The following is a 72,089-nucleotide window of genomic DNA, read 5'->3' as shown; positions in this document are numbered from 1 at the left end:
CAGTATAGCTCATAATGTCAGTCGTATCCTGGAGTACTTATCGGAACTTCTTGTTTTACAGAATACAATTAATTCGTGAGAATTAGCAACTTTATCACAATATTTCTGTGCCAATCTAAAATACACATATTATTTATTTCCATTTATTACTTGTATTCGTTAATATACTAATAGAATCTTACCTGGTCGAATCGAACCGTTCTTTATCTTTCAAGTAAATTACTTTCAATCGAATATATGGCAAGACCGGTTGCTTCGGATGATTTGACAATTGTTCCGTGGTACTAGGAATCAATTCATTTTCTATGCGTCGGTCGACGATATTAAAAACTGATTCTGATAGCAATCTATCATTGTTACTTTTTATATTTGTATCATTAAGGACCAGAGTGTCAAACACAAATGGTCTAACGGTTTTTAATTTCAATTTCTTCAACTTAAACTTATTACCGTTTACGCTAAGTATGACAATGTGTTTGGCCTTTGATTCGCCTTCGCATAAAGAAATCACAATCTGTAAGTGCGTTTCTTAAGCAGTAGTTTCTTATTTTTCATGCATCATAATTAATAAATAAATCTAAAAATATACCTGTTTGAGAAATGTAGTATTGTCTTTTAGAGTTAAACACGTGTGTGATACAACATTCCTGTTCCCCTCCCCACACAACAAAGTCAACAAAAGAGGGAAGGTGGGCTTCCGAAGTATATCCACGTTTAAGATATGGTGCACGTTTTTTATGTAAAACAAACAAATTAAAGCATTTCACCTATGAATGAAAATCATGTGCAATAAAAAAAAATGGAAAGACCTCTCAATACATATATGGATCTCATAAGTTCACCTTAAAATCGTTCAACATCCGTATTAATTTATCATCGTTCATGCAGCTTAAACCAAAAATTGCAACATGGGTATTACCCATTTTTATCATCAGTGGAGGAATGATCATTTTAGGGGTGGCTGTCCATTTTCCAAAATAATTTATGAAACCAGACACAGACAACAAGTCCATTTGGCCCATTTATTCCACAACCTATAATTTTGATTATAATTACTAATGGCTGAATCAATGTTGAAAAATCACTGTACTTAAACTATTGATATTATATTTCTTACTTGGATGGTCATTTTTCCCGTGAATGGAAAATATTAGCATGTCAATATTAAAATTTGGATCCTAAAAATTTACAGTTTCAAAAGTACAGTGTGGGAATGTTAATTCTGGCTCGCTCAAAAATTGGATGTTAATTGCTCTGATGAAAAGACAATCATTAATATTTGTCGTACTTCAAATACCATCTTATATTGATATTATCATAGCTTGCTAACCTGGGACCCATATAGTATTTATTTAACAATTCCATACATTTTAATTCATCAGAAGTTGTTGGTTTCGCATCGTGAAATAAATCTCCACAATGAAATATAAGGTCTACATTTTTTTCCTTGCTACATTGAAGTATTTCTTCAAAAGTATTAATGCTCTCATCCGATGACTCTCCTGCTTGTATAAATTAATTATTTGCAGTATATATGTGCGTGTGTTGCTGTCAACGGTCATGATGCTACCACTGAGTAACCACATCAATGGCCTTGCCATTTTTTAATTACTGTAATGTCTCCAGTTACATTTCGAAATATGTATTCTTCGATGCATTCTCGGCATCGACTAGCGTTTGATGTTTCCAGGATTACAGAACCATATCCTTCACAATGACAATCTGCCTCACTTCTGTGGTTTCCTGCGATGGTATGCCAGCAGCTTTCAGGAAATAATTCTCTTTCTTCTGCTGCCACTCGAGACCAACATTTTTCACACAATTTGTATTCTTCAGCTTCAAACACGAGTTGCATTTTCCTTATACATTGGCATATTAAGAGATCCTCGTGCACCTCTGGATAATCAGCGGGATTTACTTCATCCTGAAAGTGATTCCAATTTTTAATTTGTGTCGGACGAACTATCGAAGACGAAGGAGTGTTTTAATTTAACCTGATGTTTCGCGATTAGGTGTCCGGTCGCATCTGTTTTTAAAATTGCATTATTTATATCCGACATCTACTATCTTGTATGACCCGATGTAGCGTGGATCGAATTTACTTGTTTCAGGTTCTTTTTACACATGGACGTATTACTCCACCATAAGTTATGTCGGATTAGCTCACTTATCGTAATTCCCGAAGATTAATTCGTGGGGTGTGAAATTCGTAGCTTCGTGGACGGAGGTATTTATATGAAATCATGATGGTAAGTAGAGGTCCCATTCTTCATATGACTCGATGTATTGCTTTAGATGTTCTGTTAATACAATATATGGCTCCTTTTTAACGATCCATCTCGGCAACATGTAGCATTAGTTTCCCAAGAAACTAGTGTTTTCATCTATCGAAATGGATTTTGGTGTCTCACGTATTGCAATGAAATGACTCGCGGACGCGTCAGCTATTATCATGGCTTTAATATCTGATAAAGCAACTGCTAACCAATACTTTTTTAAATTGTCTCGCATAGTTAAAATGTAGCGATTGCCATTGATTGTTTTTGGTAGTAGTCCAAATGTGTCGATGGCAAGTTCGTCAAAAGGTTCCAGAGATGTGTCCGTAATAATCACGGGTTGACGGGTTTTGTTCTGATAAGTGAACGAATGAATTCTTGTGAATCTTTTCTCATTTCGGGGCAGTGATATTTTTCTTTTAACCCTTTCGGTACGGAGGACCTGGCCGCGGTTATACATTCGTGGAACGAGGAAGTTTTTCGCAAGAGTGGTTGCACTGTCCGACAGCGTAAACCGCGAAAACATATTTTGCGGCATTCATAGAAATCTCGAGCGTGATTGACACTAAACTTTTCATTCGGACCGCGACATCGGTGACTGACGCGGAATTTAACGTGTTTGAAAAACATTTCCAAAATGTTTATACTGCTTTGTCGTAACCTAAACCAATCCTCGGCAGAAAACCGATTTCGACGGTATCTTATCTCGCGGATCAGACGGAAGGACAGACAAAACAGGCATGGCGCTTAACGTTTTAAAATCATATCTTTTTCTTTACAGTACATTAATTAAAGTAAATGGCATTGATATAAATAACATGGTCCAATATTACAAAATTAAAATAAATAACAAAATTAATAGTGTAACATAATAAATAATAAAACTAATAGTGAAATATAATCAACGACAAAACTAATAGTGTAACTTGGTGTGATAGTTTTCGAAACAAGGGGAAACGCGCAAGCCCACATTACATTGTTCGCTCTGATACTTGGATTCACGTCTCATACCACCAGCCGCACATACAACACATCTTCGTTTTCGATCTTTTTTCCCCGACTGATATATCGAAGGAAAATGTCCCCCTGTGAGCCTTGTGGGATAATTACTTCCTGACTTGCTGCACCGATGATATTCATGATTCTTGTGTTATTTTTCTAATATTTCCTTAATCAACTGAAGGTGAAATTTCGCCATTGGGATTTGTTTTTTTGTGGTGTGCTTATATAGGCAGTATGCGTTTCACGCGCAAATGTCGATCAAGTGGAAAAAGTATTTGCGATACCACTTTAAACTTTTGCGCGAGTTGCATCGATAGTAATTATCACCATATCTGATTTATCGATTGTACCCATTGAAGAGTTATAATCTATTACGCATTTGGGCTTTAGAACAATTCCATTTTTTCTTGACTTCTTAGGTACTTCTGCAAATTCTGCGGTTTGGATAGTGAAAAGCATATAAAATTTCTTTCTATCAAACCATTTCATTGCAAACAGATTTTCAGATGAGCGGAACACTGCCTTTCCTTTTTTCAATTTATCAGTTATTTTAAGCATCTCTTTCCGTCTTCTTTGCACAGTGCCACAAGCGTTCGTACTTTTTTCGTGGGGTAGGTTGAACAATATGGGACTGGAAAACCAGTTATCCAGATAAATATTGGGTTGGCAACTAAGTAATTGCGGATTTTTTTTAGAAAATCAAAGACAATTTTTTCATAGAACTAAATAACTTTATTCTGTAATGTATTGCCCATTTTGATCAATGACCTTTTGCCATCTTTCAGGCAGCATCATAATCCCACGTTCATAAAACTTGTGGTTTGTATTAGCAAAAAACTGAATCAGGTACGATTTGACATCATCATCATTATTGAAATTTTTACCATTCAAGGAGTTTTGTAAAGATCGAAACAAAAAGTAATCAGATGGTGCAAGGTCAGGACTATATGGTGTATGTGGCAAAACATCCCAACCAAGCTCCAATAATTTTTGCCGAGTGGCCAAAGATGTGTGTGGCCTTGCATTGTCATGATGGAATACAATACTTTTTCGATTTGTCAATTCGGGCCGCTTTTCTTCAACTGCATTGTTTAATTTCGTTAGTTGTTCAATGTAGATATCAGAATTGATCGTTCGGTTGGGTGGTAAGAGTTCAAAGTAGACAATTCCTTTATAATCCCACCAAACTGATAACAAAACCTTCTTTTGATGAATATCAGCTGTTGATGTTATTTGAGTTGGTTCACCTGGCCTGCACCATGATCTTTTCCGCTTGATATTGTTGTAAACAACCCATTTTTCATCGCCAGTTATCAGTCGTTTTAAAAATGGATCATTTTCATTACGTTTCTTTAGCAAATCGCAGCTGTTAATGCGTTGCGTTAAATGCGTTTCTTTCAGTTCGTGAGGAACCCATGTATCGAGTTTTTGAACATAGCCAAGTTGTTTTAAGTGATTTTCAATGCATGTATGTGATACATGAAGCTTCTCTGCAATCTCACGTGTTGTACTGTGACGATCCGAATCGATTATTGCTTTGATTAGGGCGTCATCAACTTCAACTGGACGACCAGAGCGCTTTTCATCTTTGAGTGAAAAATCACCAGAACGAAATTTGGCAAACCAATTTTGACACTGCCGTTCTTTTAAGGCTTCGTCACCATAAACAGCACATAACTTTTTATGAGCTTGCGATGCGGTTTTTCCTTTGCGGAAATAAAAAAGCAAAATATGACGAAAATGTTCCTTTTCATTTTCCATTTTTCAACGAACGCCAAACGAAAACTACGCAACCGATCAAAAAACTTTTTTTACTGATTGACAGCTGAATTGCCAACTATCAAATAACAATATGTGTTTTACATTTGTACTACGTCTGCAAACCTAAAAATTCAACTGAAGCCATTTATGAGTGAAATCCGCAATTACTTAGTTGCCAACCCAATAGTCTTAGTTGCCAACCCAATGGCCTTTGTTTTGAAAAGGTTGCAAAAGCGACATTACAATGTTCCCTGGCTTTCCAATATATTGATATTCGGTAGCTACAGTAGCACTAGCCCCACAATAAATGATTATATCTTGGATATAACCCGTCTTGCAGTCACAAAGTAGGAATGATTTTATGCCAAACCTACTCCTCTTCGAGGTAATATATTGCTTAAACGAGAGACGGCCTTTGTAGAGGAGTAGACTTTCGTCTATACATAACCGCTGGTATGGCTGAAATGCATTGATAAAAAGATGTTCGTAGCATTTCCACTACTTCATTTATTTTGTGTAAACGATCGGCAGTGTGGCCGACTATGTCCGTAAAATGCAACATTTTCAATAATGAAAAGTAGCGATCTCTACTCATAATTTTACTGAAAATATCGCTTCGGAGAAACTCATCTTTAGACCAATTTTCATTTAAGGATAGCTTTTTGGTTCGCGTCATTAATAACGACGCAGCAATAAAACAATATAATTCATCCACTTCCATCCCTTCTGAAGCGTTCAAGTGATCTCTTTTGAGCTGTCGACACCGGTAATAGTTTGTTTTTTGCACAATCAATTTAACTAAATCTTTAGAAAAAAGCAGTCTGAAGTAGTCCAAAATTCTCGACGAACGATTTAAATTGTTCCCTACTACTCCCGAATGATGTGGCGTAAAATCATGAATTTTTGGACTAAGCTTCTTTGATGTCCATTTGATGCTAGAAGGAGTATCAATTCGTACTTCAGGCTCTACTGCTTCTTCAGATACCGAGGTGCCAAGTACACGTGCTCGATTGTTCCTCCTTTTGCGAAATGCTAAATTATATTGATTTTCTTCATCAGAATCTCTTTTGGAATCAATGATTTCCTTTATCCATTGTTCTCCTTTCAAGCGTTTTACACTCATCCTGAAGGGAACTAAATTCAAATTGTAAGTTATACATTAAAAAAATTAACGATATAAGCAAACATTCCAATTTGTTTTTCGTAGCTTATCTATATATTATAAAACATATATAATTAAGGCACGCTGTTGACTGTTACTAATTATATATTATAATGGAACGATTAGAACAGCCGGGAATTTTAAACACAGAATAGTAAAGTAATGTGTACTATAGAGAGTAATCATACCCACATAACTTTCCGTTGGTGCTGTTAACGGTGCCCACATAAAGTGCCCACATAACTTTCCGTGGATGCCGCCAATAGGCGGCGGTAGTACCGAAAGGGTTAATTGATTTAAGGTTTCCGTTACACCCTTGTGACCTGCGATTAATCTACTGCGAGCTTCTTCTATTAATTTTCATCGAATTTCATCTACTGGTGTGACAATGTTATCCGTGTTCGTAGGTTGTGGCAAAACTGGGCTAATATCTGGTTCGTCTCCATCAGTTGAACTGCTGTTCTCCTGGGATTTAGATTCGTAATCAGGTATAGACTAAGTTATACTTGGTTCACTGATCTTGGCAAGTGAGATTATTGGTAGATGTAATGGCGTAGATGAGGCTCCTGGGAGATTGTAGATGAGTGGAGTTTGCATCATTGTTTCTTCTAATCTTGGCTTCGCTGTTATCACAGTTTCATCTATTGAATTGCGTTTGCAAAAGATGCTTGGGTCGTCGATTTGGTTATTTCGCTATTTGGACGTTTGGCTCTCATTGAGAGTGTGGGTTGTGGATGACTTAAATGAATTTAACGCTGTCTTAAATTCCCACGTTTTCGACGTTATGTTCGACGTTTTTTTCCTGTGGCAGAATAATTATTCTTGAGCGAATTTAAAGTATGTGGAAGATAAGCTATGAAAAATATGCCGGGAATGTTCTTCGTATGTCACACTTCCAGTGAACATTTTCTATGACTTCAATCAACTTTCTACTTGACATTATTAAAACCCCAGAGTAACTATGAGAAGAAAATAAAATAAAACATTTGTCTACAAACTCCTATTAAAATTTGGACGAAACACGCCTAAGTATTCTCCATGTTTTTTATTATGTTGACTTATATGACTAGACATTTTCGGAATAATAGAGAATGTTACTTTTCATCTTTTGTAATACACTGGTTTATATACACTTGACTAAACCAACTTCACACTAACCGATGATTTTCGAAAAAGGATTTCATAATTTTGGTATTTTCAATAATGTTGTACAGATAATAAATCTCATAGGTGTACTTCAAAAGTAGCTGAGAAAATTCTTTTTAATGATAATATAATAATTTAAATCTCTGTAGTTTCGGGAAAATACTCTTTATATTATACTATGTTGTAATGCCACATAGTGTTTGTTTTCATTAGTTTTATTTAATTTGATCTTATTTTTAGTAATAAATATTTAGCGTTATTTATGAAACTTACATTTGTAGGATAGTAATGCATAAATGCCAGCTGAAAACGTGATCATTTTTTTATATCATTATACTCGAGGTAGGAAAGTTAATTCTTAATTCTATCAATTCGTAATGAGACTTAATTCTGTTTGTACTATGCACAGTATTGAACTATAAGAATTATACATATATATGTTTGAACTGTTCAAACGAACACGGTAACATATAGTGTATTTGTTTGTATGATAATAAGTTTGCTCGAAAAAATTTGAACGCAAATTGTTATATTAAGTTTAATGTACAATTCATAACTCCTACTATCGTATAGTTTAAAGCTAACGAGAAGACTTTTGCGACGAACATGCCCGCACTGTTTATAGTCATCTCCTCGTCAAATTTGAATAGTGCATATAGCGGCTTGAGTACGAATCATGCATAATTAAAGTGTGGATAGTAAAGTATTATTATACTACTTTCATGCTTACTATAGCGAAGACAACCTGCAAAATTGACATCACTTTTTTCATCACTTTTTTAAATCGTGGGTTTAAACATCAATGTAGAGTATTATCAGAATCTGAATCATAATGTTTTATGTGAAATATTATATAATAGAATGAACCATCTACATCTCACAGTTGTATGTATTTACGTAACCGGAGGATGAAGTTTTGGAAATATGTAGTACCCGGGAAGGCTCATAAAGTGCAGAAATAAGTTAAATGTTCGACAATTTCCAAAATTACTAGTTTGTTATTCTTCTCAAATTTCCAAATATGTTGCAAATGTATCTTTTCGTTGGGAAGGATGAATTGGAGGAAGGATTGGAAAGATGAATTGGATAGTGGACTGTATGGTAAAAAACGCTGGTGTAATAACGCTAAATATGTTTTAACCAATAATATTCGTACAGAGGAGGTTATAGATGATATACAATAGAATGATGAAATGTGATGATGTGTCGTGAAGGTCATGAATGATACGATTAAGCGATCAATTTATGGCTATAAAGCTGTATCGAAATTTGCAAGCGCAATCGATTGTAGCGAAGCTAGGCTGCAAGCGCAAAAGTATTACAAGCGTAATGTGAATTGCGCGCTCAAGAGCAGAGAAGAATTTCAAGCGTAACTATATGTATCTACGTAACAGTAGCTGATAACTGAGATGACAAATGAAAACTAGCCACGGTCGCGGTGTGAGGGCCTATTTATTTCGTTGTGAATATTGAAAACTAAGCAGCACTGAATGTTCGTTACAGTGCACGAGGGCAATGTCCTAACGAACAACGTTGTATGGGAAACGACGGAAAATAAATAATGGTCGCGCTAGAATTCTTATGCATCGATCCAAGTGATACCAGTAAAGAGGAGGTAATCGACTGGCGATTTAAAATTGATCGATTTGATTTTAGACACACGGGGCTATTTTCTTCAGTGCACTGGATCTGTATTGGAAAATTTATAGTTGGGTCGGGTTGTTGCTTGACAAATTTCCAATATTCGGAATCAGCAACGGAATCGCCAACATCTAATTTCACCACAAATGAAGAGTTGCATTAAATGGAACATTCAGATTGAGAATACTCCATTTTTTATTACTGCAGAGCTGTGAATTCTTGGTAGTTTGCAGGACATTTCTTGTACTCTACGCGCCCGAAATAACTAAATGTGTTTCTGTAATGGTTATAATATATGGAGGAAGAAAAGCAGTACAACACCCACTCTTATGTTATTCATCGAAACAAAATTATTCGAAATGCATTAATGATACTACTGCAGCTTGGTTTCAGTAGTCGAAGACAACTATGGCTGGGCTATTAATTATCTCATATCTTTCGATATTAATTATAGGTAAATATAGACATTTTCACAAAGCATGGTCACAACTATCAACCTCAATTTCCAAAGTATTTCGAAATTTGGTTCCAAAATTTCAAATAGTGTGATATACATAACCAGAAATGTAACCTGCAGTGGATACATTCTCAATAAACCGGCAACAAATATTAATCACATAGTGAAAAATACCAAGATTGCACGATTCCTACTAAACATTCAAGTGGAAATATAGAAAGCAGGAATTTGTTTGCTTGAAGATTTACGGCTTTAATCGTCAGCAAAAACCGATTGGATCAATATGGAGATTGAGTGATGCAGTTTTCATGCCAAGATTCACGGCAGTGTTCAGCAGATATCTCGAAGACTGGTTCTTCTGCTTGAGACTTTGTATGGCGCGATTGCGGAAGTAATCAACAAGAAAAGGAAGACTACATTGATCTGAATTTCGATGTACTTTTGGAGCAAGGATTTCAGATTTGATATACCGAACTTTCCTGGATTTGGTTAACAGTCTGAAACATTTACTTCTCGGGGTGAACAGGATCGGAAGTGATTGTGCGAAGTCGTGTACATTATCTATGAATCAAATTGTGCAGTAATGGCACTTAAAGTCATGTAGAAGCAAACTTGAAATCTGAATCGGTAATTTTTATTTACACGTCATTATTTGCTGTTGCTTTCCATTAGTTAAAAACTTGCAACCATATTTGGATAACAAGCAATACAGGTTCAGAGGATTGATTGCCTTGCTACTTATTTCTACATTCAAATCCTACTGCCACTAGAGATATTGATTTCTTGAGTACGTTGATCAATTTACTGTCTGCTTCCGATTCTGACACGATTAAATCAAATACTCTAGATTTATAAAAATCCATGTTTATATGATCAATTTGGAACATTCATTCGATGAAATTGATAATGCAGATTTTCTAGTTGTAACAAATTTTGCGAGGATATAACCTTGTTGTTGTCTATTAAGTAAGCTGCAAAGTTAAAAAGTAGGTATGTCGAATCTTTTCGAGCAAACTCAAGCATTTATAGTATTACAGAGTTAATGCAATTAATAAACTTATTTCTGAGGTTTTTCATAGTAGTGTTATTGGTTTAAACAGGTCTGTGATTTATATCGGACAGTATTTATCGCAGTTATTCTTGTGAAATGAAATCGCGTTGTATATTATGTGCTTGAATACGAACGCTGTGTATTTCGAACCTGCAATTTGGTACTATCACTGATTGTGAGACACTGCATTGGTTTAGGTTGAAGTATGGAAAAGACTCGGTCAGGAAAGTAATTTTTCATTCTTATTGGAGGTTTTGTAAACGTTTTTAAAAAAGACAGAAATGGTAAATGTTTATTGTTTACATAACAGTGCAATAGATTTCTCGCAATATTTTGGGTCGTAACATTCCAATTTCAAAAAATCCTTCTCGCTAACATTGTTTCTATGTGAAATGAAGTTATTTGCATAATTTGGGCTTGATCGAGTTTCGGAAATGCGTTCGAGACTAGTTTCGGAATGACAATATTTTTTAAGTAATTTTGACATTTTCGGATTTTGTGAACCTCATAGATGATTTAAAACATTATATTTTATTTAGGACAGTAATTTAAATAGTTAGAATATTCAAAAATCTTATTTCTCTATAATCAAAAATAATAAATTATCTTTGATATAATTAATCAAGTTAATGCGAATGAACTCCTGGGGCGAATTTTACTTCTCTATTATATCGTATTCTATAGATGCTATTTTTATCGTTGCTATATAGGATGCTCTTTTCTACTGGTACGTTTCGAAATGTGGTTCTGATGTTTTCATGACACTCAACAACTATCTGCTACCATCACGGAAGTTGTCGAGTCGTCTCATCGGATACAGATAACGGCTTTGATTGTGGTAGGCTTCAGCGAGGTTCGTCGTGATTTGGTAGAATGACATCATCCATTGGTTCGTTGAATTCCAAGAAATTTCTGAGAATTTACCTTGTCTTGGTACTGGAATTTTAAAGTCTAATGAACATTCGTTGATACGTAATACATATGTGACATTATTGTTAATTGTACCATTATTTGTTAATTAAATTTAGATCTTACATGTGCAATTTTCAATTTGTTAGTGTGTACTATACATAGATTACCTCCAATTAGTATTTCTATTCGGCAAGATTTCTACAACTTTGTGTGGACCACTATATTGGCTACAAAATTTTCCTATTTTAGACTCTTTCATAAGTTAAATTAAATCTAATGGTTCATAAACTTCTTTAATTTGCAAATTTGAATTTTGTCGTCGTTTTCTATTTAACATTTCACCATAATTTTTAGGACTAGAATTTATTATATCGTTCGTCGATAATTGTTCGACAGGGATTTCAGGTTGTGACGGTGCTTCTTGAGCTTCGGGAGTTGGGATGCGTAGATTATCTTCTGTTTGAAACAAGGACGTTTCTTCTATCCTTGTCCTTTTTCGTACTGGATCGAATATCGGCGAGATCTCTGACGAGACAGAAGATGCTTACCATTTTCCTAATAACGGGTTGTATCTTGAATATCCATCGTTCGTTGTCTCTAGGTCCATGTAGTCGTCGATGAGAAGGATGAGGGGGTTATCGCCCCTGATAATACAAACACGGATCAGCCCCGCTCGGAATTAACCCGAATGCTCTCAACTCCTCATCCAAGCGACAATGCCAGCTACGACCAGCTTGTTTTAAACCGTATAAAGCTTTTCGCAATAGGCAAACCTTAGCTCCATTTCTTAAATTTCGCTTCATTTCGATAGCTTTCGTTTTTATACTATAATCGCCACTCTCGGTTTTGGCTAAAATATCTAGGGCCTTATCGACGCAACGGGGAACTTCTATAAGAATTTCTTCTTCTAGTTTGCCGTTCAAGTAGGCTGACGTCACATCTATTTGATGGATTTTCATATTATATTCAGCTGCAAGAGCAGCCACAATTCTAATTGATTGTAAACGTGCAACCGGAGCGAAAGTTTCGTTAAAGTCGACCCCGTAACACTGCGAAAATCCACGCGCTACTATTCTGGCCTGGTACGATTTTGGGTCAGTTCTGGGCTTCTCGGTGCTCTTTAGAAGGTCCTTTACGACTCCTGTCTTCCAGATGCTGGGGAATTTGCCATGGGCGAGACAGCTGTTGAACAAAAGAGTGATTTCCCGATGGAGGTGGCGCCAGGCACGCTTGAGGGTGACTGCCTCCATCGGGTCCTGGCCGGGGGCTTTATTATTTTTGATGCGTTTGATAGCGCTTGATACCTCCTCCATCTCGAAGAAGGGGGCGTTGGGGGTGTCGGGGGTGGTGTTCGCGAGTTGGCGGACTTCCGCGTGGAAGGCGGAGTCCGTCTGAGGGGTGTCATCGGGCATCAGAGCGTGGAGGAGAGCCCTACTCGATTCCTCCCAGGAGGTGGTTTGGCCGTTTTCGGTGGAGATGGAGACCGGGAAGTCCTCGGCGCGGACTTTGCCCGTGACCGTTTTATATGGGATGCCCCAAGGGTTGGCATTGCCCTGTTCCGTTACGAAATCTCTCCAGCTTTGGAGTTTGGATTTGCGGATGGTGGCGGTGTACCTGTTCCTGAGTTGCCTGTACTGGGCCTTCAGGATTTCTTTACGAGCGGAGTTGGGTTCTGTTTGGTAGATTCTTTTCGTGTGGCGGACTTCGGATCTGAGGGTTGTGAACTGGGGAGTCCACCACGGGATTGATCTCGGGAATCTGGTCTTCTTTGGGATCGCGGAATTGGAGGCTGAAGAGATTATTTGATGGACGTCCGCGCTAAGGATATCGGGGTCAACTGCATAGTGGTCGTTTGGGAGGGGGGGGGGTATTCCGCCGTGAGAGCTGGGATAATTCTAGCGAATTCCTCCCAGTTGGCTCTCTTGGTGTTGTAGCGGGATTTGGGGGGGGGGGTGGCAGTGAGCTTGGGGGCACAGATCAGGAAAGTGATCAGATTGTGATCGCTTGTTGACCTGTCTGGGTGGACAGTCCACGAAGAGACGTGGCTGAAGAGGCTGTGTGTGGCGAGCGTGAGGTCGATATTGGATCGACTGTGGGCGTTATCGAAAGTGGGGGTGTTGGCGGGTTCGTTGACTATCCCTAGTCGGGATTGGGCAATGAAGTCCTCCATGATTTCGCCTCTCTCGTCAGAGGATGGGTTATGCCAGAGTGGCGATTTGGCGTTGCAGTCAGCGAGGATCAGGACGTTACGGTTTTGGATGGTATGTAGGATGGTTTCGAGGTGGTGAAGGAAGGGCTGGATGTCGTCACTGTACTGGAAGTACATGTTGACGACGATGAGTTTCAGATCGTGAAATGTGATTTCTGCGCATATGCAATGTGTGTTGCACAGCGCTTCTATTTTGAGAACGGTTAGGAAGGGGTTTCTGACTACAAGCGCCGCCTTGGGAAGGTCGGGAACCGAGAGGCTGGAGAACCTTTTGCGGTCGGTGATTATCCGGGAGTTCGGTCCGAAGCTACTGAGGGCGTTATTGAAGGAGTAGGGCTCCTGGATCGCGAGAATGTCGATTCCTTCCTCGAAGGCGCAGACTTTTAACTCCTCGAGAGCCAATCTGGAGTTCTGCGCGTTGACCTGGCCTATCCTAATTACGGGCTTAGATGGGGGTGAGGTTTACAAACCATAATCCGTACGTGAGAGTACCTGATTTATGGCCGCAACGTAGGCTGGGCATTGCCTGTCGGTGACCGAGTGGGTGGAGGGTTTGCCGGTTTTGTGGCAATTGTGACAGCGGGCTGGTTTGGGCTTGTTGGGGCAGGTCTTAAATGAGTGGCCCTGCTCGGCGCAGTGGCCACAGATGTCTTTCTCGGCGCGACAGAATTTGGTGGTGTGGCCGAAACTGTGGCACTTATAACACCGGGTGGCCGCGATGTAGTCGTTGACCCGGCACAACTCCATCCGACATATACGCGTTCTTTTTTGATAAGGAAGTCGCGGGCCTGCTTGGATACCTCGAGTATCCAGTTGCTCTTATCTTTAGTCCTGTCTCCGGACTTGAACACGAGCTTGATCTGCTGGGAGAGAGCTTTTTCCGGGACGTCTAAATTCTGGCTGACTATGGCTCGAAGGGTGGCCTCGTCACTTTCCAGCTTAGGGACGTCATAAAGGATGATCCTGGGGTTACGTTTGAGGGGGGCGCCGACTATGAGGCCTGCAGCTTTGAGCTGGGCGTTGTTGGGGAGGGTGTTGAGGTCAGAGTCTTTGGGGGACTCGACCAGGATGCCGTTCCCCTGGATTTTTCTGATGCTCTTAATCTGGAGCTTACAATCCGCGGTGGAGACCAGCTTGAGGACCGTTTCTTTTGTCTTGTCGCTAGACTCAAAGGACTTAGGGTCCTGCGGGAGGATGGTGATGGCGCTGGGGGGGGGGGGGTTCTGCCTCAGGTTCGAGAGAGCGGCCGTCTTTGATCGGACCCCGACTCTCTCGGCGTAAGTAGTGGGCCGAGAGGGTTCTTTCGGGGCTTGACAGTTCTCTGTGACAGACTCGAGGGTTTTTCTCTGCTGTCTGTTCTCGGACCTGATGGCTTTTATTTGGCCTTCCAGGTTGCTGCAGCGGAGCAGGGACTCGCCGAGTATGCTCTGCAACTTAGCAACCTTGGAGGCAATGAACTGGGACGCGTCTGGGTATAGGCCGTTATCCTGGACCATAAGGAACCGCATAAGGGCCATAGTGACCTTTTCGGACTTAAGCCGTGGGTCGTTAGCGGTGGGGTCGGGTACGGGGGCGGCTTTGGTCGGGTTGTCGCTGCACGGGGCAGGATTTGGGGCGGGAAGACTGGGGGTGGGGAGGGAGCAACGGATCTTTTCGCTGCCTTGTTGGGTTTGCGGGGGAGGACTGCTGCGAGCGGGGTATCGGAGTCATTGTCCGAGTGTATGCGGCGCTTACTTTTCCGGTTCCGGCTGATCACCTTCCGGTATCCCTCGGAGTCCGACGCCTCTGTGTCCATCATGCTGATGGACGATGGTGGGCGGGGGTGGGGCGGGGTGGCGGTTCCTGAGCTGGCCTCCGGCCTGGGGAGGCTAGTAGATAGGGACAGCTAGTGTCTATTAATGAGAGCATTCATGAGGCCGTAGCCTGCTCTGACGGTACGAAGTGTGATATCACTTATGACCGTCGATGGAAAATCAGCGGTGAACAGCTGCGAAGGAACCGGGACTTAGATCCATCGCGCCCTCGCTGTTTAAGTTCATTGGACCGGGGAGTCAGAAGACCCGGTCTTAACTCTCTGTCGGCTGCAAGGAGTTGTATGTCTTCTTTAAGTATTTCGCCGGCGATAATAATATGAAAGTAGTGAATGGTCGATCTGCTAGGCGACCGCGGTGGCGGGTGCTCGGCACCGCACGCCAACCGCTACAACGGCTTTCTTGCCGTGTTGCCACCCCCAAAGTGCCACACGACAGTAATAGTACAGCGTGCTAGGCCAGCGGGTGGCTATTTACGTATTTGCTTCTGTATAATTTATAGAGCTGACTGCTGAACCCAGCACAGCCAGCTCGTGTCATAAAAGTAATTTGGCACCGCTCGACAAACCAAAGGGCTGCGGATGCATTCTACCCAGACAAATCTAACTAATATTTCCAGTATTTTGAATGTAGCAGGAGCTAATGCTGCAAAAGCTTTTAAAGATTTATATGACTCTTGGTTTGATGCAAGAGGAAATCAAACACAGCGTTTAAAACATTTTATTGAAGGCGAAGTTGAGGGAAGTAACTTTACGTTGCATAACTTGTCTAGCATATTAAGTAGAGCAGGAGGCAAGGCTAAAGGTGCTTTTCAAGAGTTGTACAGCGTTTGTTTTAATAGCAAAGGACAAAGAACAGAGCTTTTAGAGGACTTCTACAACGCAGGTTTTAGACCAAGTAACTTATCCTCTATACTATGTGGAACAGGAGCTCATGCTTCTTTTACTTTGAAACAACTGCATAATATTTCTTTTAATAAGAAAAGAAAGAAAACACAGCTTTCAAAGGATTTTTACAATGTGGGTTTTAGGCCGTGCGATTTATGTGGTATATTGAGTGCAGCAGCGAATAGTTTAAAAGAATTTCATGATTTTTGTTTTATAAACGAAAAAAAAAGTATTTGAATCGTTTCATAATTGAGAAGAAAGGTTGTACACCAAGAAATTTATCTAAAATATTGCATGGAGCAGCAACTAAGATTTGTTCTCTGCTGACCAGACACCCCCGCCCCGCCCGGGGATAGCGGGACGGGGGTAGTGCGAGGTTTGACCCGCTAAAACCCCCACGTCGGCCTAGGGCGCTGGCGATTACTGGGGGAGCCACGGGAACTCTTAACGAACACAACCGCGGCTCCCCCTCGCCTGGCCGGCCACCAGGATGGAATGGCGGTGGCCGGCCGCGTCCCGGGGGGAGATTTATCCTCCCCCATGAATAATCTTGGTTCGGCGGTGCGGGGAGCGGTCCCCCGCACCGCCTCGTCACGACGGCCGCTTTTCAATGAGGGTGCCCAGGGCCCCCGCCCTGGGCACGGCGGCCGTCGGGGGCGACGATGTTCGTCGCTCCACTCCCGGTATAGGGAGGACATCTTCGGTTGGCGGGCGGCGGGCAATTAAACCAGCATAATCTGGTACACCCGCCGCCCGCCTATTCTCAGCTGCTCGGGGGGGGGGGGCTCTAGGCGTGGGCGCACACGCCGCACCCCCCGCTCACGGCGACCCCGCTCGGCAGCCTCCTTCTGCAACATTACCTGTTCGCAGAAGGCGATGGCTGCCGCCCATTTTCTCGGGCTCTCCAGCATGGCCCCAACTAAGCTGGAGAGAGCGAGGTCGCGACCAACTTCCCTTCTTAGGACTCGGTGCAGCACTGAAAAGGCGGGGCATACCTCCAGTGTATGCTGCGCCGAGTCATCCTCCGCGCCACAGTGGTGGCACACCGTCGTCGTTTCCCGACCGATGCGACACAGGTAGACACCGAAGCAGCCATGCCCGGTGAATACCTGCGTCGCACGGTAGGAGAGCCTGCCAAACCGCCTCTCCCGCCACGAGGTGAAGTGCGGCAGGGGAGCCCCAGGGACGCGCTCGCCGGCATGGGAACAAAGCTCCGCATGCCATCTGGCGAGCGCAAGTCCCCGGGCCTGGAGCTCGAAGCACTAGACCGCCTCCTGCTCCGGCGGGTCCCCCCGAGCCCGGCCAGCGATGCATATGCGCCTATAAATATAGGCGCGCATCGCCGCCTGCAGCTCGAAGGGAATTTCTCCCGCCAGAGCAAGCGCCGCCACGGTAGACGTGGTGCGGTAGCCTCTTATGAGGCGAAGGGCCATCTGCCTCTGAAGCCGGCGCAACAACAGTGTGTTGCGCCGGTTTGCCCTCACGGATGGCGCCCAAATCGGGGCGCCGTATAAGGTCATGGACCGCACCACGCCCAGGTATAGGCGGCGCACCATATCGCCTGGCCCCCCGAGATTGGGCAACAGGCGGCCTAACGCAGCCGCCGCCCTCTCAACTCGGGGGACGAGGCGGCCGAAATGCGCTCCGAACCTCCAGTGGCTGTCGAGGATCAGTCCGAGATACTTGATCTCAGACTTCACCTCGACGCAGGCTTCTTCAACCCGGATCCACGATCCGGCCGGTGGCCGCGACCGAGGCCGTCAAAACCAGACGGCCTCGGCCTTCTCCGGGGCCATCTTCAGCCACAGATCGTGGATCCTCGCGACGACGGCTGCCACCGCAACCTCCGCTCGTCGGATGGTCCTCTGGAAGGTGTCCCCGACGGTGACCACCAACGTGTCGTCTGCATAGCAGACAAGGGTGGCACCGTCGGGCAGGGAGGCCTTCTCCAGGTTATACCCCAGGTCCCACAGGAGTGGTCCTAGCACGGACCCCTGCGGGACCCCGCATTCCACCTCCCTCCGAATCATCCCGTACCGGCCCGGGTATTCTACCCACCTGTCCCGCAGGTAGGCCCCGATCACCCGCCTCAGATAGGGAGGCACCTGATGCTCGACCAGGGCCTCCCTAATGGCGGACCAGGGCAGGGTGTTAAACGCATTGACGATGTCAATCGACACTGCCAAGCACACCCCGCCCCGTGCCACGGCATTGTCCGAGAGGGACTTAAGACGATCGATTGCGTCGATCGTCGACCGCCCCTCCCGGAAGCCGAACTGGCAGTCCGCCAGATCGGGGCCATTGCTGGACAGGTGCCTGGCGAGGCGGGCGGCAATGATCTTCTCAAAGATCTTGCCCACCTCGTCCAGGAGACAAATGGGCCGGTACGCGGAGGGAGAATCCGCAGGCCTCCCATCCTTCCTTAAGAGGACCATCCGGCTTCTCCTCCAGAGGTCCGGGAACAGCCCGGACCTCAGAAGCCCGGAGTAGAGGCTTCTTAGCCTCTCGCCCAGGACGCTCATGGCAAGCAACCAGACCCGGCCGGGGATACCGTCCGGCCCCGGGGCAGTATTCTTGCCCCGGAGCCATTTGACTACCCCGGACATTTCCTCCGGCGCGACCTCCAGATCCGGGGACCACTCATGTCCCTCTAGCTGAGGGACGGGCCGGGACGCCTCCCCGCTGACAGGGAATAGCGCGTCCACGACCCGTCCGAGCATCCCCGGATCCAGGCTCTCCGTCACAGGGGGCGCCCAGGGACGTAATCGTCCCATCGCCATTTTGTATGGGCGCCCCCATGGGTCTCGGTTTAAGGTACCGAGAAGGTCGCGCCAGGCCTGGCTCTTCGCCTGCCTGATGGCCAGCTGCAGGGCGACCACCTTCTCCCTGTATCGCCCATACAGTTGGATAGCCAGCTATCCGCGCGACCACCAGTACACCCTGGCCCGGGGCACGGCGATGTCGCAAATCGACGTCATTGCGCCCCGGAACCAATGGGCATCCCTTGTCCCGTCGACTGGCCCGGCCGGTGTTGCCGGCCAGGCCACGACGTGGGCTGCCGCCATTAGAGCGTCCTGGTCAACGAGGCGAGTTGCCCGTCCGTCAACAAGCGACGTGCCATTGACAAAAGGTAGCGTCCGTTAGGTTTCTAAGGTCGTAGATGCCATAACTTTCTTTCCGGCAATGAAACCATTTACACCCTTTAAACAAGGTACGCCTTCATAGGCAGCATTTTTTATGACGGGCTAGTACGCATCGCTTCGGTCGCCGTCCAGGGTTTTTGCTACCTGCGGTACTGCGTGCTACGTCATCTCCGCATCCCCTTCCATAGCATCAATGTCCACTCAATTTCCAGTATTCGATCCACGAACCAGTATATAAGCTCAAACCCGAGGCAAAGGCCAGTCTTCACTCGATAGTCAGCATCACCTTAGTCTTCAAGCAGTCGTCAGTTTCAGTTCACAACCTCAATCGTGATCATTCTTGTTTAGTGACACATTCTAAACCAAATATTTGTCCCTTTCTAATCATACGGACAAAAATATTGCTCCACTCCGTCGCGCAGCGGACTCGGCTTTACAACCCGAAGGATAATCAATATCGCGGAGTGGCAATATCGGGTGTGAATACGACGCACCCAAACAATATTTAGATTTACTATTTTGTCACTTTTTTCTTCTTCAGCTATAGTAATTTCAGTATCCAGGTAAGGTTTGCTGCTGTGGATGGAAACTCTCATAACGAGAGTTTCGTAATAACGGCAATATCTTTCCCTTCTTTTGTCTTTTTCGTCAGCTAACAAGGCTTTTCTTTATCTTTACGCGTTAATCCACCATATGTCAACTTGTTAATTATATCCTTTTTATTAGCATTTCTCAATGTTTTCATATAATGTTTCTCCTATGATAGTTGTACAATGAAAATTTGCAATCTTGTAAAATCTATGAAAATTTGTAAGAGTATAAAAATTCTTCTAATTTGACTGGATTCAGGAACTCGCGATACAATTCCGAAATAAACAGTGAGACTATTTGTTGGTTTACGAAAATATCTACAATTGTTGCAGTAAACGTTGCTGAGCGATATACTTGTTTATGTATAGGTTCCGCATATAAGTTTTTGAGTCTTTTCGTATAGCTTCTAGGTTCGACCTTTCAATTTGCCTCTAAGCACAGGAACTCCTTAGAAATCAAACTTTCGAAGTGTATATTATTTTTCTAACATTGACGTAGGCTTTAGATTCTGCAATCTCGGTCTTGCAACCTGCTCTTCTGTCCAACCTTTTGTCCCAACACAAATCATCATATTTGGAAATCTTTTTGATTAATTTCTTAAGCTTATTATGCAAAAACTTCATTGTTACAGCAATCAGGTTTGTTTCGTTCTTCTCTTTGAGCATTTGGTAGACTTTCAGATCCAAATCTACTTCAAAGAGATTAAAAAGAATTTCAAAGAAATTTCTCAGTACTCTTTCTCCCTCGCCGTTGGAATAACCTTTATCGTCTCCTATAGTATGTAGTTCTGCTTCAGATAATATTTGTCTCTGGCAAGCTCCTCGAATCATTGAAAGAGAGAGAGAGAGAGAGCAACGGAGGCAGAATAATACAAAAATCTTGATCTAGAAACAATTCTCACGGTAGTTGTTTTGATTGAAACAAAAGTAACCATATTCTTAATTTAATGATAAAATATATGAAAGTATATACTAATTAAAGTGATATTATCCGACATAAAATAATGTCTTTAATTATAATCTTTAATCATTTTTGCTACTGGTTAATATAGTAAGCTCCTCCATCACGAGGAGCACATTTTCCACCTCGTGGCTCTCCACCTCTGAACCTCGAAGTGTGCACACGTATAGTAGGGAACCTGGAGTATTTAATTTCACACTGGACCCTACATTGGTGACCCCAACGTTCGATTAAGAACCCGTTTTTCCGTGTGCATCGACGTGAACAAGGTAGAAGCCTACTGCCGCCGGCCAATTGTGCAACTGGAAGGGACTGCGTGAAGCCATCGTCACCAGCGCCTTATCATCGATTTCCAGCCGGAAAACCACCTATAGCTTCGACCACGTGGAAGTCGACGCTGGCTCCGGAGGTTCCCGGCACAATTCCGTGACGGCCTGCTCCCTGCTGAGCTAAAGCGCGAAGCCACCGTCACCAGCGCCTTCTCGACACGGTCCGCCCGTAATCATACCGTCCGGGGACCGCAGAATTTCCTGTGGCCCGGAAGACCGGGTGATACGCAGTGGCGGACGGAATCTCCGCCACCGGTGCATATTCGGCGTGGTATCGCCAGTAATTTTACCGTCCGAAGCTCTCGGAACTCACCGAGACCCCGGAAATGCGCGTGTCGAATATAGTGCCGTGATTCAGCACTTTTGCGCGGTGCGGCGGCCATCTTGATGTGCGCGTGGGAGAGGGACAGCATAGCAGCCGACGAGGGCGCGGGCGCCGCGGCATTGGACAAAATCGAGAGCTACCGCTCTCCCAAAATCCCCGCGTTTTATCGTGAGGACCCGACCTTGTGGTTCGCGGTGGTCGAGTCCACATTCCGTACGTCGCATATTACTGCGGAATCTACCATGGCGGACTTTATCGCGAGGGAGCTCGACTACGAAATCGCGGCCACGGTGAGAGACTTATGCTTGAATGTGCCGCGTCTACCAAATGTATATACGCTGATTAAGGAACGTATAATAGCGATGTATGGCCAGTCCCCTGAGACTAACCTATGCCTCTTGCTGAAGGTTCAAGTGCTTACGGACGGTAGACCCTCACTTACCCTTGCGAGACTAAAGAACTTAAATAACGGTGCGTGTGACGACAGCGTACTAATGAGCCTATTTATGGAACTTATCCAACCGGCTCACCGTCCGATCCTAGCTTCCACGGTGATCTCCGACCCCGATAAGCTCGCGGCGGTTGCCGATCGCTTGAACGAGTACGCCGGCCCTGAGGGCCCTTCCATTTCAGTAGCTCGTGCGCCGGCGCTTGGAGGAACTCCCGTTGCAGCAGCCCTTGCACCAGCGCCTGGGGGCCACTCTACCGCCGCGGAACCTGCGCCAAGATCAACGGCGATGGAGGTTATGTCAAGGTTATGTCAAGGACATAAAGAGCTGGACCGCCTGATCATCCTTGTGGGCAAAAAGGTGGCCAAGAGCGGGGTTTCACATAGGCGTCGGTCGAGGTCGTCGGGATCACGCGGCCATTCCCCACATAAGAGTCCGGCGCGTAAATTATGCCATGCGCATGCGAAATTTCCCCAGTCGCCCCACTCCTGCAAGCCGTGGTGCGCTAAGTACAACGAGTTCACCACGGGAAACTAAATAAACCTTCCATTGCTGGGACGGGCTTCGAAGGGAGGCGCAAGACGTCCAGATTACATGTACGCGACCGCGTTACGGGCCAGCAGTTTCTTATCTATACGGGTGCCGAACTGTCCGTGGTCCCTGCCAATTTTCGAATCCATGGCAAGCCAACCGGTTTCCGTCTATATGCGGCCAACGGTACGACTATAGACACGTTTGGTGAATCGTTTCGGACCCTCGATTTAGGATTGCGCCGCGCTATAACCTGGAACTTTTGCATCGCGGCAGTGCCCTACGCGATTACTGGAGCGGATCTCCTCGAACACTACGGTTTGTTGGTGGATCTTCGTAGAGGCCGACTGGTCGACTCGATGACCAGCCTCTATGCCGTGACGACGGCGAAATCAGTAGTATATAGCACTGTAAGCTCCATTGTTCCGGATCCGCGCGTGAAGCATATACTCGCGGATTTCCCGGAGGTGTTTGGCATCGCTATGATGCCGCCCTCCAAGTCAGTGGATGTGTTGCACCACATCCTGACGACCGGTCCTCCTGTATCAGAGAGGTCTCGACGACTCAATCCGGACAAACTCCGCGCGGCGAAGAAGGAGTTTGAAGCGTTAATCGCGGCCGGAATTTGCCGCCCTTCCTCAAGCCCATGGGCTAGTCCCATCCATATGGCCTTGAAGAAGGACGGCACTTGGCGCGTGTGCGGAGATTACGGGGGACTGAACAAGCAGACGATTCCGGACAAGTATCCGACTCCCTATCTACACGATTTCTCGACTAATTTAAGCGGGAAGACGGAATAACACCCTTTGGGCTTTTTGAGTTCCTCTTCATGGCATTCGGTCTGAAGAACGCTAGCCAGACTTTCCAACGCTTCCTTAATAGGATCCTGGGCGATCTGGATTTCGTATTCGTGTATATCGATGATATTTTAATTGCGTCGGAGTCGGAACAGGAACACATGCGTCACATAAATATTGTTTTGAGACGCCTGCAGGAACACCATTTAAGGGTGAACCTCACGAAATGTGTTTTCGCGGTTAAGGAAATAGAATTCCTAGGTTATCTTGTCAGTCCGCAGGGCATTCGTCTCCTGGAATCAGCCGCCAAAGCCATATCGCAGTTCCAGCGGCCCAAGAGGGTCATTGACCTCCGCCATTTCTTGGGCATGGTAAATTTCTACCGGCGGAACATACCTCATGCGGCACGTTTGCAAGCGCCGCTTAACGAGTTCATCCGCGACTCGAAAAAGCACGATGCACGCGAGATCAAGTGGACCAAAGAGGCTATTGATGCCTCCGTCAGAACCAGAGAAGCGCTGGTCAAAGCGGCTCTCCTGGCTCACCCTCGTTCGGGTGCGGACTTATGCATTGTCACTGACGCGTCCGATCTCAAAATGGGGGCGGTCCTTGAACAGCGGGGTTTAAAATCACTGTGGGAACCCCTGGCATTCTTCTCGCGCAAGTTATCACTCGCACAGGTAAAATACAGCGCGTATGATCGCGAGCTGACGGCGGTATTCGAGGCTATTAACCCCTTCTCGTGCCATTTAGCTTGACGAAACTCGGGCCCGAGCGATCCGCATCAACGCGCGCTAAACAGATCAGACTGATGTTTGTAAATAGTCGCAATACGATCCGAAATGTAGATGCCCGCAATACCTGTGATATATAAATTTATTATAAATTTATTATATTTTGTATATAATAATGTAGTATATAATAGCTGTTTATATGTTATTGTAGAAAATGTATAGCAGTTTTCGAATGTAGTTTGGTGCTCTCAAATATAATACACACTGCGCCTAAAAGAAAATAGCATATTATTAAAAAAAAATTTAATCAGAAAACTAAATATCTAAAAAAAATAAAACATTCCGGCAGATGTAAAGCCACTTGGCATTTCGAGCATTCCCACTTCGTTGCGCTTCGTATTTTACGTTTATAACAGACTTTGCACATTCTTGTTGGATGCTTATTTCGAGGTGTCGGATCTATACGTTTGGGGAAATGAGCCCAATATTGGGTTTGGAGTCGAAGGGGCGTTTCAGCTGATGGTTTTCCACGCATTTTGTAGTCCGGTAATTTAACAATTTTCAAAATTGCCTCTGCTATATCTACACGGTAATTAACATAAGTCTGCCGATTTCGACTGTAAATTGTTTTCTGCATAATATAGGTATTGAACAGAGCCATATCTGATATGTAAAAGAAAAGTTTTCTATATCCTTTCATGACTTTTCTCATTATTGGGAAACAGGCTAACATTTGATCTTGATGGTCAACTGCATCCATACCCTTATTATATTCTATGATACATTTCGGCTTCATTACTTTCTGTAACTGTTTGTTTGATTGCTCGACCATCTCTACTGTTTTGTGTTTTGTGGAGAGCATATAAACGTCGCGCTTGTCCTTCCATCGCAAAGCTATCAAATTATTGCAACATCTCCACACGAATTCTCCTTTCTTCAAAATATGTTTTTGCATGTCTTGTGGCATATTTTTTCTGTTCTTTCGTACCGTCCCGATAACGTTTGTCTTTTGACGGTGTAATTTTAGAAACAGGTTGGGCGAAGAGTACGTTATCCAGGAATAAAGTGTACCCTTTATTTATTATAGATTTTGACAACTCGATAACAACATTCTCCGACGCACTCTCGTGTCGATTAGTTCTGTCCTGCCCGGTATATATTTTAAATTCATGGCAGAAACCGGTAGTTGCCTCGCACAATTTGTTAATTTTTATTCCAAACCGAGCTCTTTTTGACGGATTGAATTGTTTGTACCCTAAACGCCCTTTATATTTCATCAAGGATTCATCTATGCTAACATATTCATTGGCTGTGTAAATTTCTTTAAATTTTTGATTCCAAAAATCAATGACCGGCCTTATCTTGCGAAGTCGGTCTTTACTATCACCAGTTTCATTATCGGAGAAATGTAAAAATCTCGAAATTTGACGAAATCTCTTAAATGGCATCGTTTCTCTAAATATTGGCGTTCCTAATACAGCTCTTTTAGTCCAGTAAAGTTGAATACTTGATTTTTTTACTTGATCCATCAAAATACATAGTGCAAAATAGGCCTTGATTTCGTCTAAAGTGACAGGATACCAAGTGTCGTCTACACATCGTTTTTTTCGCTCGTCGTGTATTGTTTGATCTGCGAAGCGATTTGTTTCCGTAACCAGGCTTTCCCAAAACTTCTTATAAAATGTAATAAAGAATAGGTCTAGTATTGTTGGATTGTCGCTTAAATTATTTAAGACAGACGCCTTTATTCCACGATGTTCAGAATACTTCCAAACTATTGGTGTGTTTTCTACTTTTCGCCAAATCCATGGTTGTTCTGTCGTACCTTCCTCTTCACTACTATCATCTATAATCATATGCCTTATTCGCTTTGCAACTGGCATCAACACGTCACTATCAGAAGATTCGTTATCACGGCCTTCACTAAACACTTTTGTACCTTGCATTTTGAAGGGGTTTCTTAACTTTTAATAATTGAACTGCTTCGTAACAGCAACGATAAGAATCGTGACTAACTGTTCTGAGGTACTGAGAGGAACTAACATTCATTCACGAGCGTAACGGGCAAAAAATCAGTCCGCGAGCTCTGCTTGTTATGTTTACGCTTGGCCCAAGTATCTGTTCGCGACTCAGACTCGCGATATTTATGTTTGGCCCAAGTATCTGTTCGCGAGTCTGACTCGCGATATTCATGTTTGGGCAAAAATCTTCATCGCGAGTCTGACTCGCTAAAGTACGGGAAGGGGTTAAGTACTTCCGGCATTATGTGGAAGGCCAGGAATTCTCAATCCTGACCTACCACAAGCCGCTTATTTACGCGTTTCGACAGAAGCTCGAGAAGGCTTCTCCGCGCCAAATCCGCGAGCTCTCGTTCATCGCGCAGTTCACTACGAACATTTACTACATTCCGGGGGCGGACAACGTCGTAGCCGACGGATTGCCACGTGTCGACGCACTCCGCCTGCCCGTTGAACTCAATTTGAAAGAAATCTCCGAACATCAGAAAACGGATGAGCAACTAAAGCAATTATGCCAATCCGCCGATGTCTCGATCAAATTAAAGATACTACTGTTCGGTTCGGACAATATACCAATATTTTATGAAATATCTGGTGAGACGATCCGCCCATACATTCCCGCGACGTTGCGAAGGACAGTTTTTGATACTGTACATAATCTGGCTCATCCGAGTGCCAGGGTTTCCGACAGATTAATTAGACAGCGGTACATTTGGCCCAACATTCACCGGGATGTTGCTCGGTGGTGCAAGCAGTGCATTAAATGTCAGCGTGCTAAAGTCTCACGGCATACTAGCTACTTGCCCGAGCACTTTGTTGCCCCGGATGGTCGATTCGACCACGTCCATTTGAACATTGTTGACCCGCTGCCCGTGTCGGACGGGTACAGTTACTGTTTAACGGTCATTGACCGATTCTCTCATTGGGTAGAGGCTGCTCCTTTGCGGGATACTTCGGCGCAGTCGGTGGCAAGAGCGTTCTTCGAAACGTGAGTGTCGCGCTACGGGGCTCCCAAGGTCATTACTACGGACCAAGGAACCCAGTTCGAGTCGCGACTGTTCTCGACCCTGCTGTCGCTGATCGGGTGTGACCGAGTCCGGACCTCTCTCTACCATCTGGCATCCAATGGACTAATAGAACGGTGGCATCGAGCTCTGAAAGCATCGATAATGTGCCACGCGACTAAGGATTGGACACGTGTACTACCATCGGTTCTGTTAGGACTGCGTTCGCATGTCCGAGCCGATATTGGAACCTCTCTGGCCGAATTCTTGTTCGGGACCACTCTACGGCTTCCCGGGGAATTCTTCCTCTCGGGCGATACCACGACCGATCCGAATGTCTTCCTCGAGGAATTTAAGAAATACATGCGACGAGTGCGCCCCATTCCCGTCGTTCACAAAAATCTTAAACGGTCATTTGTATTCAAAGAACTAAGTTCGTGCTCGCACGTTTTTCTGCGGCACATGGCCAAAAGGGCGGTGGAACCGCCCTATTCGGGACCGCATAAAGTGGTCAAACGCAACTCAGAGAGAGTTTACCAAATCGACGTGAATGGGACGGTGCGCACCGTTTCCACCGAACATCTCAAACCGGCGTTCCTCCTTGAGGAAGACATTTATTGTGAATCTGGCCACCGCGAAGGTGGCGCAGATACGTTTCCTCGCCAATGTTGGCATACACAATGATGATTACCTACCCCTCGACGGAACACCTGCGAGGGGTCCGAACGTGGGTAAATCGCCGCCTTCGCTCATCGTTCATTAGGCTGGGTACGGAAGACCCAGTCTTAACTCCATGTCCGTGTAAGAAGTGTTCAAGTTTATTTTGAGTTGGGTAGGCCGTGCTACCTACTCCAACTGTGTATGAAGGTTATTAGGAGGGTTTTGCTTCGCCGCTCGACCGCGGCGGCGGGTGCCCGCCACTGCCCTCGGCAGCGACGGTACTCTGCCACATGTAATCACCCCCTTTTCCACACGACAGCAATGATTATGCAGCGTGCTGGGTTGGCGAGTGACAGCTATTCTTTGCTCGTTGTTGGTATTAGGCGGCTGCCCATGGTTGGTGCCCGTCCAGGTCGGATAAGCAAGTTGCGGTTGGCGTAGCAGAGCTTCGCCAGCTACGGTAGCGGGTGTCAAGCACCTCACGCAAGCACCGCGGCCGTTCAGCTCCACAAAACCGTGATCGGTAGGAATCTATGATGGGGAAGGATGGGACTAGGCAGGGCGGGTGCCATAGCCCTTTTTTGCCGCAAATACAGACTTGCGTTGCCCGGTCTCCGCCGCGTGGAGGCGGGGTTGGACTTTGGAGACCTCCTTGAGGAAGACATCTAGTGTGAATCCGGTCACCGCGAGGGTGACGCGGATATGTTACCTCGCCCTTACGGGCATACACAGCTAAGCTGCCATCTACCCCCAGTCCAACCACTGTCAAGGAGAGGGGCCAAGAAAAAATCCACACGTGCCATTGAGCCGTTTGCAATGGACGAGTTCTTTAGCCGCTAGCGAAATTCTGGTTTTACCCTCCTTTCGCTAGCGCCCACGGGGAACCACGGGGAGGCGAACTCGTGACGCGACGCCTCGCCTCCACTAAGCGAAGACCTAGGAGGAAGGATGGGAGTTGGGAGGAATGGGTAGGGGTTTGGGGTTGTTGATGATGGGGACGTGAGTCGTCCCCTTCCGGGTCCTGGGGAGTGCAGGTGTCCGGGGTTGCCTACATGAAGCCCTTTAGCCAAAGGGCTTCCCTACAGAAGTCGGAGAAGACCTGGAATGCCTCTGGAGACGACACGAAGTGTTGTGCCGCTTCCGGCCATTTCCAGTCTCCGGCTGGTACTACCTCGCGGAGGGCTTCTCTTTGCGGTTCGAAATTAGGACAGTCGAGGAGGAAGTGATCGACCGTGTCCGATCCGTGACCACACGCGCACTCCTCACCGTCGGAAACTCCGTACGCGCGTAGGCGCGACTGGAAGTTTCCGTGGCCGGTGAGGACTTGCGTGGTGTAGTGGTTCAGTTTCGTCCACTTGGCCGCCACTCTCTCCTCTATGTTTTTGAAGAAGGCGTAGGTGGTGCGGCCCTTGTGGGAAGAATTTCACATGGATTGCCACACCTTGTACGCCTCGACCGCTAACCTATGTTTTGCATCGTCGGCCCCCGCCGGAACGACGATGCTACCTAGTCTGGCGTCTTTACCTTTGCGCGTCTCGTACAAGGCTTTGGTTTGCCTGAGCTTAACGTCAATGGGTGTAGCACCGGTCACCACGCACATGCTGTCCCACGATGACCGGCGGTATGCACCGGTTATCGCGATGAGAGCACGGCGCTGTGCAGCTCTCAGCACCCTGAGCTCCCCCTCCGTGCACCGATCGGCCCATCCGGCGGCAGCGTACGTTGCCACCGGGATGAAAACCCCACAGTACACGGCGGAGAGCGCCCCGAAGCGGAGCCCCCATTCACGCCTTGCCATTCTACCCAGCTTCGCGAAGAGCGAGCCGACCTTGTCACTTATGTAGTTGCAGTGGGTTCGAACACCCATGCCCCTATCAAAGTGGACGCCGAGGTACTTGACGAAGGGTTTGAATCTTAAGGGCTTATTTCCGATCCAAATGGTCGGTGGCTTTTTCACTAAGTCTAGCTTTGAAGCGCGGACTGCCATGCGTTTTCGGTCTGGGCGCGATCCTCCCCGTCGGCCTATCTTATCTCTCTCGATATATCCGCTGCGCAGGACAATCGCCTCGGATTTCTTCTCGGAGATCTCTAGCTTTGCTGATCTGCACCAACCTAGGATCAGGTCAACAACTCATTGACCTTCTATCTCTATGTCTCTACGGCAGTTTCCGCCCACGAGGACGATGAGGTCGTCCGCGTAGGCGACGAATCTATTCTCGACTGAGGCCCTCGTCGCGCGCTTGGAAACTCTTACCGTCCCGACGGTGAGACTGACTTTGCGGTCCTCGAAGTAGTTGGAGACCACTTCGAAGACGTTGCGCGGGCAGTCTCGGTCCCTAAGACTCTTCAAGACTAAGGGCCACCAGACGTTGTCGAAGGCTCCGGAAATGTCGAACAGCAGCGCTATTACATGCCGATGCTCCAGGGCATCGACCATGCGGCGCAGCTCGACAATTGCATCTTCAGTCGACTTTCCGCGCATGAAGCCGTACTGTCTGCTGGAGATGCATCCCGTTGCCATCGCCGTCTGTTCGACGGTCACTCCGCGGCCCTCCATAGTGCGATTGTGTCGTCGCGCTTCTTCCAATTGTTTCTTCGCAGCATTCGCATCGTTTATTGTTTTGATCACCCCAGCGCAGCGCCATCTGTCAACGCTTCCGAAGCTCCCAAAGCGGGTAATAACAGCGGTAGAAAACCGCCTCGTTTGATGATAGGTAGAATTCATTCGATACTGTTTCTACCTTCTTTCTTTTTCCTTTGACCGTTCGTCGGTCTTCCTCCTTCTTCTTCTTCTTCTTCAAACCCATACCTAATCTTATCAGAGCTGTTTTTACCAGTCTGTAACGGTATACAGAGCTGTTGTTACCAGTGTGTAACGGTATACAGAGCTGTTTTTACCAGTCTGTAAATGGTATATGGAGCTGTTATGTCAAGCTTTGTTTTATTTTTCTGTTGATTATGAAAAAAGAAAAAATGTACGTACGTCAGTTTACATGGAGATGCGCTCTATCATTGGAATACGGGGAGACTGATATCTACAGTTTCGTACGACAGTCCTTGAATGTCCGGGTTCCGACCTGCCGCACCTGGATCCGTTCCGACCTGGATCATTGCTACCGAGTAGTATATGGTGCGTGATAAGCGGCCCGTGAGGATGTGGTAAAACGAACGTTATGATTAGTCTGTTGGAGAGTCCGAATTGGCAGCGATTCGCAAATGTGTCCGTGTATTCGAAATCGCTGCGTCAACCAAAGTATCAATACTTGAGCAACTTGCTCTCGTCCGTGGGGGAAGTAGGTTATTGGCGTGCGGGGCAGTCGTGAGCGGCGCGGCAGTTGCAGCAAGAACGCTCGTCGAATACTGTAAATATCTGAACAATAATAAAAAAATGGTCCTTTCTACATCCGAAGCCCCCCAGCTTAGACTTTTCTGAATCGATATATCCAACTCTCGAACTGCTCACTCGAATATTGGCACGTCCATCTTGCTTGAAACGAACAGTTGTCACGCAGATATTCTGCCGCGCGCTAGGTTACTAGACCAGGGGAAGGTGGCGTGCGGAGCAGTCGTGAGCGGCGCGGCAGTTGCAGCAATAACGCTCGTCGAATACTGTAAATATCTGAACAATAATAAAAAAATGGTCCTTTCTACATCCGAAGCCCCCCAGCTTAGACTTTTCTGAATCGATATATCCAACTCTCGAACTGCTTACTCGAATATTGGCACGTCCATCTTGCTTGAAACGAACAGTTGTCACGAAGATATTCTGCCGCGCGCTAGGTTACTAGACCAGGGGAAGGTGGCGTGCGGGGCAGTCGTGAGCGGCGCGGCAGTTGCAGCAAGAACGCTCGTCGAGTAATCGGGTAGGTGATGTAGGAATTTTAATATATAGTAATAGTATATTAAAATAATAATAGATTTTTTTATAATAATAATAATTTAATAAGACATGTATTTATAATTTTTATAGAATGATTCATTATACTATAATAAACTAAGAATAATAAAAACGTAAGGATGAATAATTATAGGAAATCAGAAAAAAAGTTTGATTTTGTCGGACAGTGCTAGTGGGATAGGATGTGATATGTAGATAATGCGAAGTAAACAAATAATTTAAATGTAGTTCGTTTATTTAAAAAACTGATGGTGATGGAGCAACTCGTAAATAAAATGAACAACAGAAATGATAAAAACGATCCTTTTATTAATTAACCACTTGACATACGAATAAAATGTGCATCGACGCGTCCGAAGAATACTATTTAATTTGGCTCAACTGGACACTCATGTACAAGCTCAGAAACAGGGCCTTTTCTTTTTAAAGTTACATTGCTATATAACATTCAATAGGGTTGAAGTATAGTGTTAGTGTACAACAATTAAGTAATAGTATAAAATAATAATTTAATAATTTTGTAATGTGTGATACATCTCAAAGCATTTAGTAATATGTAGCGAAACGAGGCATATTTTACACTGCCAAGTTGTTTCACTTCTTATATTATGTTTTACGCAAACATGGCATCTTTTTGCAGGATGTTGCTTTTTATTTGTCGCGGGTATATGTTCAGGAAAATGTGTCCAATATTTTGCTTGTAACCGAGTTGGGCATTCACTTTGCGACCGTCTGCCGCGTGTCGGATAGTCCGGCAGGGACAAATTACAAAGCATGTCTTCTGCAATATTCAATCGAAAATTCACAATCGATTGCTTTTGTGAAGTAGGCAATTTGGAATATAAAACATAAGCATTATAAATAGCTACATCAAACATATAAAAAAATATTTTTTTATATCCTTTTGCACATTTTCTCATGAGGGGGAAACATGCAAGAGATTAGTCCTGTTTGTCTACACCTCCCATTCCACGATTATACTCCAGAACACAGGTCGGTTTTATTTGTCGATGCAATTTTCTTTATCGGTACTGTTAGGAGGGGGAAAGCATCTCCAACAGTCTAAACAAAACAGCATCAATGCACGACCGAAACAATTAAAGAATCTAATAATGAAATGCACGGCGTTCGCCGAATACAGTTCTTGACGTCTTGGAGACGTCAAAGTCTACAATGGCACATGAAGTAAATGACGTCTCCCAAACGTCATTGTATGTCAAGTGGTTAATAAAAATTCAAAACGTATTTACAACTCCCCCCTCCTCCCCTCCTTCCCCTCCTCTTCCTCCTCTTCCTCCTCTTCATCCTCTCCCTCCTCTTCCTCATCTTCCTCCTTTTCCTTTCCGTTCATTGCCCCTTTTTTGAGGGCCATAAATAGTTGTTTTGAACAGTTTTTTGAGCTCTCTCTGCAACGTATAAGTATATATTATTATTATAATTTGTTACTATACATATTACTATATTATATTATATATAAAAGTATTTTTCATTTACTTACATTGGCCGCCACCAGGTTTGCCAGGTTAGGCCTGGCTACCCCTCTGGCCAATTGGCCCAATATGTTCCTCCACTGGGACTGTAACATAACAGCAGAATTAGAAATACATATATTATAAATATACATTCTGTTGTGCACACTTATATTGCATATACTTACAGCTCTCCCGGACTCGTACGCGGCAGCGATTTCTCGCTGCCGCGCTAGTATTGAGTCCAGCGACTCGTTCGCGGCGGAGGTGTCCGTCGCTGCTGAGGTCGCCGTTGATGCTGCGGCGGTGTTCGCCGCTGTTGAGGTCGCCGTTGATGGTGCGGCGGTGTTCGCCGCTGCTGATCCAGCGGATGCGTTTTCTTCTTCTAGCTGCATTTCCTGCATTTTTTGTTCGACTTCTCGATCCATATTTCTGCAAAAAAAATAATATTATTAAAATAAATTGCTACACAATTACTAGAACAAATTTCCATAATACTAAATTTTATCGCGTTATAAATTCGAAATAAAATCAATTGAATCGTTTGCATACCAGATGGTTCTAAAAAAACAGGATCGAAAAACGCCAAAGAGCGCGATCGCGCTCCTTCGATTACATAACTAATATTTTAACTTATATTTAACGAAAAATATACTACATGTATATGCCCTGGCTTTTCTCAACCCAAAATCTGAAGAGCGCGAAGGTGGCTCGTGGTACGCAAACGTTTCAAAACTTTGAAATTCTAATGCCACATACATAGTTTATATATTAGTATGTACTTACTTGCAATTTCTTCGTGGTTTCTTACTCCTCCAAGAGTTCAGCGTTGAATGAAACTGCGACCCTTCGCAGCTCGAAGTTAGGCCCAGTGTCGGTCTCGGAGCCGTGTTTGTGGTGGGGGGATTTTCAAAATGGGACTACATGATGCGCCAATGGTTCAAATAGTATGATTGGTTGTCTGCCAATGGTTCAAATAGTATCATTGGTTGTCTGCCAATGGTTCAAATAATATCATTGGTTGTCTGCCAATGGTTGAAATAGTATCATTGGTTGTCTGCCAATGGTTCAAAAAATATCATTGGTTGTCTGCCAATGGCAATGTCCAATGGTAGCATCGCTAGCATACCCTGGTCCAAATCATGATCCCACACAACGGTTGCTTTCCCTATTTCAAATTTCCCGCTACCGCTGTTTGCAGTTCGAAAATGATTTGTTTACACTTTCGTAGGCGATAAAGCTACATGTATTAGTAGTATCGTAACGTGACTCGCATTCAGCTGTTCTCTGCGTTTTTACGTCGCGTTCAGTCGTGATTTGTTCTCCAAGTGATACGGTCTAGGAGTGCAAAGCGCGCGATGTTTATTTCTTATAATTTTAGATTTTTTCTATTTCATTCTATTTCATTCTACTTCATTCTATTTTATTTTATTCAATTCTATTCTTTTTGATTCTACTTTTATATTCTACTCTATTCGGCATTATTCTACTACATTTCATTGTAAACAATAGAAACAGATAAATTTAACAATTTCAAAAGTGTAGCGAAACGATGCCAAAGGTTGTGAATTCAATGAATTGGGAGGATGTGGTTTCTTCCCAATTGTTTAGACGTATTAAGGGGGGTGCATCGAAAAACCGACCTTGACCACACCAAGATACAGCAAAAGAAAAATTATGAAGGAGAGGTAAGTGAGCATTTTGTTTCGTTACTATGATTTCGGTAATATGTTTCGATATAATTTAAATGGTAAGAGCAAAAGTTCTCATTACTGCTGGAAATACATTTTTTCGCTTTCTCGCTTTTGTACTTCCATTTCTCGGATTTTTATGATATTGGCATATGCTGTAGTCCATATTCAATCGTTAGAATGAAGTTGCAAAACAAAATCGACGGGTCGAAGTAGCTGATTAGTGTCATATATACGTTATTTATATTTCACGTAAATTTCTGTATCATCGAAAGCACTGACATCGAGATATCCCTTCCTTTTTCTTGGGATCTTCGTCACGTACAAATGCTTTCCCGGTTGTATGGACGTATGTTCGTATTGTTTGACGAACAGATGGGGTCGAAAGGAAATTTTAGGATTATTGTCGTAAAGAAAGCTGATTGCCTTCGTGTGTCCCTAAAGAAAGAAATTAGAAGGCCGAGGATCTGGAACTCGTTGCTTTTACGACCGGTCCTTGAGACCCGGCCGCATACGGCACGCAGATGGGAAGATTACAATTTCCGCGTCCGACAATTCATTCCCTCCCACGGTGAGGGCCCACTGCAGATATTATTTCAATACGTATTCTGCATTTGTTTGCAACAAACGTTTTCTCTTCAATCTTCTGCAAAGAGCGTAGCCGACTCAAGATGGTCAAAATTGTCCTTACAGGTTTTTCAATGAGTACTATACCGTTCGATCTAAATAAATTGATATTATTAATTAAATAATGTGAGCCAGTCACTGTGCCGTTGCAACCATTTCGAATCATAACCTGGAGTAAGCCGTTCAATCTTTCCATTTTAATTGAACACTTGCAAATGATAACGATGACAATACAAGTAGCAACGATTTGTTGCATAGCAATACGGCCCACCGGTCAACAAAAACCTAGCTGCGCAAAATTTCAACCCGGTTGCAAGCTGTGGTTATCTCTGACTATCACGAAGTCAAATAATATTAATGCGCCATTGGAGTTCAGTAATGATGTAGCACAAATCTAAGCTCAATCAAAATTTATTGTACGTATCTATTATTTAAAAAATATAATATTATATATTAGAACTTAGACTTATATGTGGGATTAATTTATAATAGAGCTGAATATAATTTTTATTTTGATTTCTCGGTTCGAGAGATATGAAATTATCTAATTGAATAATTGAATTTGATTTCTAATATACAGTTACGGGGTAATTTTCTTAGAAATAAATAATTGGGTTATAGTTAATTAGTACTATGATTGTAATAATATAATTTATTTTATTTAGGTTTATTTGATTGAATCATATTGAACTGTTAATTATATGAATTAATTCGCTTTGTTGGAGTGAGAACATTATATATATATATTATTTTAATTGCGGCTAAAACATTGGCTACAAAATATTTTTCATGCATACAATTGATGAATTCATCTAAAAATTTAGATAGTTTTCATACGAGTGACAAGTAGAGATTAATTGTTAATATTACATGAAAGTTTGAATAAGAAATTTAAATTAAATAATGGTAAAAATTCAGTGCGCCAGCACCAACGGTTCGACTGCTGTTGTTCGTTAATTTTAAGAATTTTTAGGGGCTGCAGTTATCTCGATGGTAAATTTTAATAATTATCTGGGTTGAATAAATTTATGCGAACCGTACAAATCGCCCGTCGCTTTCATTATAAATGGACTAAGTCGTAACGGTGTAAAAGTATGGGACAATGTTTTCATTAAGATTTTAGTTTAACAATAAGTGTTTCATTTACATTGAAAGGATTCTGAATGAGGAAAATTATATTATTTGCACAAATTATAAATATTATTGGTTTCTTAATTTAATACATTTGAAAAAGGGAATTACATGATTATAAGTTATAGTATTTATTTACGAATAAATTTAATGATTTTAAAATGTGTGTGCGTGTGTTGTAGAAGAAGAAAGTAATATTAGTATAAGTAAAAGTGATTTTTTCGTACTTTTTGTATCAGGGTTAATTAAAATAAAGTTAGTGTTTTTAATTATCTCGAAAGTAAAAGAGTTAATTTAATATTTCTGTTATGTATCATAATAGTTATTAATAATGAATTGATGAGTTTATGTTGGAAGAAAATCCTAACTTTGGCATTGTTAGTTGTTACATTTTTTATTGGAATCTTTTTTTTTTTCTTTTCTTTTTTTTACGGACATTATTATTTCATACTTTTAAATATATTTATTCATTTATCCTACATCAAATTGAATTGGTTAGTTTAGGGTATTCAATAATAATTGAAATAAATAACGGTTCATTGTCGTATAAAGTATTAAAGTCGTGTAAAGAATTAAGTTTAGATTTATGGTAATTGAAGATTTAAATTTTTATTAATATTAATCAGTAAAATTAAATGATTTGTATTTCACAACAATTTTATTACTTTGTTGTAATATAATTTAACTTAACTGTATAAATTTATTTTAATACTAATTTAAAATTGGACTTTTGAAATTAGAATATTTAAATTTTCAGTAGTTTTAAGCAATAAAATTAAATATTTTGTATTATGACAATTAGACCGCATTTCCACGGTGGACAGTCGCATGAATTGGGGAAAACCGTAATTCGTTTTCTATGGCCATAAATCTGGTCCACGGGCTAACGATGCATACTGTCAATGTCGTACTAAGAGAAAGAAACAGTTGTGCGTTTGTCGTAAATTATGTTGAGTGCGAGCGGCGATTGTGTCGCGCCTTCGACTGACGATATACACACGACCAGGCACTCGAGGCCCCAATAGTGTTTGGTTTCCTGGATCGCAGACAAAATATATATATATATATTGCCGGGTAAGTGGCCGAGGACTGTCGCGTGGTTTTCCACAGATCAGTTTGTTTTTCCTTTAGAGAATCGCGGGCATCGGGGCATACCAGATTACTGCAGCCCCTAATAATTCAACGAATGCCCCGATACCCGCGATTCTCTAAAGGAAAAACAAACTGATCTGTGGAAAACCACGCGACAGTCCTCGGCCACTTACCCGGCAATATATATATATATATTTTGTCTGCGATCCAGGAAACCAAACACTATTGGGGCCTCGAGTGCCTGGTCGTGTGTATATCGTCAGTCGAAGGCGCGACACAATCGCCGCTCGCACTCAACATAATTTACGACAAACGCACAACTGTTTCTTTCTCTTAGTACGACATTGACAGTATGCATCGTTAGCCCGTGGACCGGATTTATGGCCATAGAAAACGAATTACGGTTTTCCCCAATTCATGCGACTGTCCACCGTGGAAATGCGGTCTAATTGTCATAATACAAAATATTTAATTTTATTGCTTAAAACTACTGAAAATTTAAATATTCTAATTTCAAAAGTCCAATTTTAAATTAGTATTAAAATAAATTTATACAGTTAAGTTAAATTATATTACAACAAAGTAATAAAATTGTTGTGAAATACAAATCATTTAATTTTACTGATTAATATTAATAAAAATTTAAATCTTCAATTACCATAAATCTAAACTTAATTCTTTACACGACTTTAATACTTTATACGACAATGAACCGTTATTTATTTCAATTATTATTGAATACCCTAAACTAACCAATTCAATTTGATGTAGGATAAATGAATAAATATATTTAAAAGTATGAAATAATAATGTCCGTAAAAAAGAAAAGAAAAAAAAAAGATTCCAATAAAAAATGTAACAACTAACAATGCCAAAGTTAGGATTTTCTTCCAACATAAACTCATCAATTCATTATTAATAACTATTATGATACATAACAGAAATATTAAATTAACTCTTTTACTTTCGAGATAATTAAAAACACTAACTTTATTTTAATTAACCCTGATACAAAAAGTACGAAAAAATCACTTTTACTTATACTAATATTACTTTCTTCTTCTACAACACACGCACACACATTTTAAAATCATTAAATTTATTCGTAAATAAATACTATAACTTATAATCATGTAATTCCCTTTTTCAAATGTATTAAATTAAGAAATCAATAATATTTATAATTTGTGCAAATAATATAATTTTCCTCATTCAGAATCCTTTCAATGTAAATGAAACACTTATTGTTAAACTAAAATTTTAATGAAAACATTGTCCCATACTTTTACACCGTTACGACTTAGTCCATTTATAACGAAAGCGACGGGCGATTTGTACGGTTCGCATAAATTTATTCAACCCAGATAATTATTAAAATTTACCATCGAGATAACTGAAGCCCCTAAAAATTCTTAAAATTAACGAATAAGTTAAACTGCTTAACGAATAAGCAGTTTAACCGTTGGTGCTGGCGCACTAAATTTACCATTATTTAATTTAAATTTCTTATTCAAACTTTCATGTAATATTAAAAATTAATCTCTACTTTTCACTCGTATGAAAACTATTTAAATTTTTAAATGAATTCATAAATTGTATGTATGAAAAATATTCTATAGCCAATTTTTTAGCCGCAATTAAAATATATATATATATATATTCTCACTCCAACAAAGCAAATTAATTCATAATTAACAGTTCAATATAATTCAATCAAATGAACCTAAATAAAATAAATGATATTATTACAATCATAGTACTAATTAGCTATAACTCAATTATTTATTTCTACGAAAATTACCCCGTAACTGTATATTAGAAATCAAATTCAATTATTCAATTAGATAATTTCATATCTCTCGAACCGAGAAATCAAAATAAAAATTATATTCAACTCTATTATAAATTAATCCCACATATAAGTCTAAGTTCTAATATATAATATTATATTTTTTAAATAATAGATACGTATAATAAATTTTGATTGAGCTTAGATTTGTGCTACATCATTACTGAACTCCAATGGCGCATTAATATTATTTGACTTCGTGATAGTCAGAGATAACCACAGCTTGCAACCGGGTTGAAATTTTGCGCAGCTAGGTTTTTGTTGACCGGTGGGCCAGACTTCGCCGCTAGGTGTCGCAGGACAGAGACGTGCTGTCACGACGCTCCGCAGTCAAAGTTCTGTTAAAGTGGTATTTCCTGAAGTGAGAATTATCTCAGTGCCAGGAGAGTACAGTGGACGATCAGCTGAGCACGCTGATATATAAATTGTGTGCAATGAACTTGAACTCAGTGGAAAACAGCCTGTGCAATCCACGCCACGTGCTCCGGCACGTCGAGCTTTGGGAGCGGATTCCTCCGGGAATATCGATCCCAGACAGAAACTATTTACATGAAAGTGATTTGTTTTTCAAGACCTTCATTTTGACACATCGTGCGTGACAATAGTGGCAAAACAGTGGATTTTTAAAAATCAATCAACAGATCGAAACCACGCCATCTTCCACCTCGAGCTTCGAGACGCCACCGTCAGCGTGGGGTGGCGCTGCTGTCCGGAACTAGTCCAGCCCAGCCAATCAGAGCCTCCCGTCGGCGTGCAGGGATTCAGGGCTGCCAACCCTTAAAATTTAGGCAAGGTTGGCAGCGGAAGTTCCCTCCGGCGGAAAACAACATTCGAGCCTCCGCTCGAAAAACCACGGAGCAGCAAACTACCACGGGCGCCAATTTCAAACACTTCCGAAATTCAATTCTGTCTTTTCTCTGTTTCAGCAACACCAGCCCACCCGTAACCAACCGCCAACAGCACCGGGCAACTAATTGTTAAATAATTGTTTAAACAATTTTATTAACAAATACAGGAATTTTTTTTTACAAACAAATTTCCGAAATTTTTTTTTTTTTTTTTGTTCTTATTATTGCATCGTTTACAGATAAGAAACAGTGACACCGGAACGAACGCCGTTCCCGGCCCCGGAAACGAGGATGAGCCTCCCCAGGACGGAGGCCAGCTCAGCGACCGCCACTCCGCCTCACCCCCGGCCGCCATCATCGACCAGTATGATGGACACCGAGGTCTCCGATTCAGAGGGCTACATTAAGGTCCCTGCACGGCATCGCAAGAATAAGCGACGCATCCGGTCAGACTCGGACTCCGACACCCCCCTCGCGGCAATCCAACTCTGCAACTCTAAGAAGACAAAGAAAAGGTCTGAGGTTCCCTCTCCACCCCCGGTCGCCCCCGCCCCAAGCCCCGCCCCGTGCTGCGACAACCCAGCCACAGCCGCCCCTGTACCCGACCCCACCGCGAACGACCTTCGGCTCAAGTCCGAGAAGGTGACCATGGCCCTGATGAGATTTCTCATGGACCAGGACAATGGTCTCTACCCGGACGCCTCCCAGTTCATCGCATCCAAGGTTGCCAAGCTTCAGAGCATCCTCGGCGAGTCCTTGCTCCGCTGCAGCAACCTAGAAGGCCAAATAAAGGCTATAAGGTCCGAGAACAGACAGCAACGAAAAACTCTCGAGTCTGTAACCGAGCACTGTCAGGCCCCGAAGGAACCCTCTCGGCCCACCACCTACGCCGAGAGAGTCGGGGTCCGTTCCAAGACAGCCGCCATCTCGAACCTTAAACAGAACCCCCCCAGTGCCATCACCATCCTGCCGCAGGACCCGAAATCCTTCGAGTCCAGCGATAAAACGAAGGAAACGCTCCTGAAATTAGTTTCTCCCTCGGAGTGCAAACTCCAAATCAGAAGTATCAGGAAGATCCAGGGGAACGGCATCCTGGTCGAGTCCCCTCAGGACTCTGACCTCGCCACCCTCAGAAACAACCCCCAGCTCAAAGCTGCCGGCCTCATCGTCGGCGCCCCCCTCAAACGCAACCCCAGAATAATCCTCTACGACGTCCCAAAGCTGGAAAGCGACGAGGCCACCCTTCGAGTCATAGTCAGTCAGAACTTGGACGCCCCAGAAAAAGCCCTCTCCCAGCAAATTAAGCTCGCGTTCAAGTCCGGAGACAAGAACAAGGATAAGAGCAACTGGATACTCGAGGTATCCAGGCAGGCCCGCGACGTCCTAATAAAGAAAGAGCGCGTTTATGTCGGATGGAGTTGTTGCCGGGTCAACGACTACATCGCGGCCACCCGGTGTTACAAGTGCCATAGCTTCGGCCACACCACTAAATTCTGCCGCGCCGAAAAAGATATCTGTGGCCACTGCGCCGAGCAGGGCCACTCTTTCAAGACCTGCCCAAATAAGTCCAAACCAGCCCGCTGTCACAATTGCCACAAAACCGGCAAACCCTCTGCCCACCCTGTCACCGATAGGCAATGCCCTGCCTACGTTACGGCCATAAATCAGGTTCTATCACGAACGGATTATGGTCTGTAAACCTTACCCTTTGTTAAGATAGGCCAGGTCAAGGCACAGAACTCCAGATCGGCTCTCGAGGAACTAAAAGTCTGCGCCTTTGAGGAAGGAATCGACATTCTTGCGATCCAGGAGCCCTACTCCTTTAACAACGCCCTTAGTAGCTTCGGCCCGAATTCCCGGATAGTCACCGATAGCAAAAGGTTCTCCAGCCTCTCGGTTCCTGGTCTCCCCAAGGCGGCACTGGTTATCAGAAACCCCAATATAACCGTCCTAAAAATAGACTGGCTGTGCAATACTCATTGCACATGCGTAGAAATCACCCTCCACGACCTGAAATTCATCGTCGTCAACCTGTACTTCCAGTACAGTGACGACATCCAGCCCTTCCTCCACCACATGGAAACCATCCTGCACTCCATCCAAAACCGCAACATCCTGTTCGTTGCCGATTGCAACGACAAGTCGCCGCTTTGGTACAACCAAACCACCGATGAAAGAGGCGAAACAATGGAGGACTTCCTTGCTCAATCCCGATTGATTGTAATGAACGAACCCTCCAGCACCCCCACCTTCGATAACGCCCACAGTCGATCCAATATCGACCTAACGCTTGCCACAAACGCCCTCTGCAGCCATATCTCTACGTGGACTGTCCATCCAGACAGGTCCACCAGCGATCACAACCTGATCACCTTCTCTATTAGCGTCCCAACGCCCACTGCCACCGACCCCCCCAAAACCCGCTACAACATCAAGAGAGCCGACTGGGATGAATTCGACAGAATTATCCCAGCTCTCACAGCGGAATACCCCCCCCCCCCTCCCGGACGACCCCTACGCTGTCGACCCCGATATCCTTAGCACGAATATTCAAAACATAATCACAGCAGATTCCAACACCGCAATCCCGACGAAGACCAGATTCCCGAGATCAGTCCCGTGGTGGACCCCTCAGCTCACATCCCTCAGATCCGAGGTCCGCCACACGAAAAGAAATTACCAATCAGAATCCAACTCCGCTCGTAAAGCAATCCTGAAAGCCCAGTACAGGCAACTCAGGAATAGATACGCCGCCACCATCCGCAAATCCAAACTTCAAAGCTGGAGAGATTTTGTCACCAAGCAGGGAAATGCCAACCCTTGGGGCATCCCGTATAGATCAGTTACTGGCAAAGTCCGCGCTGAGGATATCCCGGTCTCAATCTCCACCGGAAACGCGCAAACCTCCTCCTGGGAGGAATCGAGTAGGGCTCTCCTCCACGCGCTGATACCCGACGACTCTCCGCAGTCGGACTCCGCCTACCACGCGGAAGTCCGACAACTCGCGAACACCATCCCCGACACCTCCAATGCCCCCTTCTTCGAGATGGAAGAGGTTTCACGCGCAATCAAGCGAATTAAGAATAACAAAGCCCCCGGTCAGGACCTCATGGAGGCGGTCGTCCTCAAGCGTGCTTGGGGCCACCTCCATCGGGAGATTACCCTACTTTTTAATAGCTGCCTAGCCCACGGCAAATTCCCTACGATCTGGAAGACAGGAATTGTGAAGGTTCTCCGTAAGAGCACCGAGAAGCCCAGAACCGACCCAAAATCCTACAGGCCTATCTGCCTTCTTCCCATCATCAGCAAGACCCTTGAGCGGCTCATCGCCGACAGACTGTCGAACGTTTTCAACAGTCACCCCCTAGCTTCTACCTCTCAGTTCGGGTTTAAAACTGGGCTCTCCACTGAGCACGCCATCCTTCGACTACGCGAGTCCACCCTCGATAGTAACGAAAAGTACGCGATCGCCCTCCTGTTCGACATCAACGGTGCCTTCGACAACGTCTGGTGGCCCGCCATCCTCCAGCAACTCAAAGCGAGAAGCTGCCCAAGCAACCTCTACAGGTTAATCCGGAACTACCTGTCTGACAGATCCGCCATGATCACTTCAAACAGCTCCGTTTCCTCCAAGATAGTCACCAGGGGCTGCCCGCAAGGCTCAGTCCTTGGTCCCTATCTTTGGAACCTCGTCTTCGACGACCTCCTCTCCGCCATTCACCGTTGCGGCTATGACGCAACGGCCTACGCCGACGACCTTGCGGTCGTCGTCTCCGGCAACAGTAGGAAAGAAATTGAAACTAGATCCTCCGTCATCACGGACATCATATCCGCATGGTGTCTCAGGAACAAACTTGAGCTGTCAAAAGCCAAGTCGGAAATCTTCCTCGCGAAAGGCTTCCTCGACACCCGTAGACCCCCCACTATCCGCATCGACAATTGCTCGCTTAAGATGCCGGCCTCAATCCGGTATCTGGGCGTACACTTCGGTCCCCGCTTCAATGTCACCCCGCACGTCAACCACGTGGCGGACAGAAGCAAGACCTTGTTCAACCAGCTTTCTCGTATTGCCAAGACCCACTGGGGTCTTAATCAGAATAGCATGAGGACACTATACAAAGGCCTCTACGTCCCCATCGTTTCGTACGCGGCCGCTAGCTGGGCCGATAGGCTCAACAAGTGGCATGTCAGGAAGCTGCGACAATCCCAAAGGTTCGTCCTCATCCGCACCACTCGCGCCTACCGCACTACTTCTCTCGACGCCCTCTCCATCGTTGCCGGAGCCCCTCCCATAGATATAATTCTCAGAGAGCGCAAAGCCCTCTTCCATCTCAGAAACAACCAACCGTTCACTATCGGCGAGATAAACCATTCCCCCCACCCACCGAACGCCCCCCTCACCGAAATCTCCGAAATCGCCAGTTCTATTAAAGAACAAACCCTGGCTTTTTGGCAGAAGGAATGGGATGAGTCGACCAAGGGTCGAATCACCCACGACTTCTTTAGCAGTACGCATGAAAGAATGCACATCAAATCCCTCCCGCACAACTCCTATGCAACCCAGCTCCTCACGGGGCATGGACGCATAAAACAAAAGCTTCACGCCCTTAAGATCTCGTCCGACGACGTGTGTGACTGTGGTGCCACGGACACTGTCAGGCACATCATCTTCGAGTGCCCCTCCGTACTCGAACACCGGACAAGGCTCGCAACGAAATTGCGAGCCAACAACACCCCCTGGCCCTGTCATCTCCACGAGCTTGTCAACAAAGAAAACTTTCCGCATTTTGCCAACTTCGCGGTCAAAGTTATGACACTCAGAGACGACCTAATTATTAACCCCAGACCCCCGACACCCCCCCCCGGCCACCCCCGGCCCTAGCACCCGCAGTGGCAGAAAGCCCACTGCCAGCCCCAACCCGGGCACCGCGCAGACTACCCTCAGAGCCAAACGGAGTTACGTGTGGAAGACTCCAGCCAAAAACCTGACTGGCAAAAGAGCCAGACCCTCTAAACCCCCCTCGCAACAACCCCCGCAGACCCAGACCTAACCCTACACCCCCGCCACACACCACACACCACCTGCCCACTCCTGGATGCGCAGGCACCCCTTGTCCATCAACAAGCGGTGATCCAGGAGCGAGCTGCGGCAAAAGTCCTCGCGAGCCGCAATTCAGCGAGTCGCGACGACAACCGCCGCAAACACTCTCGAATGGAGAGCCTGTCAGAGATCGAGCGTTATGCTGGTAACTCCGCCTCCCCGTGGCCCCCGCTGGAAACATTCTCCCGGCGGCCCGGCCCTCCTCGGGGCCGAGCCGGCGGGGGAATGGCTAAGTGAGTTACCCCCCTTGAGGGACGATCTTCCCTTCCGATGAACCGGTCAACGGTGAGGGAGGGGTTCTTCCAAGCACAACGTCCGCAGTTTCCGGATGCGGACTTCTCTCTTCGCAGTGGCTTCAGCTGCCTTAACACCGACCGGCATAAGCAAGCTCTGCTTCGCCTGGTCAGAGCCGGCCTCGGCCCCGTTGCTCAAATCGTAGACATTAACTGACCGGTGGGCCGTATTGCTATGCAACAAATCGTTGCTACTTGTATTGTCATCGTTATCATTTGCAAGTGTTCAATTGAAATGGAAAGATTGAACGGCTTACTCCAGGTTATGATTCGAAATGGTTGCAACGGCACAGTGACTGGCTCACATTATTTAATTAATAATATCAATCTATTTAGATCGAACGGTATAGTACTCATTTGAAAACCTTTATTTTCGTTTGTATATTTTGCATTTATAGAACTCAACAAGCTGCAGCGGCAAGGAAGATGCGCACCGAGAAGATCGAAGCAGCGGAGGTAAGTCAAGAAATGCCCCATTTCATCATCGAGCCAGGAACGCAAGAGCAATCATGTGCACAGCCAATCATCGATGAAGGATTAACCATAACGGACTTCCGGTTCGTGGTGGAGCAGGTACTACTGATAGGGTACCACTCGGCAACGTTCGAATGTACCACGCAACATTTGCAAGTGATCGGGATGAAGCGCTCGGGATTGTTAGCAACGATAACTCTGAAGTGCAAGATGTGCCAATATGAAGCGGAAGTGCACAGTCAAACGGCAGACAACAAAAGAATGGACTTGAATTATACTACGACCCTCGCTGCAATCACTTCTGGAGGTGGTTGCGCAAAGATGGAAGAAATGTTTGCAACAATGAACATTCCATGCATGTCAAGGACGGAATATCGAAGACATCATGACGACATTGTTGAAGATTTGGTGAGTCTTGCTGAAGCAGAAATGCTAGCAGCGGCAGAAGAGGAGAAACAATTAGCCGTCCGAAGAGGCGACGTTTCAGTTTCCGGTATCCCTTTCATCCCCGTCGTGGCTGACGGCAGCTGGATGAAAAGATCGTACCATACTGGAAGGCATGACTCCTTGTCCGGTATTGGTGTAATAGCGGGATACCACACAAAAAAAGCGTTATTTGCAGGTGTGAAAAATAAAGTGTGTTTGATTTGCCACAACGCTTCGAAGAGGAAGGAAAGCCCCAGAGAACATAGATGCTTCAAGAACTGGGGACGAAATGAGACATCCACGAGAATGGAGAGTGCTGCAATTGCTGAGGGTTTCCAGACCAGCATAGAAAAAAGAGGTCTGATATATAATATATTGATTGCCGATGGCGACAGCAGCGTATATAAAAGGATTTTGGATTGTGATCCATACAAGGCAGAGATGGTTCGTGTGAAAAAGATTGAGTGCACGAACCATTTATTGCGCAATTTTTGCAACAAACTGAAAGATGTTGTAAAGAAGACTCCACCTGGTATTTATCGAAAAGCCGTGGAAAATAACATTCGTAGACTGCGCACGGATGTTGTGAAGGCTGCAGTTTACAGATCGAAGGAAAATCTTCCGACCCACCAAAGAATAAAAAATTTGCAAACGGATCTACTAAATATTCCCAGCCACGTTTTCGGAGAGCACAAGGAGTGTCGAAGACTAGGATATTTCTGCAACCGCCCAGAAAACACGGGAGAAGACAACTTGGTACCGCATCTCAAGAAAATCGGCACATATAACCGGATGCATGAGATCTTCCGTCCATTGATGGCTCATGCTGAAAGTTTGTTACATAATACTACAAACAATTCAGTTGAGAACCTCAATGCAATCATTGCAAAATATACTGGTGGGAAAAGGTTAAATTGGGGCCAGAGAGTGTCATATTCTGCGAGATGTGCAGCTGCTGTTGTACAGCACAACACGTAAAAACTAATATCAAAGGTAATAGAGGGCAAGGGTGTGAAGCCGCCGAAATTGATAGAACAATTAGAAGAAAGAAGGAAAGGCATTAATGAAAAAGGAAACGAAAGGAAAAGAAAGTCTCCGAAGAAGGTGAGAAACCCGTTTTGTTCAGCAACGGACCCGGATTATGGAGTTAGCGCAGAGAAACCGGATATGGAGCAACATCTATTTAGCTTTGAAAAAGAAAGGCACATGGAGATGCTGCAGGACTGGCAAACGAATCGAAAGAAAATAGAGAGGGATACTCTAGAACAAAATAAAAGCCACGAGTGGCATACATACCGATCCAAATTACTTACAGCGTCGAACTTTGGCAAAGTGTGTCGGCGAAGGAAAACAACCAAGTGTGGAAATTTGGTAAAGTCACTGCTGTATCCAAACAAATTGCAGCTGCCTGCCATTGAATATGGTCGGCAGTGTGAGAATATTTCCCGCGAACAACTTGCGAAGGAGGAAGACGTGGAAATCCGCAAATGCGGTCTCTTCATTGATGCAGAGATACCATTTTTGGGGGCAACTCCGGACGGCATAATTGACGACGACGGTATCGTGGAAATTAAATGCCCGAAGACGGCAGAAAAATTCTCGCTAGAAGAAGCGATAAAAAATATTCAACCACTACGAAGAATATTTGAAGATGATGCAGGTACTGCATTACGCAGAACCCATCACTATTTTTACCAAGTGCAGGGACAACTGCACATAACAGGTCGACAATATTGTCTGTTTTGTTTGTGGACACCAAAGGGTATGAAAACTATAAAAGTAACCAAAGACGACACATTTTGGCAGAACGAAATGAAATCGAAATTGTCGCGATTCTACGTCCATTGTATGTTGCCCGAAATATTGGACAGCCGCTACATTAGGAACATGAGTATCCGAGAGGCCACAGAAACGGAATACAAAACACCAATTGTGATTAGCACAAAACTAATTAAAAAACCTGAAGCGAACCCACACAATGTCGGGTTGCACACTTAGTGTGCGCCTTCGCTGATTATTTCAGCGAAGGAAATTTAAAAAAGATCTGAGCTCGCGAGTCATTAGATTCGCTCGAGCGTACCCACGCAATGTCGGGTCGCACACTTAGTGTGCGCCTTCGCTGATTATTTCAGCGAAGGAAATTTAAAAAAGATCGGAGCTCGCGAGTCATTAGATTCGCTCGAGCGTACCCACACAATGTCGGGTTGCACACTTAGTGTGCGCCTTCGCTGATTATTTCAGCGAAGGAAATTTAAAAAAGATCTTAGATCGCGAGTCATTAGATTCGCTCGAGCGTACCCACGCAATGTCGGGTCGCACACTTAGTGTGCGCCTTCGCTGATTATTTCAGCGAAGGAAAATTTAAAACGATCTTAGCTCGCGAGTCATTAGATTCGCTCGAGCGTACCCACGCAATGTCGGGTTGCACACTTCTTGTGAGAATTTTTCCTTGCATGTTGCAGATGATGTTCACGCGGATCGGCAGTGAGGTGTGCTTGCGATGCTACCATTGACAGCGCCAATTGCGGTTGAGGGACCGACCGACAATGTTCTGGCCAGAAGGAAAGAAATCGCTCTGGCATTCAACGCCGGGAAAACTGTAGGTATATGCAATATATATGTACGATGAAATGTATATTCATAATGTATGTACTTCTAATTCTACTTCCGTGTTACAGTCGCAGTGGAAGACCATTCTCGGCAAATTAGCTCGGGAGGCGGAAACCATCTCCCTTCTGTCCGGAAGGTAAGAAATCGCTCTGGCATTCAACGCCAGGAAAACTGTGGGTATATGCAATATATATGTACGATGAAATGCATATTCATAATATATATACTTCTAATTCTGCTGTTATGTTACAGTCGCAGTGGCGAAATATATTAGGCCAGCTGGCTCGGGGGAACCTGGCGAACCTAGTGGCTGCTAATGTAAGTAAATGAAAAATACTTTTATATATAATTTAATATAGTAATATATGTATAATAACAAATAATAATAATAATATATACTTATACGTTGCAGAGAGAGCTGAAAAAACTTTTTAAAAGAACTGTTTATGGCCCCCAGAAGAGGGGCAATGAAAAAAGAAGAGGAAGAGGAGGAAGAGGAGGAAGAGGAGGAAGGGGAGGAAGAGGAGGAAGAGGAGGAAGAGGAGGGAGCGCCAAATATATCGTTAATTTTTATTAAATGAAAGTTTGAATAAAAAATTTAAATTAAATAATGGTAAATTTAGTGCCAGCACCAACGGTTAAACTACTGTTATTCGTTAATTTTAAGAATTTTAAAATTTTTAAAGACTGATTTGGTATTAAGTAATTTTTGGGGGCTGTTGCCCGTCACTTTCGTTAAAAATGGAATAAGTCTGTTTTCATTAAAATTTTAGTTTAACAATAAGTGTTTTATTTACATTGAAAGGATTCTGAATAAGGAAAATTTTATTATTTGTACGAATTATAAATATTATTGATTTCTCTCTTAATTTAATATATTTGAAACCTGATTACCTGATTATAAGTTATAGTATTTATTTGCGTGTGTTGTAGAAGAAGAAAGTAATATTAATATAAGTAAAAGTGATTTTTATACTTTTTGTATCAGGGTTAATTAAAATAAAGTTAGTGTTTTTAATTATCTTTTAATTATCTTTTTAATTTGAATAATTCCATGTACGAACAGAATTCAACGAATGATTTGCAAAGCTGATTTAATAATAAATAATCGCGTTAAGGGACGTAAAGCATTTGTTTATTAGAGAGATATGAAAAATATTATCAGTAAGAAACTCACCCATTTAGTTGAGGATACATTTGCTGGCTGAAATTCACGATGTCGAAGGGCACTGACCTTGTACAACGTACAGCTGATCTTTCACTGCACTGTCACCAAACACTGATCACTTAATTAATCACTGATAATCCGAAACATTTGTGGATATTACGAAAGATGACTGAGACGCGTTTGCAGATAATCGTTTGTACGACACGTTCGCGGATAATCGTTTATTCGACGTGTTCGTTCGGCAGTCGACGTTTCACTGCCAAAAAATCGAGGCCTCGACCGTGGGCCCTTGTCGTTCGTCGTTCGGCCGTCCGAGAAAAGGGCACTCGATACCGCAGGGTGACAGCGAGGCGGACACAGTTTACGTCTCGGCATATCTTGTTTATTTCATTTGGTGGTACCCTGAGCTTCGAAGAAAATGGTATCGGGTGTTATTTCCTCGGACGGCCGAAAGACGAACAAGAGCCCACGGTCGATATTATATTTGAAAAAAGGAATTACCTGATTATAAGTTATAGTATTTATTTAAGAATAAATGTAATGATTTTAAAATGTGTGTGCGTGTGTTGTAGAAGAAGAAAGTAATATTAACCCTTTGCACTCGAGGCCTTTTTCGCTTGCGCAAACCAGCAACTCGAGACGATTTCGGACAAATTATGCAAATATTTTAGAAGTAGTTTACAAATATTTATTAACAAATAAATGTATAAAAATAATAATATTTCACTAGTTTACTTATTTATACGTTGAAAACAACAAACTTTGATAAATATTACACTCTGTAATTAGTTTTGGTGTGATATCTTGTAAAACAATATCCTATATTATATAATATAATATAGTAATATATATAATAACAAATAATAATAATAATATATACTCATACGTTGCAGAGAGAGCTGGAAAAAAAAATTATTCAAATGAACCATTTATGGCCCCCAGAAGAGGGGCAAGGAAAGAAGAAGAGGAAGAGGAGGAAGAGGAGGGAGAGGAGGGAGAGGAGGGGGAGTTCTAAATATGTTTTGAACTTTTATTAATAAAAGAATCGTTTTTATCATTTCTGTTGTTCATTTTATTTACGAATTGCTCCATCACTATCAGTTTTTTTCTTTTTTTTAAAAATAAACGAACTACATTTAAATTATTTGTTTACTTCGCATTATCTACATATCACATCCAATCCCACTAGCACTGTCCGACGATTCAGAAAAGTCTAAGCTGAGGGGCTTCGGTTGTAGAAAGGACCATTTTTTTTTTTTTTTTTTTTTTTTTTTTTATAATTGTTCAGATATTTACAATATTCGACGAGCGTTCTTGCTGGAACTGCCGCGCCGCTCACGACTGCCCCGCACGCCACCTTCCCCTGATCTAGTAACTTAGCGCGCGGCAGAACGGGCTCATGAAGCAGGAATCAGTTTCATGAAACTCAGTTTGTGAAACGGTTTTGACGACATGGCAACATTGCGGCGAGGAATGAAATGTGGCAACTATGTTTAGTCGCTATCCTTCCCTTTCAGCTTTCTTTCTCTCTTACGTCACATTTTTACCGACACCCGTGATAACAGAAACATATGCGTGTGCCACCTGACGGTCGAAAATGTTTTTATTTTGGTTTGGCTAATGTCCGTTCGCACAACTGTAGCGCGACGATCAACTCGGAGTGCTGGCTGATCTGACCCGGGCCCTTAAGGGCATTCCGGCAATCATCAGAAAGTATATTAGGGACATGTACGATGACTGGTCCTGAACAGAGGGGTCAAGCAGACTTTTAGCATCATAGCCGACTCACATAATGAAGACCATAGACGAGACAACGGAGGGCGTTATGATGGGTGACGAAAATGTTTCTACCTTGGCCTTTGCTGACGATTCGGTGCAGGTGGTCGAAGAAATCGAGGTAGTAAGAAAAAAAAAAAAAAAAAAAAAATACAGAATAAATAACTCCATAGCTACCAATGCGCAAATCAGTTGGAGGTATCAAGTGCAGCCACTCCGTCGTTCAACCGAGATTCCTGTAGCAGAACTTGAGTGAAAATTCCGAGAGGGTGTTCAAAGGGAAGAGGAGGCCAAGACGATCCGCTGGAGATATAAATTGTGCAGTTTTGGTGTGAATTGTGCGAAAAAACAGTGCCGAAAAATCCACGCCACGTGCTCGGCACGCCGGACTTTGGGACCGGATTCCTCCGGGAATATCGATCCCACGAACAAACTGTTTACGTGGGAACTATTTATTTGTGAAGACGTTTAATTTGAGACATTAACTGTGACAATCGTGTAAAAACTGTGGAAGTGCAAAAACAGAAAAATAGATCGAAAACCCACCTCGAGCTTCGAGACGCCACCGTCGGCGTTGAAGCTCGAGTTTCCACCATAGACTTGCAAAGACCGCAGTGCGCGAAATTCGAAAGTGAACACGCAGAAAAGGACGGACACTAAACAATTGTTTAAACAAATTGTTTAAACAATTTTTAAGCAATTGTTTATAAATTTCAGGACTTTTAATAAATTAAATTTTTTTTTTTTTTTTTTTTTTTTTTTGGCTAACTTCCGTTATAGTTTCCAGCCTTCGGTGACATCAGAGCAGCCCCACGATGGAGGTCGCCTCCTCAGGGACTGACTCCCGCCGTCGCCAGAAGAGGCTGCTAACTACAGACTCCGAAACAGAGGCGGCAAATTCGGACGCGCCCCTCTGCTTCCGGAAGCCTGCGGAGGTCCTGAAGAAAAAGAAGAAAAAGAAAAAGGACAGACAGGCAACACAGACGACACCAACAGCAGAGACGACGCAGGAGACAACAGAGGAGCCGAGCCGGGTCAACTCGGAGGGCGAGGACACGACCGTGGCAGCCCTCAGGGACAGCGCTGCAAAGATCTTCAGGCAGCTCACCAGCGAGATAACGCTGCCCAGCAAAGACATCCCGTCCACTGTGGTGCACTCCCTGTGCGCACAGGCCGCGAAATTTAACGACCTGCATATCAAAGCCCTCGTTTTCAGCAGCAGACTCGAGGGACGTCTTGAGGCCGCCCAGGCCGAGTCCAAGGAGAGCAAGCGTTCCTGCCAGGCGCTCCAGGACAAAGCCGTCGCCGTCGCCGCCGCCGCAGCCGCCGCCCCCAGAAAGCCGACAACGTATGCCGAACGCGTCGGCGTCAGGTCCGCTACGGCAGCCAGGTCCACACAGAAGCAGGACCCCCCCAACGTGGTCATCATCACGCCGGCTGACACCAGCAAGTACGAGGACAGCTCGAAGACAAAGGAGGCGGTCTTCGAGCAGGTCTCGCCGAGAGCGGACGGCCTGCAAATCAGGGGCGTCCGCAGGGTGCAGGGTTCCGGAATCGCGCTGGTCACGTCAAAGAACACCGACGTGGCAACCTTAATGGCGCACCAGAAACTAAAAGCTGCCGGTTTTATCGTAGGAGCTCCGGCCAAGCGGAACCCGCGGATCATCGTCTTCGATGTCCCGCGGGCCCAGGAGGACCCCAAGGAGACGACCGCAGCGATCCTGCAGCAGAACCTCAGCAAAGAGGAAGCGGCCAGCATCTCCAAGGAGATTAATCTAGTATACAGGAGCGGCGATAAAACCAGGGACCGCTGCAACCTGATATTCGAGGTCAGCAAGCGTGCCCGGGACCTCCTGGTCACCAAGGAGAGGCTGTACGTGGGCTGGAACTGCTGCAGGGTCCGGGACCACGTCAGCGTGACCAGGTGCTACAAGTGCCAGGGATTCGGCCATCCTGCCAAGTTCTGCAAGGCCGAAAAGGAGACCTGCGGCCACTGCGCGGAGGCGGGGCACGGGATCAAGACCTGCCCGAAGAAAGAAAAGCCGGCCACCTGCGTAAACTGCATGAGGGGTAAGAAACCCTCCGCCCACTGCGTGACGAGCAAGGACTGCCCCGCGTACATAGCTGCCATAAATCAGTCGCCCTCCCGAACTGATTATGGTTCTTAGGCCCCCACCCAAAAATATCCCCGAAATCAGGATACTGCAGCTGAACATGAGACGTTCAGCTGCAGTCACCGGAGAGGTACGCGAGCTCATTGCCCAGAAGCGGCTAGACGTCCTGCTATTGCAGGAGGCATACGTCAGCCAGCTGGGCACGCGACATAGGATTAGTGGTTTAGGGTCCGGAGTGAGGTTGGCGGCAGCCGAACCACAACCCCCGTGGGCGGCTGTTGCCGTCTGCAACCCCAACTTCGACATGATCTTCGTCTCGCAGCTCAGCAACTCCCACTGCGCCTGTGCGGAAGTGCTAGCACCCGGCTTTTCCTTTTACGCGGTGTCGTGCTATTTCCAGCACCGCGACGAAATAGAAAAGCACCTCAGCCACCTTGAGAAGGTGTTCTGCGCACTGAGGGGGGAGAGACTTTTAGTTTCGACAGACGCTAACGCGCAATCATCGCTTTGGAGCCCTCGAGGCACCGACGAGAAAGGAGCTCAATTCTAGACTCTGATAGCGGCGTTCAGCATGGACGTTGTGAACGACGCAGCTCAACCACCTACCTTCTGGACACCAACCGGGTCGTCATACATCGACGTAACCCTGGCGTCGCCCTCCATGTCTCCGTTCATCAGGAGCTGGAACGTAAGGTGTGCGTGGACGACCAGCGACCACAACGCCGTTGACATTAGGTTGCGGGCAACCAGAGCCGCGACGGGGAATCGCGGAGTCGCGAACTCTCGGTTCGACACTCGTCGAGCCGACTGGGAGCGATTCTCCGAGACCCTGTCCGATCTTTCACGACCGAGGCTCGAAGTCCTGAGCCTGGAGTCAGCGGAGGAAACTATAGGAATGGCAGAAACGCTCACAGACATCATCAAGGATGCCTGCACCGCGTCGATGCCGAGAAAGCGTAGATTTAGAAAGTCCAATCCGTGGTGGACGAAAGAGCTGACGGGCATGAAGAAGGCTGTCTACCGAAAGAGGCGTGCCTTCCAGAAGGAAAGAAATGAGTCCTCACGCCTCCTAAAACTGCTGGAGTACCGCACTTCGTTGCGGAACTACAGCAGAGAGGTGAAGAGGGCGAAATTCGAGAGTTGGCGAAACTTTGTGTCGTCGCACGGGAACACGGAGCCTTGGGGCTTCGTGTACAAGCTGCAAGCGAACAAGTTCCGTGTCGAGAGGGTGCTCAGCACCCTCCGGCGAGCTAACGACAACACCAGGAGCGCGGTAGAAACAGCCAACACCCTTCTGGAAGCACACGTCCCGGACGACCGGACAGAAGACGACACGCCCGCGCAGCAAGTAGTTAGGGAGAACGTGCGAATCGCGCCAAACACCGCGGACGCCTCTCCGTTTTCACCGGACGAGGTCGCGGATGCGATTCGCACGTTCGGAAACGACAAGGCACCAGGGCCGGACCTTATCGAGGTCCGAGCGCTGAAGGCCGCCGCGAAAATAGTGTTAGGACAATTAGTTCGCCTCTTCAACGGGTGCCTTCGTTGGGGCGTCTTTCCCCCCACCTGGAAGGAGGGCTCCCTCAGAGTGCTCCTGAAGGGAGAGGGCAAGGACGTGAAGGACCCGAAGACCTACCGACCGATCTGTCTCCTCTCCGTCGTAGGGAAAACCTTCGAGAAGCTCCTTAAGAGCCGACTCGAACAGACGGCGATGGCAACGGGACGCATCTCCAGCAGACAGTACGGCTTCATGCGCGGAAAGTCGACTGAAGATGCAATTGTCGAGCTGCGCCGCATGGTTGATGCCATGGAGCATCGGCATGTGATAGCGCTGCTATTCGACATTTCCGGAGCCTTCGATAACGTCTGGTGGCCCTTAGTTTTGAAGAGTCTTAGGGATCGAGACTGCCCGCGCAACGTCTTCGAAGTGGTCTCCAACTACTTCGAGGACCGCAAAGTCAGTATCACCGTCGGAACGGAAAGAGTCTCCAAGCGCGCGACGAGGGGGTGCCCACAAGGCTCCGTCCTCGGCCCGGCGTGCTGGAACCTGATGTTCGACGATCTCCTGAGGTCTCTCGAGGCCTCAGTCGAGAATAGATTCGTCGCCTACGCGGACGACCTCATCGTCCTCGTGGGCGGAAACTGCCGTAGAGATCGAGGGTCAACGAGTTGTTATACTGATCCTAGGTTGGTGCAGATCAGCAAAGCTAGAGATCTCCGAAAGTAAATCCGAGGCGATTGTCCTGCGCAGCGGATATATCGAGAGAGATAGAATAGGCAGACGGGGAGGATCGCGCCCAGACCGAAAACGAACGGCAGTCCGCGCTTCCAAGTTAGATCTAGACAAAAGGCCACCGACCATTCGGATCGGAAATAAGTCCTTGAAATTCAAACCCTTCGTCAAGTACCTCGGCGTCCACTTTGATAGGGGCATGGGTGTTCGAACCCACTGCAACTATATAAGTGACAAGGTCGGCTCGCTCTTCGCGAAGCTGGGTAGAATGGCAAGGCGTGAATGGGGGCTCCGCTTCGGGGCGCTCTCCGCCGTGTACCGGGGGGTTTTCATCCCGGTGGCAACGTACGCTGCTGCCGGGTGGGCCGACCGGTGCACGGAGGGGGAGCTCAAGGTGCTGAGAGCCGCACAGCGCCGTGCTCTCATCGCGATGACCGGCGCATATCGCCGGGCATCGTGGGACAGCATGTGCGTGGTGGCCGGTGCTATACCCATTGACGTTAAGCTCAGGCAAACCAAAGCCTTGTACGAGACGCGTAAAGGTAAAGACGCCAGAATAGGTAGCATCGTCGTTCCGGCGGGGGCCGACGATGCTAAACATAGGTTAGCGGTCGAGGCGTACAAGGTGTGGCAATCCATGTGGAATTCTTCCCACAAGGGCCGCACCACCTACGCCTTCTTCAAAAGCATAGAGGAGAGAGTGGCGGCCAAGTGGACGAAACCGAACCACTACACCACGCAAGTCCTCACCGGCCACGGAAACTTCCAGGCGCGCCTACGCGCGTACGGAGTTTCCGACGGTGAGGAGTGCGCGTGTGGTCACGGATCGGACACGGTCGATCACTTCCTCCTCGACTGTCCCAATTTCGACCCGCAAAGAGAAGCCCTCCGCGAGGTAGTACCAGCCGGAGTCTGGAAATGGCCGGAAGCGGCACAACACTTCGTGTCGTCTCCAGAGGCATTCCAGGTCTTCTCCGACTTCTGTAAGGAAGCCCTTTGGCTAAAGGGCTTCATGTAGGCAACCCCGAACACCTGTACTCCCCAGGACCCGGAAAGGGACGACTTACGTCCCCATCAACAACAACCCCAAACCCCTACCCATCCCTCCCAACTCCCATCCTTCCTCCTAGGTCTTCGCTTAGTGGACGCGAGGCGTCGCGTCACGAGTTCGCCTCCCCGTGGTTCCCCGTGGGCGCTAGCGAGAGGAGGGTAAAACCAGAATTTCGCTAGCGGCTAAAGAACTCGTCCATTGCAAACGGCTCAATGGCACGTGCGGATTTTTCCTTGGCCCCTCTCCTTGACAGTGGTTGGACTGGGGGTAGATGGCCGCTTAGCTGTGTATGCCCGTAAGGGCGAGGTAACATATCCGCGTCACCCTCGCGGTGACCGGATTCACACTAGATGTCCCTATCTACAGGCGGTGGCGGTCTGTGGCCACCCAGGGCGGGAGATAACCCCCGAACTAGCCCTCGCGTAGGAGGGTTGATTGGCCGAGTCGATGGGTGTATCGGCGATGAAGGCATTAGAGACCGTCAGTGCGTCGTACATGTAGTACTTCGCATAATGGCGAGGCCCTGATTCAGCATACGGGCTGTGGCGTGTTCTTTGTACAGCACTGTATGTGCTGTATGACTTCCGACTGGGGAACTCTTGTCATTCGTGGCATCAGTTCCCCAGTTCACGTTAAACGGTTTTTCAGACCGTTTTTCGTCGGCGGAACACGCCACTAGACAACACTCCGCTGGGCTCAGGAATACATGGGATGCAATCAATCCCCTGGGCAACCCAGGCCGCAAGGGGCAAACGTGCCCTAGCCACACTTGAGCCTCCACGAAAAAGGTACCGCTGGATAGCTCGTGTTCTTCAATACGCAGCGAACTGAACGAAGTGTGGTGGAGAGGAAGAGGCAGCCTCTCCGACTGCTGTCTTCCACGTGTTTGCCGTGCGTGGCGACCCTTGTCGTCGGAAAAGAGGATCCTGGGATCTGAGGGGGCCCTCTCCTGCGGGCGAGACGTCCCCAACACGTACCTTTGGCCTCTGCTTCGGCTAGATGGGCGGCTGGACGAGAAAAGCAGCCCTGGTCCAGTCAATCGGCTTGGAACGACCACACGCTTCGGGCAGTTAGTCTCTAGTGATTTTACGTGCAGTACCAACCCAAAGGCTTACCCACACGGCCCCCATGGGCGCGGGATTGGGATACGCCCAATCAGCGCATTCCCGCTCATGCGGGAACTACCGGTACACTCCCAGGCTGCAGGGCCTGAGAGCAGACAACCGGTGGTGCCGAGTGACTTTCCACACTCTACCGTCTCTGCAGGACGGTGCCCGAGCTGAACAATGCGCAGCTCACCCGCCGAGACCCTGGAAAAAGGGGTCTCTGACCAGCATTTGGCCTTACCACTGCCCCCGCGATGGTCCTACCCATGACCGGGCTGAGGCACTCCTCAGGGGCTCCCGGTCCCCGCGGTACCAGTCAAGATCACTGGTTGGATCTTCCGTAGCGTTAGCTACTACCAGTTTGGAAGCCTACACTTCCGGTACTGGTGAACCAGCGCTTCGAGTGCGTGGAGTCGCTACGCTCCAAAGGCCCTTGCAGGAATCGGCCAACTGGACCCGGCAAGCCGTATCCAGCCAACCTTTCATCCGGCAAGGGTACCCCCCTGCGCCTCTGGACACCAGGCTTACACGACATTCGCTCTTTCACTCATTCTCTCTCGTCTTCTCACAAATATACTCTTCGCTAACATACTAAAACACTCATACGTCGCCTTATTCTCCACCACACGCCCAACACTCACACCTCCATCTTCACATACTATCACACCACAATCATTCAAATTTCGGATATCATTGTACCATTCACACTCAACTAACACATGCTTCCAATCCTCATGTGCTCTACCACATCCGCACATCCTAGTTTCACATAACCCACGCTTCCATAAAAAGTCATTCATGCTTCCATGTCCAGTCATCAGAAAACATACATACAAACTAGGCTCAAATACAATCGTTCTCAAAGCAAAACAAACATTCTTAATATATTCATACGTCACACGTCCTTTTCCACTCTCATGCCATCTACGCTGCCATACCTCTATCATTCTCTCATTTATAAGCCTCACTCCCTCCCGTTCCTCCATTCCATCCATTTCCTCATCATTAACAATCTCATTTTCACCAACACTCACACCATGCTTCCATCGCCAAATCATGCCTCTTTTTCTGCATTCCAGGTCCCAGGGGGGGGGGGGTACCCATTAGGACCTGCATTGCATCCGTCGAAACGGTTCTACACACATTTAGACAAGCATACAACACTATTCGCTGACATCTATTCATAATATCTCTAGCATACTGAAACTTCATACTTCCACACCATACACTAGCACCATACATCACACATGCTTCAAACAAACCTCTATAAATTACACGCATACCCTTCTTTCTCATTCCCCATTCTCGCCTCATTACTCTACTCATTTGTCCAACCACTCCAGTAATTTTGTCTTTCAAACTCCTCAAATGTACCCCAAATTGCAGTCTCTCGCTCATCCAAACACCCAAATACTTCACACATTCAACTCTTTTCATACCTCTATCCTTCATACGTACATTCGGACTTCTAGTCATTGCCAAATTTCCTTTCATCATCAACATCACACTCTTAGATTCAGAAACACTCACTCCCACTCTATCTCCCCATTGACACACAATTCTCATCCATTCAGTTCCCTTTCTCTCCAGTTCCACTCGGTTTCGCCCTTCAATCATTAAAAACAAATCATCCGCATATACAACACATTTACACCCCGTCGCACTTAGATCCACAAGCAGATCATTCATCATTAAATTCCAAATAAACGGCCCTGCTATAGATCCTTGCGGACAGCCACGCACTACACGCTTCCAAACAATGTCATTTACTCCAGTCATACAAACCATTCGGTCCCTAAAATAATCTTTCCATAAATCAATCTCATCACATTCAATCTCACTCAATTTCTCAATCACTCTACACCATTCTAAATTATCAAACGCTCCTTTAAAATCAACAAATATCCCTAATACATACTTACATTCACTCCGAGAAACATACTCCTTAACTTTCAACCATGCAGTCTCCGTAGATTTACCTTTCATAAATCCCTGTTGCACATCACACATTCTACCATCCATCTTACGCTCAAGCCTTCTGATCATCATCTTCTCCAGGATTTTCCCTAAAACAGACAATAAACAAATCGGCCTATACGACCCTGGATCGGACTTAACCTTATCAGGAGACTTCAGCAATATAATCACCCGTGCTTTCTTCCATTCACTCGGAAAGGTATTCGCTCTCAAACACTCATCATACATACTCTTCAAATATTCCGGAATCGCTCGTCCTACATTCCTCATCATCTCAGCACTCACACCATCCATTCCTGGCGCCTTACCCAACCTCATTTCACTAATCGCTTCTTTTAATTCATGCCATTTAAAACTTTTAGTATTTACTCCATTTATATTATCATTCACTTCCTCATTTATTACTTCATTTTCATCATTCAATCCATCATTCACATCATCCATTTCCGAAGCCGGAAACAAGCGATCCAATATCACATTCACACTTTCATTCCATGTTTTCGTCATTCTTCCATTCACATTCATCGTATTTAAACATTCACTCCGATATTTCCCTCTACATACTCTGTAAACAGGACCCCATGGGTCCTCATTACTACTTTTACTCACAAAGTTCTTCCAATAATCCTCTTTCACTCTACACATCTCTTTCTTATACTCACTTAAACATCTTTTATATTCTAGTGCTCTTTCACACACATTTTCTCCTCGCCGCCTAGCATTCTGCATTTTCTTCCGTTTATTCCGTACGTTCTTCTTCATTTTCTCTAACTCTCTTGTCCACCATGCATTCTTTTTCTTATTCGATCTTTTGCATACTTTCAAGCATTTATCATTCACATCTTGAATCAAACGTACCATTTCAACCGCTAACTCATCCGCATTTTTCCGCACATCAAGCTCACCCACTACCGCACTACATCTTAACTCATCCACATATTCATCCCAATCAACATTTTTACAAAACCATCTTTTCTCAACATACAAAATTTCCACACACTCTTTATCAAATATCATATCAACACTTATAACATTATGGTCACTTATTCCCCACTCACACTCTACTTTCCATTCAAACTGACATCCAGCACAAGAATCACTCACAATTGTCACATCAATATCACTCTGTCCATTCGAACCAGAGAACGTATACCATTCACTCGGCTCATTTAACACCTGCATACCATTCGCAATAATCCAATCTTCCAATTCACGTCCACGTATTTCATTTTCTCTTGAGCGGCCACCTCCCTTACTATACCATAAAGGAGACACCGCATTCGCATCCATACCAAAAATGATTCTCTTACCACATAAACATTCACACAATTTATCCATGTATCTAAGATAATCCTCAATATCCCGACCAAATCTGAAATACATGGACACAACATACAACTCACCAAAATCTCCTTTCAGCCACACACACACACCACACTCATCTGTACACTCACTCACACGCACCGCTTCTATACATACATCATTCACAACAACAACCGCTCCAATTCGCTCACCTTCATTCACAAATACTTTCATACAGCCTGGTAATCCTCTAACATTCCCATCAACAGCCATATACGGCTCCTGCAACATTGCCACACTAATTCTTTTTTCGCCCATAACCACTCCCAGATCACACATAACCGTATACGCCCGCTGACAATTACACTGAATCATACTTAACTTGCACTTATTCATTGCTAATCCTCATTCGCTCTCTCTCTACAATACGTTTATATTCTGGGCATTCCTCAGACATAACCGAATGATCGCATTTGTTACCTTTCATTCTACAATTTCTACACACAAATCCATCTCTCACACAATTAATCCTCACATGACCTTTCTCACAACATTTTTGACATAAATTATCTTTTTCTTTACACTCTTTCGCAACATGGCCAAAGCCACTACATTTAAAACATCTCAAAACACTCACATATTCTTTAAATTTACAAGATTTCCATCTTATATAAATTCTCTCTTCACCAGTTAACACACTCAACATCCTAACATTCAATTCAACAATAACATTCCCAACACTCGCATCCTTCCTACTTCTCCTACTCACTATTCGCACTCGCTCATTAAATTCATTTTCACTCACACATTCCTTCAAATTCTTTTCATACAATTCATTCAAAAATTCTTTCTCATTCATTTCATTCGGCACATCAAAAACAATTATCTTTGGTCCAATTTTTCTTGGTATTTCAACTTTCAAACCAACCTCATTAAATTTCTCGCAACCTTTAATTTTATTTAATTCATTCAAACTAGCAGTCTCAATCGCTAGTCCACCACTCCTTATCTTTCTGACAGCTCTCACTCGCACATTCAAATCCTTACTTATCTCATTAATCACTCTCTCTTTCACCTGCTCACTTGTCATTGTGACCTTGTCATCTTTAGGCTTTACAATGACAGCATACTTTCTGTCCTTCTTCTCATCCACTCTGCTCATTTTATCACCCCTCATTCTACCAGCATCCACACCCGCTCCAACACCCACACCCACTCCAACGCCCAAACCCATTCTGGCAGCACTCGCATACGTTCTGCCCGAGCTAGCAGGCATACACACACGTTTCTCACATTCTTCCAATTTACCTTTCAATCTCTCATTCTCACAAATCAATCGCATCATACACTCTTCATACTCACCAACCCAGTTTAGAATATACTCACTCACTACTTTAGATACACGATTAGAGTCATTAAATACACATTTCCTCACTTTCTCACCAATCTTTCTCATACATAGCATGTCATTACCTTCAGCTTCTGTCATGCTAATATCCATTTCACGCACATTCATACCGCTTATACTAACATTCGATCTCACACTTTTATCCTCTTCTTCCGACGCATTCGAACCATCAACTTTCCTTTTCCTCAAACTACCACTTCTACTGCCCTGTCTCACCAAAGCCTGACTCTTCACACTATCACCACCACCCGTGATCGAGCCATGCGTCCCCGGCTCATCATCCTCTTCCTCCCCAATGACACCCCCCATTAGTTTTTCACGTTTTGGATCCATGAATGTCCCCACGAGTATGGCGGAAAAATTTGTCCACCTGGGCGGAGCCCCCTGCACCCAGGTAAGGCTAAAATACAACTGGTGGCGCCAGGTATCCAGAGGTTGGCCGCTAACGGCCAGCGCACCCGCTGACCACGCACTAATGCCATCGACCAGTGCGTACCCCATCACCGCGCACCTCTGCTTAAGGTTAGGGATTTTTTAGAGAGGTTGTCATCCTCGCGGTCCGGCCGGTTAAGGCAAGACCCCCGGGCCCGTAAAACATGACCACGGGCTTACGGTATGAGGTTCAATTTTAGTCTGGCCTCTCACCTCAGGCCACTCCGGCTAGGTTAGACCTGCCAGGGAATCAAGTTCCCCGCCGGCACAGCCCTGAGGATCATCAAGGCTCGCAAGCCCCCCCACCGCGACAAGGTACGAACCACGGGGGGGACACGCTTCGGGCAAGTGGGTTCTGCTGGGCGAGGACGCGGGCTGGGTAAGGAAACCGACCCAGCCAGCAGACTATATTCGGTGCGTAGCCCTAACTCAGCCTTTGGCGGGTTCCAAATTGTGCGGGTCGGTGGTGGCCGGGGAGCGCACTGGATGAAAGACCAAGACACATTATGGGTCTGAATAAAAATGAACAAACAAAAACTAAGCGTCCAAAGACGACGGGTCCAGCTCCTACTCGGAGTGAAGCCGTCGCCGCAGACGCGGGAACTGCAAATGCAGCTGTCAGTCCCCCCGCGTCTGTGAGAAAGACAAGATCCGGGAAGGTGATTAATATCGCCAATCCTCGTGTGATCTTGCAAAGATGTGTGACTCCCACGCGAGCGGTCTCGGTGAAAACCGAGCCCACGGTAGAAGGTACGCCGGACACCGGTAACGTGGAAGTAATCGAACGAGTCGGAGACACGTCACTCGTGAAGGTGCAGTCGGCACCCGAGCGTGTCGAGGACCCTACTGGTGACGGTTGGCAAACCGTCACCAAAAAGTCGAAGCGAGCCAAGCCGGGCGCACCCACCGGCAAGGCCGCAGTAAACCGGGCCAGGAGACCGAAGGGGACGTTCTCCGGGCAGAAGGTACGGCCTCTCGATCTCGTAAGAGACGAAGCCTTTAGGCGAGTGTCCGAAATACGGACCTTTTGCTTTCGACCTGAGTCGAAAGTCAATAAGGAGTCCGGGTCAAAGATACTCGCCGAGGTTGAGGCACTCAACGAGTTGGTTCAGGAGCTTATTCAACGGAATAGCTTCGTCGAAGGGCAACTCGCCGCGGTCAGGGCGGACCTAAAAGCGCGTCCTGCCGTAATGAGTGCGATGCGACCTGGGCCGTCCAAGGGAACTCTCCCGAAGACGGCCTGCAATGCCGCGCAGCCGACTTACGCCCATGTGAACAAAGTCGACTGCAAAGGAGCTTCTCCGGAAGCGGGAAGACGGCCACAATCGCAGCATGTGGTGAAAATCTTCCCGCCGAAGGAAAAAGGACAGAGCAGCGAAGTTACGAAGGTTACTGTTCTGTCCCTCATTAAACCAGCGAAGGAGGCGATCCGAATAAAGTCGGTCCGACGCATCCACTCCGGTGGCATCGTCGTCGAGACCGACCGAAAGGAGGACCTGCAAGCCTTCGTTGGCAATAAGAAGCTCCGGAGCGCGGGTCTGTCCGTCTCCTTACCTACCAAGCGGGACCCCGAGGTTTTAGTTTCCGACGTCCCGCGTCGGATGGGTAAGGAGGAAATTGCCTCCAGTATTTGGAGGCAAAATCTCTGCGATGCGAACCAGAAGGATGTGCCTTCGGGAATTCGGGTCAGCCGCATGGCTGGCAAGACCCCGGAGACAGCCAACTGGGTCGTTGCCGTCAGTTCGCAGAATCTTCAGCGGCTGAAGCAGAGGGGTAGCCGAGTTTACCTTGGATGGAACTCCTGTCGTGTACGGGATTTCGTCCAGGTGCTTCGGTGCTACCGTTGTCAACGCTTCGGGCACACCTCGAAGCATTGTAAATTCAAGGAGGATGTGTGCGGTCACTGCTCCCAAAAGGGGCATACCTTCACGCTCTGTAGCAAGAAGAGTGAACCTCCGGTCTGCTCTAATTGCAAGGACAGAGGGTGGGCTAGTGCACACAAGTCGCGGGACCCAGCTTGCGCTTCCTATCAGGCGGCGCTAGCTTTGGAGTCGTCCCGTGTCCGACTTGAGTGACGGGCAGACGTGGACTTGTCCACTCCGCCATTCGAACGGCATGCTGGGCGGACCCCTCGGGGTTCGTCCCCTCGGGCCAGGCTGAAGCCCCTCTTGCGGAGATAAATTGACTTTAACACTACTCCGTCAAGAGTGCCTGGATTGGGTTGGACTCGAGGTGGCAGCGGGAGTAGCACGTTGTCTTCCCCTGTCACGATAACGAACGAGGGTAGAGCCAGACCATCGGCACGCGTCGAGAGAGCGGCTAGTATAGTCCACATAGGACCCAGGCATAGCCCATCTTTAGACTCACAACGACGACACTAACTGTCCCTATCTACACCAGGGGAACGACATCCTGGTCGAGTCCCCTCAGGACTCTGACCTCGCCACCCTCAGAAACAACCCCCAGCTCAAAGCTGCCGGCCTCATCGTCGGCGCCCCCCTCAAACGCAACCCCAGAATAATCCTCTACGACGTCCCAAAGCTGGAAAGCGACGAGGCCACCCTTCGAGCCATAGTCAGCCAGAACTTGGACGCCCCAGAAAAAGCCCTCTCCCAGCAAATTAAGCTCGCGTTCAAGTCCGGAGACAAGAACAAGGATAAGAGCAACTGGATACTCGAGGTATCCAGACAGGCCCGCGACGTCCTAATAAAGAAAGAGCGCGTTTATGTCGGATGGAGTTGTTTCCGGGTCAACGACTACATCGCGACCACCCGGTGTTACAAGTGCCATAGCTTCGGCCACACCACTAAATTCTGCCGCGCCGAAAAAGATATCTGTGGCCACTGCGCCGAGCAGGGCCACTCTTTCAAGACCTGCCCAAATAAGTCCAAACCAGCCCGCTGTCACAATTGTCACAAAACCGGCAAACCCTCTGCCCACCCTGTCACCGATAGGCAATGCCCTGCCTACGTTACGGCCATAAATCAGGTTCTATCACGAACGGATTATGGTCTGTAAACCCTACCCTTCCCAAACCAAGCCCTTTGTTAAGATAGGCCAGGTCAACGCACAGAACTCCAGATCGGCTCTCGAGGAACTAAAAGTCTGCGCCTTTGAGGGAGGAATCGACATTCTTGCGATCCAGGAGCCCTACTCCTTTAACAACGCCCTTAGTAGCTTCGGCCCGAATTCCCGGATAGTCACCGATAGCAAAAGGTTCTCCAGCCTCTCGGTTCCTGGTCTCCCCAAGGCGGCACTGGTTATCAGAAACCCCAATATAACCGTCCTCAAAATAGACTGGCTGTGCAATACTCATTGCACATGCGTAGAAATCACCCTCCACGACCTGAAATTCATCGTCGTCAACCTGTACTTCCAGTACAGTGACGACATCCAGCCCTTCCTCCACCACATGGAAACCATCCTGCACTCCATCCAAAACCGCAACATCCTGTTCGTTGCCGATTGCAACGCCAAGTCGCCGCTTTGGTACAACCAAACCACCGATGAAAGAGGCGAAACAATGGAGGACTTCCTTGCTCAATCCCGATTGATTGTAATGAACGAACCCTCCAGCACCCCCACCTTCGATAACGCCCACAGTCGATCCAATATCGACCTAACGCTTGCCACAAACGCCCTCTCCAGCCATATCTCTACGTGGACTGTCCATCCAGACAGGTCCACCAGCGATCACAACCTGATCACCTTCTCTATTAGCGTCCCAACGCCCACTGCCACCGACCCCCCCAAAACCCGCTACAACGTCAAGAGAGCCGACTGGGATGAATTCGACAGAATTATCCCAGCTCTCACAGCGGAATACCCCCCCCCCCTCCCGGACGACCCCTACGCTGTCGACCCCGATATCCTTAGCACGAATATTCAAAACATAATCACTGCAGCTTCCAACACCGCAATCCCGAAGAAGACCAGATTCCCGAGTTCAGTCCCGTGGTGGACCCCTCAGCTTACATCCCTCAGATCCGAGGTCCGCCACACGAAAAGAAATTACCAATCAGAATCCAACTCCGCTCGTAAAGCAATCCTGAAAGCCCAGTACAGGCAACTCAGGAATAGATACACCGCCACCATCCGCAAATCCAAACTTCAAAGCTGGAGAGATTTTGTCACCAAGCAGGGAAATGCCAACCCTTGGGGCATCCCGTATAGATCAGTTACTGGCAAAGTCCGCGCTGAGGATATCCCGGTCTCAATCTCCACCGGAAACGCGCAAACCTCCTCCTGGGAGGAATCGAGTAGGGCTCTCCTCCACGCGCTGATACCCGACGACTCTCCGCAGTCGGACTCCGCCTACCACGCGGAAGTCCGACAACTCGCGAACACCATCCCCGACACCCCCAATGCCCCCTTCTTCGAGATTGAAGAGGTTTCACGCGCAATCAAGCGAATTAAGAATAACAAAGCCCCCGGTCAGGACCTCATGGAGGCGGTCGTCCTCAAGCGTGCTTGGGGCCACCTCCATCGGGAGATTACCCTACTTTTTAATAGCTGCCTAGCCCACGGCAAATTCCCTACGATCTGGAAAACAGGAATTGTGAAGGTTCTCCGTAAGAGCACCGAGAAGCCCAGAACCGACCCAAAATCCTACAGGCCTATCTGCCTTCTTCCCATCATCAGCAAGACCCTTGAGCGGCTCATCGCCGACAGACTGTCGAACGTTTTCAACAGTCACCCCCTAGCTTCTACCTCTCAGTTCGGGATTAAAACTGGGCTCTCCACTGAGCACGCCATCCTTCGACTACGCGAGTCCACCCTCAATAGTAACGAAAAGTACGCGATCGCCCTCCTGTTCGACATCAGCGGTGCCTTCGACAACGTCTGGTGGCCCGCCATCCTCCAGCAACTCAAAGCGAGAAGCTGCCCAAGCAACCTCTACAGGTTAATCCGGAACTACCTGTCTGACAGATCCGCCATGATCACTTCAAACAGCTCCGTTTCCTCCAAGATAGTCACCAGGGGCTGCCCGCAAGGCTCAGTCCTTGGTCCCTACCTTTGGAACCTCGTCTTCGACGACCTCCTCTCCGCCATTCACCGTTGCGGCTATGACGCAACGGCCTACGCCGACGACCTTGCGGTCGTCGTCTCCGGCAACAGTAGGAAAGAAATTGAAACTAGATCCTCCGTCATCACGGACATCATATCCGCATGGTGTCTCAGGAACAAACTTGAGCTGTCAAAAGCCAAGTCGGAAATCTTCCTCGCGAAAGGCTTCCTCGACACCCGTAGACCCCCCACTATCCGCATCGACAATTGCTCGCTTAAGATGCCGGCCTCAATCCGGTATCTGGGCGTACACTTCGGTCCCCGCTTCAATGTCACCCCGCACGTCAACCACGTGGCGGACAGAAGCAAGACCTTGTTCAACTAGCTTTCTCGTATTGCCAAGACCCACTGGGGTCTTAATCAGAATAGCATGAGTACACTATACAAAGGCCTCTACGTCCTTATCGTTTCGTACGCGGCCGCTAGCTGGGCCGATAGGCTCAACAAGTGGCATGTCAGGAAGCTGCGACAATCCCAAAGGTTCGTCCTCATCCGCACCACTCGCGCCTACCGCACTACTTCTCTCGATGCCCTCTCCATCGTTGCCGGAGCCCCTCCCATAGATCTAATTCTCAGAGAGCGCAAAGCCCTCTTCCATCTCAGAAACAACCAACCGTTCACTATCGGCGAGATAAACCATTCCCCCCCACCCACCGAACGCCCCCCTCACCGAAATCTCCGAAATCGCCAGTTCTATTAAAGAACAAACCCTGGCTTTTTGGCAGAAGGAATGGGATGAGTCGACCAAGGGTCGAATCACCCACGACTTCTTTAGTAGTACGCATGAAAGAATGCGCATCAAATCCCTCCCGCACAACTTCTATGCAACCCAGCTCCTCACGGGGCATGGACGCATAAAACAAAAGCTTCACGCCCTTAAGATCTCGTCCGACGACGTGTGTGACTGTGGTGCCACTGACACTGTCAGGCACATCATCTTCGAGTGCCCCTCCGTACTCGAACACCGGACAAGGCTCGCAACGAAATTGCGAGCCAACAACACCCCCTGGCCCTGTCATCTCCACGAGCTTGTCAACAAAGAAAACTTTCCGCATTTTGCCAACTTCGCGGTCAAAGCTATGACACTCAGAGACGACCTAATTATTAACCCCAGACCCCCGACACCCCCCCCCGGCCACCCCCGGCCCTAGCACCCGCAGTGGCAGAAAGCCCACTGCCAGCCCCAACCGGGGCACCGCGCAGACTACCCTCAGAGCCAAACGGAGTTACGTGTGGAAGACTCCAGCCAAAAACCTGACTGGCAAAAGAGCCAGACCCCCTAAACCCCCCTCGCAACAACCCCCGCAGACCCAGACCTAACCCTACACCCCCGCCACACACCACACACCACCTGCCCACTCCTGGATGCGCAGGCACCCCTTGTCCATCAACAAGCGGTGATCCAGGAGCGAGCTGCGGCAAAAGTCCTCGCGAGCCGCAATTCAGCGAGTCGCGACGACAACCGCCGCAAACACTCTCGAATGGAGAGCCTGTTAGAGATCGAGCGTTATGCTGGTAACTCCGCCTCCCCGTGGCCCCCGCTGGAAACATTCTCCCGGCGGCCCGGCCCTCCTCGGGGCCGAGCCGGCGGGGGAATGGCTAAGTGAGTTACCCCCCTTGAGGGACGATCTTCCCTTCCGATGAACCGGTCAACGGTGAGGGAGGGGTTCTTCCAAGCACGACGTCCGCAGTTTCCGGATGCGGACTTCTCTCTTCGCAGTGGCTTCAGCTGCCTTAACACCGACCGGCATAAGCAAGCTCTGCTTCGCCCGGTCAGAGCCGGCCTCGGCCCCGTTGCTCAAATCGTAGACATTAACTGTCCCTATCTACTATTCTGCCGCCAGGTGTCGCAGCGAGTGTACGCGTCGTCACGCCGTGCTCCGTGTTACATCGATAAAAAGTGGTTAAATCAGCCGTTAAAATTATAAACAGTGCATTAGAGTGAAGTGCTAGTGGAGAGGATCATTTCGTGATATAAATTGTGGTAATCGGTTCGAAATTGACAAAATTATAGCGAGTGAAAGTTGACATACGGATCGCCACGTGTTTTGACACGCCGGTGTTCGCGGTCCGATTCCGGCGAAAATAGAGACCGCATTGCAAATCTGATTACGTCAGAATTGATTGCTAGCGATAGCGGTTAATTTGACGTATCGTAAGTGTAAATCGGTGCAAAACTGTGGAAGTGAAAAAATCGTCCAATACATCGAGAAACAACGTACTGCCACCTCGAACTTCGAGACGCCACCGTCGGCGTGGGCTGGCGCTGCAGCCGTAACAAGCTCGGAGTTTCCAGTCTACAGAGAGCATCACCGCTGCTGCCAACCTCGCAAATTTTGCTAGGGTTGGCGACAGTGAACTCCTCGGGCCGAAATAACTCATCGAGTCTCCGCCACGAACTTAGACGAACATCAGTACGCGAAATTCGAAAGCGAATAGACAACAACAAACAGTATCCGGGCAATTGTTTAAATAATTGTTTAAACAATTTGTTTAAACAATTTTAAACAATTTTTAACAACTTTTGGACAATTTTTTATAAATAATTTTAATAATTTTTAATAACTTTTTTTTTTTTTTAGAGAAAAAAAAAGAACAACAAAAGTTACGGACTCAAAAGTGAAGTGCTAAAGTGTTCCGCCGCGTGATCTGTTCGCGCGGTGTGGGACAATGGAAGTCGCCATGGATGGTGACTGGAAAACGGTTCAATCAAGGGAAGCAAGAAAACTAGGCAAGAAGATGAAACGGAAGGCTGCATCCGATGACGATGAGGATAACAGCCGCGAAAATAAGAAAACCAACCACGCCGAACCGGAAGACACCGAACCTTCACCGCTGCTCCTGCTCCTAACTTTTAGCCAGGAACTCGCCGAGAGCCTGCCTGAAGAGGACTCCAGGCATTTCAAGGGCCTTATAAAGAGTGCCTACACCTACTCCGAGCGCATCCTGGCTGAAAATAAAGCCCTTAGAAACGAGACCGTCAACAAAGAGACCCCATTGAAGCTAGGCTGGACAACCTAACAAAAATCGTCAGCAGTGTTGTCAACACAGTCAGCTCTCTGGGGAAAACAATACAGAGAGGCACAACAA

At 46.1% G+C, this 72,089-nt stretch overlaps 1 protein-coding gene across 1 annotated transcript; it reads left to right on the top strand.

The window, feature by feature from the left end:
• The first annotated feature begins 21,725 nt into the window (after positions 1-21,725).
• Positions 21,726-40,559, top strand: LOC143261000 (uncharacterized). The gene is made up of 4 exons (XM_076527635.1): positions 21,726-22,500; positions 22,920-23,385; positions 23,526-23,995; positions 40,540-40,559. Exons 1-4 carry the CDS (start codon positions 21,726-21,728, stop codon positions 40,557-40,559), a joined length of 1,731 nt encoding a protein of 576 aa, XP_076383750.1.
• The last annotated feature ends 31,530 nt before the right edge of the window (positions 40,560-72,089 follow it).

Source organism: Megalopta genalis, unplaced genomic scaffold (assembly GCF_051020955.1).
Source record: "Megalopta genalis isolate 19385.01 unplaced genomic scaffold, iyMegGena1_principal scaffold0030, whole genome shotgun sequence".
NCBI lineage: Eukaryota > Metazoa > Arthropoda > Insecta > Hymenoptera > Halictidae > Megalopta > Megalopta genalis.
Note: the sequence above shows the minus strand (reverse complement) of the source record. Positions and strands in the feature narration are given on the sequence as shown.

Coding starts and splice junctions, on each gene's coding strand:
- LOC143261000 (XM_076527635.1), top strand. CDS start 21,726: ATGTGCGCGTGGGAGAGGGACAGCATAGCAGCCGACGAGGGCGCGGGC. Junction 22,501..22,919: donor GAGCGGGGTTTCACATAGGC/GTCGGTCGAGGT, acceptor GCATCGCGGCAG/TGCCCTACGCGATTACTGGA. Junction 23,996..40,539: donor CCTGGCTCACCCTCGTTCGG/GTGCGGACTTAT, acceptor TCTCTGTTTCAG/CAACACCAGCCCACCCGTAA.